The sequence below is a fragment of the Hordeum vulgare genome, chromosome 5H (genome assembly GCF_904849725.1).
Source record: "Hordeum vulgare subsp. vulgare chromosome 5H, MorexV3_pseudomolecules_assembly, whole genome shotgun sequence".
In the NCBI taxonomy this organism is placed as follows: domain Eukaryota; kingdom Viridiplantae; phylum Streptophyta; class Magnoliopsida; order Poales; family Poaceae; genus Hordeum; species Hordeum vulgare.
The window spans coordinates 9,758,100-9,830,188 of NC_058522.1; the positions used below are offsets into that span (position 1 = coordinate 9,758,100).

Consider the following 72,089-nt stretch of genomic DNA (forward strand, 5'->3'; position numbering starts at 1 on the left):
ACGTCCGAGACAAGTAGACCGATACTTTCTACATCTACTACTATTACTCCACACATCGACCGCTATCTAGCATGCATCTAGTGTATTGAGTTCATGACAAACAGAGTAACGCTTTAAGCAAGATGACATGATGTAGAGGGATAATCTCAAACCAATGATGAAAACCCCATATTTTTACCCTTGATGGCAACAACACGATGCGTGCCTCGCTACCCCTTCTATCACTGGGTGAGGTCACCGCACGGTATACCCCTTCTTTTCGGGGATTTTCTTCCGTTTGGACTCCGTTTCAAAATCTCCTCTGAAATGGGTCAAAAACATGGAAAAAACAGGAACTGGCACTTGGCACTGAGTTAATAAGTTAGTCCCAGAAAATAAATAAAAAGCATGCAAAACATCCAAAGTTTGACAAGATAATAGCATGAAACCATCAAAAATTATAGATACGTTGGAGACGTACCACTGGCTCGCCGTCTACCTCCATAAAGTCCACCCACTGGGTGTCGAGACGACAGGATTCGAGGCAGGGCGGAGCCGGAGTTGTTGTTGTAGCCGGTGCCGCTATTGGAGTCGGCATGGCCAGCGTAGCCGGCACAGGAGCTGTAGCCGGCGTAGCTGGTGAAGCCGACGGCGCTTGCACCGTGGACTCAGCCGGTGCCGCTATTGGAGTCGGCATGGCCAGCGTAGCCGGCATAGGAGCTATAGCCGGCGTAGCTGGTGGAGCCAACGGCGCTTGCAGCGTAGAGTCGGCCGGCACAAAGATCGATGCCGACTCGGGAGACGGCCTGATAGATGGCTTATGGAGTTGCTCGAGGGAGACGCCGGCTGGGATAGCCTGTCTCATGGATGTTGGGGAATGTCGCATGGGAAACAAAAATTTCCTACGCGCACGAAGACCTATCATGGTGATGTCCATCTACGAGAGGGGATTTCCGATCTACGTACCCTTGTAGATCGCACAGGAGAAGCATTAGTGAACGCGGTTGATGTAGTGGAGCGTCCTCACGTCCCTCGATCCGCCCCGTGAACCGTCCCACGAACCGTCCCGCGATCCGTCCCACGATCTAGTGTCGAACGGACGGCACCTCCGCGTTCAGCACACGTACAGCTCGACGATGATCTCGGCCTTCTTGATCCAGCAAGAGAGACGGAGAGGTAGATGAGTTCTCCGGCAGCGTGATGGTGCTCCAGAGGTTGGTGGTGATCTGATCTCGGCAGGGCTCCGCCCGAGCTCCGCAGAAACACGATCTGGAGGTAAAACCGTGGAGGTATGTGGTCGGGCTGCCGTGGCAAAGTTTTTTCAAATCAGCCCTAATACCTTTGTATATATAGGTGGGAGGGGAGGGGCCTTGGCTTGAGGCTCAAGGAGCCCCAAGGGGGTCGGCCGAGCCAAGGGGGGAAGTCCTCCCCTTCCAAACCGAATCCAACTTGGATTGGAAGGTGGAGTCCTTCTCTCCTTTCCCACCTCCCTCTTTTTTTTCTCTTTGATTTCTTATCCTTTGGCGCATAGGGCCTTCTTGGGCTGTCCCGCCAGCCCACCAAGGGCTGATGCGCCACCCCCAAGGCCTATGGGCTTCCCCGGAGTGGGTTACCCCCCCCCCCCCCCCGGTGAACACCCGGAACCCATTCGTCATTCCTGGTACATTCCCGGTAACTCCGAAAACCTTCCGGTAATCAAATGAGGTCATCCTATATATCAATCTTCGTTTCCGGACCATTCCGGAAACCCTCGTGACATCCGTGATCTCATCCAGGACTCCGAACAACATTCGGTAACCAACCATATAACTCAAATACACATAAAACAACGTCGAACCTTAAGTGTGCAGACCCTGCGGGTTCGAGAACTATGCAGACATGACCCGAGTGACTCCTCGGTCAATATCCAATAGCGGGACCTGGATGCCCATATTGGATCCCACTTATCGTTTGAACCTCAGTGCCAAGGATTCATATAATCCCGTATGTCATTCCCTTTGTCCTTCGGTATGTTACTTGCCCGAGATTCGATCGTCAGTATCCGCATACCTATTTCAATCTCGTTTACCGGTAAGTCTCTTTACTCATTCCGTAATACAAGATCCCGCAACTTACACTAAGTCACATTGCTTGCAAGGCTTGTGTGTGATGTTGTATTACCGAGTGGGCCCCGAGATACCTCTCCGTCACACGGAGTGACAAATCCCAGTCTAGATCCATACTAACTCAACGAACACCTTCGGATATACCTGTAGAGCATCTTTATAGTCACCCAATTACGTTGCGACGTTTGATACACACAAACCATTCCTCCAGTGTCAGTGAGTTATATGATCTCATTGTCATAGGAACAAATACTTGACACGCAGAAAACAGTAGCAACAAAATGACACGATCAACATGCTACTTCTATTAGTTTCGGTCTAGTCCATCACGTGATTCTCCTAATGACGTGATCCAGTTATCAAGCAACAACACCTTGTACATAATCAGAAGACCCTGACTATATTTGATCAACTGGCTAGCCAACTAGAGGCTTGCTAGGGACAGTGTTTTGTCTATGTATCCACACATGTACATTAGTCTTCATTCAATACAATTATAGCATGGATAATAAACGATTATCTTGATACAGGAATTATAATAATAACTATATTTATTTTTGCCTCTAGGGCATAATTCCAAGAGTCTCCCACTTGCACTAGAGTCAATAATCTAGCCCTCACATCATCATGCGAATTACATTGTAATAAATCTAACACCCATATAGTTCTGGTGTTGATCATGCTTTGCCCGTGGAAGAGGTTTAGTCAGCGGGTCCGCTACATTCAGATCCGTGTGCACTTTGCATATATTTACGTCCTCCCCTTCGACGTAGTCGCGGATGAGGTTGAAGCATCGTTTGATGTGTCTGATCTTCTTGTGAAACCGTGGTTCCTTTGCTAAGGCAATGGCACCCGTGTTGTCACAGAACAAGGTTATTGGATTCAGTGTGCTTGGCACCACTCCAAGATCCGTCATGAACTGCTTCATCCAGACACCCTCCTTAGCCGCCTCCGAGGCAGCCATGTACTCCGCTTCACATGTAGAATCTGCTACGACACTTTGCTTGGAACTGCACCAGCTTACCGCACCCCCATTAAGAATAAATACGTATTCGTTCTGCGACTTAGAGTCGTCTGGATCTGTGTCAAAGCTTGCATCGACGTAACCCTTTACGGCAAGCTCTTCATCACCTCCATACACGAGAAACATCTCCTTAGTCCTTTTCAGGTACTTCAGGATATTCTTGACCGCCGTCCAGTGATCCACTCCTGGATTACTCTCGAACCTGCCTGCCATACTTATGGCCAGGCTAACGTCTGGTCTAGTGCACAGCATTGCATACATGATAGAACCTATGGCTGAAGCATAGGGGACGGTGCTCATATGCTCTCTATCCTTATCAGTTGCTGGGCACTGAGTCTTACTCAATCTCGTACCTTGTAAAACTGGCAAGAACCCTTTCTTGGACTGTTCCATTTTGAACCTCTTCAAAACTTTATCAAGGTATGTGCTTTGTGAAAGTCCTATCAGGCGTTTTGATCTATCCCTGTAGGTCTTAATGCCTAGAATGTAAGCAGCTTCTCCTAGGTCCTTCATAGAGAAACTTTTATTCAAGTAATCCTTTATGCTCTCTAAAAACTCTACGTTGTTTCCAATCAGCAATATGTCATCCACATATAATATTAGAAACGCCACAGAGCTCCCACTCACTTTCTTGTAAATACAAGATTCTCCAACCACTTGTATAAACCCAAATGCTTTGATCACCTCATCAAAGCGTTTGTTCCAACTCCGAGATGCTTGCACCAGTCCATAAATGGATCGCTGGAGCTTGCACACCTTGCTAGCATTCTTAGGATCGACAAAACCTTCGGGTTGCATCATATACAACTCTTCCTTAAGGAAACCGTTAAGGAACACCGTTTTGACATCCATCTGCCAGATTTCATAATTGAAAAATGCAGCTATTGCTAACATGGTTCTGATGGACTTAAGCATCGCTACGGGTGAGAATGTCTCATCGTAGTCAACTCCTTGAACTTGTGAAAAACCCTTTGCCACAAGTCGAGCTTTATAAACGGTCACATTGTCGTCAGCGTCCGTCTTCTTCTTAAAGATCCATTTGTTCTGAATAACCTTGCGACCCTCAGGTAGTACTTCCAAAGTCCACACTTTGTTTTCATACACGGATCCTATCCCGGACTTCGTGGCCTCCAGCCATTTGTTGGAATTTGGGCCCACCATTGCTTCTTCATAATTTGCAGGTTCATTGTTGTCTAACAACATGATTGACAAAACGGGATTACCGTACCACTCTGGAGCAGCACGTGGTCTCGTCGACCTGCGTGGTTTGATAGGAACTTGAACCGGAGTTTCATGATCATCATCATTAACTTCCTCCTCAACCGGCGTCGCAACGACAGAGGTTTCCCCTTGCCATGCGCCACCATCTAGAGGGATGAGAGGTTCGACAACCTCATCAAGTTCTATCTTCCTCCCACTCAATTCTCTCGAGAGAAACTCCTTCTCGAGAAAAGCTCTGTTTTTAGCAACAAACACTTTGCCCTCGGATTTGAGATAGAAGGTGTACCCAACTGTCTCTTTTGGGTAACCTATGAAGATACACTTTTCCGCTTTGGGTTCCAGCTTTTCAGGCTAAAGCTTTTTGACATAAGCATCACATCCCCAAACTTTAAGAAACGACAGCTTTGGCCTTTTGCCATACCACAGTTCGTATGGTGTCGTCTCAACGGATTTTGATGGTGCCCTACTTAAAGTGAATGCAGCTGTGTCTAATGCATAACCCCAAAATGATAACGGCAAATCGGTAAGAGACATCATAGATCGCACCATCTCTAATAAAGTACGATTATGACGTTCGGACACACCATTACGCTGTGGTGTTCCAGGCGGTGTCAACTATGAAACAATTCCACATTGTCTTAAGTGAGCACCAAACTCGAAACTCAGATATTCACCCCCACGATCAGACCGTAGGAACTTGATCTTCTTGTTACGATGATTTTCAACTTCACTCTGAAATTGCTTGAACTTTTCAAATGTTTCAGACTTGTGCTTCATTAAGTAGACATAACCATATCTACTTAAATCGTCAGTGAAGGTGAGAAAATAACGATATCCGCCGCGTGCCTCTACGCTCATCGAACCGCACACATCGGTATGTATGATTTCCAACAAGTCACTGGCACGCTCCATTGTTCCGGAGAACGGAGGTAGTCATCTTGCCCATGAGGCATGGTTCGCACGTGTCAAGTGAATCAAAGTCAAGTGACTCCAAAAGTCCATCGGCATGGAGTTTCTTCATGCGCTTTACACCAATCTGACCTAAGCGGCAGTGCCACAAAAATATGGCGCTATCATTGTTAACTCTAACTCTTTTGGTCTCAATGTTATGTATATGTGTATTATCACTATCAAGATTCAATATGAACAATCCTCTCACATTGGGTGCATGACCATAAAAGATGTTACTCATAGAAATAGAACAACCATTATTCTCTGACTTAAAAGAGTAACCGTCTCGCAATAAACAAGATCCAGATATAATGTTCATGCTCAACGCAGGCACTAAATAACAATTATTCAAGTTCATAACTAATCCTGATGGTAACTGAAGTGAAACTATGCCGACGGCGATTGCATCAACCTTGGAACCATTTCCTACGCGCATCGTCACTTCATCTTTCGCCAGCCTTCGCCTATTCCGCAGTTCCTGTTTCGAGTTGCAAATATGAGCAACAGAACCGGTATCGAATACCCAGGCACTACTACGAGAGCCGGTTAAGTACACATCAATAACATGTATATCAAATATACCTGATTTTTCTTTGGCCGCCTTCTTATCAGCCAGATACTTGGGGCAGTTGCGCTTCCAGTGACCCATACCCTTGCAATAGTAGCACTCTGTTTCAGGCTTAGGTCCAGCTTTGGGTTTCTTCGTCGGATTGGCAACAAGCTTGCCGCTCTTCTTTGAATTACGCTTCTTGCCTTTGCCGTTTCTCTTGAAACTAGTGGTCTTATTCACCATCAACACTTGATGCTCTTTACGGAGTTCAGACTCTGCGACTTTCAGCATCGCAAACAACTCGCCGGGCGACTTGTTCATCCCTTGCATGTTGTAGTTCAACACAAAGCCCTTATAGCTTGGCGGCAATGATTGAAGGATTATGTCAGTGATAGCCTCTTGCGGGAGTTCAATCCCTAGCTCAGCTAGACGGTTTGAGTACCCAGACATTTTGAGCACATGTTCACTGACAGACGAATTCTCCTCCATCTTGCAAGCATAGAATTTATTGGAGGTCTCATACCTCTCGATCCGGGCGTTCTTCTGAAAGATGAACTTCAACTCCTGGAACATCTCATATGCTCCATGACGCTCAAAGCGACGTTGAAGTCCCGGTTCTAAGCCATACAAGACTGCACATTGAACTACTGAGTAGTCCTCCTTACGTGTCAACCAAGCATTCTTAACATCCTGGTCAGCCGTAGCTGGTGGTTCATCTCCTAGCGCAGCATTAAGGACATAATCCTTCTTCCCAGCTTGTAGGATCAACTTAAGATTACGAGCCCAGTCTACAAAGTTGCTTCCATCATCTTTCAACTTAGCTTTCTCTAGGAACGTATTAAAATTCAGGGTGACTGTCGCGTGAGCCATGATCTACAACACAAATATATTCAAAGTGGACTTAGACTATGTTCAAGATAATTAGAGTTTAACTTAATCAAATTACTTGCTAAACTCCCACTCAAAAAGTACATCTCTCTAGTCATTTGAGTGGTTCATGACCCACTTACACTAGCTCAAGTCCGATCATCACGTGAGTTGAGTATAGTTTCAGTGGTAAGCATCCCTATGCTAATCATATCATCTCTATGATTCATGATCGACCTTTCGGTCTCATGTGTTCCGAGGCCATGTCTGCACATGCTAGGCTCGTCAAGCTTAACCCGAGTGTTCCGTGTGTGAAACTGTTTTGCACCCATTGTATGTGAACGTTGAGTCTATCACACCCGATCATCACGTGGTGTCTCGAAATGACGAACTGTAGCAACGGTGCACAGTCGGGGAGAACACAATTTCGTCTTGAAATTTTAGTGAGAGATCACCTCATAATGCTACCGTCGTTCTAAGCAAAATAAGGTGCATAAAAGGATTAACATCACATGCAATTCATAAGTGACATGATATGGCCATCATCACGTGCTCCTTGATCTCCATCACCAAAGCACCGGCACGATCTTCTTGTCACCGGCGCCACACCATGATCTCCATCAACGTGTCGCCATCGGGGTTGTCGTGCTACTCATGCTATTACTACTAAAGCTACATCCTAGCAAAATAGTAAACGCATCTGCAGGCACAAACATTAGTTTAAAGACAACCCTATGGCTCCTGCCGGTTGCCGTACCATCGACGTGCAAGTCGATATTATCTATTACAACATGATCATCTCATACATCCAATATATCACATCACATCGTTGGCCATATCACATCACAAGCATACCCTGCAAAAACAAGTTAGACGTCCTCTAATTTTGTTGTTGCATGTTTTACGTGGTGACCATGGGTATCTAGTAGGATCGCATCTTACTTACGCAAACACCACAACGGAGATATATGAATTGCTATTTAACCTTATACAAGGACCTCCTTGGTCAAATCCGATTCAACTAAAGTTGGAGAAACCGACACTTGCCAGTCATCTTTGAGCAACGGGGTTACTCGTAGCGATGAAACCAGTCTCTCGTAAGCGTACGAGTAATGTCGGTCCAAGCCGCTTCAATCCAACAATACCGCGGAATCAAGAAAAGACTAAGGAGGGCAGCAAAACGCACATCACCGCCCACAAAAACTTTTTTGTTCTACTCGAGAAGACATCTACGCATGAACCTAGCTCATGATGCCACTATTGGGGAACGTCGCATGGGAAACAAAAAATTTCCTACGCGCACGAAGACCTATCATGGTGATGTCCATCCACGAGAGGGGATTTCCGATCTACGTACCCTTGTAGATCGCACAGTAGAAGCGTTAGTGAACGCGGTTGATGTAGTGGAACGTCCTCGCGTCCCTCGATCCGCCCCACGAACCGTCCCACGAATCGTCCCGCGATCCGTCCCACGATCTAGTGCCGAACGGAAGGCACCTCCGCGTTCAGCACACGTACAGCTTGACGATGATCTCGGCCTTCTTGATCCAGCAAGAGAGACGGAGAGGTAGATGAGTTCTCCGGCAGCGTGACGGCGCTCCGGAGGTTGGTGGTGATCTGATCTCGGCAGGGCTCCGCCCGAGCTCCGCAGAAACACGATCTGGAGGTAAAACCGTGGAGGTATGTGGTCGGGCTGCCGTGGCAAAGTTTTTTCAAATCAGCCCTAATACCTTTTGTATATATAGGTGGGAGGGGAGGGGCCTTGCCTTGAGGCTCAAGGAGCCCCAAGGGGGTCGTCCGAGCCAAGGGGGGAAGTCCTCCCCTTCCAAACCGAATCCAACTTGGATTGGAAGGTGGAGTCCTTCTCTCCTTTCCCACCTCCCTCTTTTTTTCTCTTTGATTTCTTATCCTTTGGCGCATAGGGCCTTCTTGGGCTGTTCCACCAGCCCACCAAGGGCTGGTGTGCCACCCCCAAGGCCTATGGGCTTCCCCGGGGTGGGTTGCCCCCCCCCCCCGGTGAACACCCGGAACCCATTCGTCATTCCCGGTAACTCCGAAAACCTTCCGGTAATCAAATGAGGTCATCCTATATATCAATCTTCGTTTCCAGACCATTCCGGAAACCCTCGTGACGTCCGTGATCTCATCCGGGACTCCGAACAACATTCGGTAACCAACCATATAACTCAAATACTCATAAAACAACGTCGAACCTTAAGTGTGCAGACCCTGCGGGTTCGAGAACTATGCAGACATGACCCGAGTGACTCCTCGGTCAATATCCAATAGCGGGACCTCGATGCCCATATTGGATCCCACATATTCTACGAAGATCTTATCGTTTGAACCTCAGTGCCAAGGATTCATATAATCCCGTATGTCATTCCCTTTGTCCTTCGGTATGTTACTTGCCCGAGATTCGATCGTCAGTATCCGCATACCTATTTCAATCTCGGTTACCGGTAAGTCTCTTTACTCGTTCCGTAATACAAGATCCCACAACTTACACTAAGTCACATTGCTTGCAAGGCTTGTGTGTGATGTTGTATTACCGAGTGGGCCCCGAGATACCTCTCCGTCACACGGAGTGACAAATCCCAGTCTCGATCCATACTAACTCAATGAACACCTTCGGATATACCTGTAGAGCATCTTTATAGTCACCCAATTATGTTGCGACGTTTGATACACACAAAGCATTCCTCCGGTGTCAGTGAGTTATATGATCTCATGGTCATAGGAACAAATACTTGACACGCAGAAAACAGTAGCAACAAAATGACACGATCAACATGCTACGTCTATTAGTTTGGGTCTAGTCCATCACGTGATTCTCCTAATGACGTGACCCAGTTATCAAGCAACAACACCTTGTACATAATCAGAAGACCCTGACTATCTTTGATCAACTGGCTAGCCAACTAGAGGCTTGCTAGGGACAGTGTTTTGTCTATGTATCCACACATGTACATTAGTCTTCATTCAATACAATTATAGCATGGATAATAAACGATTAGCTTGATACAGGAATTATAATAATAACTATATTTATTATTGCCTCTAGGGCATAATTCCAACAATGGAGCCAATCTTTGCCAGTGTATCAGCCGCCTCATTGTCTGCTATGGGAACGTGGTGGAACTCACAGCCCTCGAAGGAGCCGCTGAGCTGCTGGATGAGGAAGCGGTAGCTTGCCATATTGGCGTCCCTGGCGTCCCATTCGCCAAAAACTTGTTGTACCACCAAGTGTGAGTCGCCGAAGCATATGAGCCGCCGGATGCCAATCTCCTTGGCGAGCCGGAGGCCGTGAGCTAGTGCTTTGTACTCGACGACGTTGTTGGAGGCGGTGAAGTGGATCTGGAGAGCATACTTGAGCTGGTCTCCTTTCGGAGACGTCAAGACGATGCCGGCTCCCAGACCCGTCCGCATCTTCGAGCCATCGAAGTGCATCCGCCAATGCGTTGAGTCTGGAGGCGGCATCGAACTGGGTCTCGGCCCAGTCGACTAAGAAGTCGGCCACCACCTGAGATTTGATGGCGGTGCGAGGCTCGTACCGAATATCATGGTCCGCCATGGCGATGGACCATTTGGCAATCCTGCCAGTTGCATCACGGTTGCCCTTGATCTCTAAAAGTGGAGTAGTGCTCACCACAGTGATGGCATGCTCTTGGAAGTATTTCTTCAACTTCTTTGCAGCAAGGTAAACACCATAACACATTTTCTGGTAATGTGGGTAGTTCTGCTTGGAGGCGGACAAGACCTCGCTAAGGTAGTAGACAGGGCGCTGCACTGGCAGTGCCTTGCCCTCCTCCTTGCGCTGAACTACCAACACTACACTAACCACGCGAGTGGTCGCTGCAATGTATATGAGTATGGGTTCCCTTTCAGCCGGTGCTGCCAAGATTGGCAGGCTCGAGATGACCCACTTGAGGTCGCGGAAGGCTTCATCCGCCTGGTCCTTCCATTCGAACTTCGTCGTCTTCTTCATGAGCTGGTAGAGTGGAAGGGCCTTCTCGCCAAGCCGGCTGACGAACCGGCTAAGGGACGCCAGGCAGCCGGCGAACTTCTGGACGTCTAGGATTCGAGCCGGCCGCACCATCCGCTCGATGGTGCCGATCTTCTCGGGGTTCGCCTCGATGCCGTGAGCGGACACGAAGAACCCCAAGAATTTGCCGCCTGGAACCCCAAAGACGCACTTCTCCGGGTTGAGCCGGATCTTGTACTCGCGCAGGTTGGCGAACGCCTCCCGCAGGTCGTCGAGGAGGCTGAAGTGCTGCTTCGTCTTGACGACGATGTCATCCACATAGACGTGGATGTTTCTGCCGATCTGTGGCAGTAGGCACTGCTGCATGCAGCGTTGGAACGTCGCACCAGCGTTCTTCAGACCAAACGTCATGGTGGTGTAGCAGTAGGCCCCGAAGGGCGTGATGAAGGAGGTCTTCAGGCGATCAGCTGGATCCAGCTTGATTTGATGGTAGCCTGAATAAGCATCCAGAAACGACAGCAATTCGCAGCCTGCAGTGGAGTCGATCACTTGATCTATCCTAGGCAACGCGAAAGGGTCTTTCGGACAGGCCTTATTCAGGCTAGTGTAGTCGATACACATTCGCCTGGTGTTGTTCTTCTTCAGCACCAGGACTAGATTAGCCAGCCAGTCCGGGTGGAAAACCTCCATGATGAAGCCGGCTACAAGGAGCCGGGTGATCTCTTCTCCGATTGTGCGTCGCTTTCCCTCGGCGAAGCGGCGCAAAGGTTGTTTCACCGGCTTTTCATCCGGTCACACGTGAAGTTTGTGTTCAACGTACTTCCTCGGAACACCCGGCATGTCCTTGGGGGACCATGCAAAGATGTCCCGATTCTCACGAAGGAAGTCGACGAGCTCGCCTTCCTATTTGGGGCTGAGGCCAGCCCCGATGGTGACGCACTGCTTGGGGTTGGCAGGGTCGAGTGGGACCTGCTTGGTCTCTTTGGTCGGCTTGAAAGAGCCCTCGCCGGCCGACTGGCACGGAGGAGAAGGAATCGCCGGCTGCTCAGTAGCCTGGGCCACGAGCCGGTCGATCTGCCGCATCTCCTCAGCGATCACCAGGGCGTCGGCGAGGCGGCTGCTATCTTGGGCACACTCGAGCGACTTTTTGTAGTCGCCAGCAACAGTGATGATGCCCTTGGGACCCGACATCTTCATCTTCAGGTAGGCGTAGTGCGGAATAGCCATGAATTTGGCCAGAGCCGGTCTGCCCAACAACGCGTGATACGAGCTGCTGAGGTCCACTACCTCGAACCATATGGACTCTCGGCGGAAGTGAGCCTTGTCGCCAAAGAGGACGTCCAGCTGGATTTTACCAATGGGCGAGCAGGACTGCCCAGGCACGATGCCGTGGAAGACAGTACTGGTTGGCAGGATGTCTGTTTCCTTGAGCCCGAGCTTGAGGAGAGTGTCGAGGTAGAGGATGTTGATGCTGCTGCCGCCATCGACCAGCACCCGGGAGAACCGGCAGGTGAGCCTCTTGGAGGCGAAGGTGGGGTCGAGGACGAGCGCGTATGACCCTGGGTTGGGCATCACCGCAGGATGGTCCACCCGGCTCCATGTGATTGGTTTGTCCGACAATGCATGTACTAGGGAACCGGGGGAACCGTGGTGTTCACCTCGCGCCGTCTCTAGCGCAGGTTGTGCTTGTCGTCGCCTTCACTAGTGAAGACGACGAATGCTCCATCTTGATGAGGGTACTCGTCATGGAGGTGGCCGTCGTCGCGAGGCGGAGGTGGTGGAGCCGGAGCAGGACCAGGAGCTGGTGCACGAGGCGCCGCCTGTGCACCTGGGGGAGCCGGCAGGCCATCCCCTTGTGACAGCCGGCGCGCGAAGTTGCACTGTCGAAGGGTGTGGTTGGACGGCTGCGCCCCAGAATGTATCTTGCAGGGGGCGTCGAGCAGTTGCTCGAAGGACTGCTTGGGCAGCCAGTTGGTGTTGTTCCTGTTGGAACGCTTCCACGGAGGGCCGGCTTAAGGAGCCGACGTCTCGCCCTCCATGCTGGCTACCAACTTGCTGTTGGAGCGCGAATCCATCTGATCCGCCTTGCGCTTGTTGTTGTTCTGGCCGCCTCGATTGTCTCCAGCCGGCTTGGGAGTAGCCGGCGTGGGGACAACCTTGTCCGAGGCGGTCACCTTGACATGCATCGCTGAGTCAGCCGTGGCGTACTTGTCTGCCTTGGCCATGAGCACCGCCAGAGAGGTGGGCTCGGAGCACATAAGCTTGTGCTTAAGGAGGGTGTCGTCTCAGCAACCGTCGATGAAGTACTGGATGGCTTGTACCTCATGCACCCCCTCGCAGGAGTTGTGGAGCTCTGTCCACCGGGTGACGTAGTTGCGAAGGGGTTCGTCGGGCTTCTGGACGCACATGGCCAGCTCGTGAGGTCGGCCAGGGCGCTTGTAGGTGCCAGTGAAGTTGCGGACAAACGCCTCCTGGAAGTCCACCCAGGAGTTGATGCTGTCGGCCGGAAGGCTGTTAAGCCAAGTCCGAGCCGAGCCGGCCAACATGAGTGGCACGTAGCGGACCGCTACGCGCTTGTTGCCCCTGGCGATTCCAACGGCCGTGGTGTAGTCGATCAGCCAGTCCTCTGGCTTGGCCATGCCGTTGTATTTGGGCCTGTCCCGAGGCAGGGTGAAACCTTGGGGGAACGGCTCCCCTCGGATCCGGGGGCCGAAGCAAGCCGGACCGATGGGGCCGTCTTCCTCCAGGAGGGCTGACCGGGCCAGGACGAGGAGGCGCCTGCGGGCGTCCCGATCATCCTGGGGAGTGAGAGTGCCGATCCGAGTAGCGAGAGGGGAGGCGCCTCGCGAACCAGAGACATGAGTTCTTCCCGGATGAAGAATCTCACACTCTAAATCGCCCTTGTCGCCTCCGTGATGCTTGCTCGAAGTGTGCTCGCTCTGGCGCTATGAGCGCCGGTCTTGGCTTCCTTCGCCCCTCTGGCCGGAGGTGCGATGCGAGGAAGATCCTTCTACGTGATGATGACCGCTAGGATTGCGGCATGCTCCGGAGTTGGGTCCCGGGGACTCTGACTGGGCCTGACCGGGGTCAAGCCGAGTCTGTTGCTTGTTAGCGGCGTCAAGGAGATCCTTGACCCGCTTCTCCTGGAAAGAGCGCTCCTCGCCATCCAGGCTCGCCATCTCCTCCATGGCCGCCTGCGCCGCCGGCAGGTTGGCTGCAGGGGTCTCGTAGGTGGGCTGATCGCCGCCTAGGACCTCGGAAATGAACCGGCCGCGGCTGCGGACCGATCCAAGCCGACTAGGGGCCTCGAAAATCGGAGTGAGGCCGTATGCGGAGTTATACTCGCGCTGCGTGGCCTTCATCCGACGTTTTGCCGAGGCGACGGCGATGCCCTCCTCCAAGATACGCTTCCGAGCCTCCTCTAGTGAGGCCCGGGCGTCGCTAGGGTTCGCGGAAGCGGCGACGGGTGTCTTCAGGCAGGCGATGGCGTCCTGAAGAGTATCAGCGGTGGCAACAGCGGGCTCACCAGCGTCTGCTGACGCCTTGCCATGAGTCGCGCTGGTGCCAGCGCCGATAACCATCACCTCCACGACGTTGGAGACGGCAGCGACATGGTACGGGGTGAAGAACCCCACCGACGGCGGAGGGCCGTCGAAGACGAGAACGTTGCTGGGATACACATCATGGGCACGCGTCTCAGCGATAGAGAGCCTGCTGAAGCTGGCGCAGAGCGCCTCAACATCGAAGTCCTCGCCAAAGTAGCGCAGGCCGTCGTTGAGACGTAAGTCGCTAAAGAGAACGCTGAGGTTCTCCATAGCAGCGACGACGACGCTAGGAAGCACCTCGTCATCAGAATATTCGTCCGAATCCGCATGGCGGACGGGGACATCGATCATCATCGGTGTTGCCTCGTCGAAAGAGGGATCCACGGGCATGCAGACCGATCCGGACGCGATGCATCCGGTGGCGTAGGTGCGGGGCCCCGCCCAGCGCGTAAAGCCAACCGATGCCGCGATCGGCCCCACGGTGGGCGCCAAATGTCGGTGAATACTCACAACATGTGCCATAGGTAGGCTAAAGTCGGTGAGAACCGAAGGGACAACGGAGGGCGCTGGGAACGAGGTTGGTACAAGCATGGAACGCACGATGTACCCAGGTTCAGGGCTCTCCATAAAGATAAGACCCCTAGTCCTGTCGGATTGTTTGATGTGTATGAATGGATTACAATATCGCTCCTGGAGCTGTGTTGGGAGGAGGAAGAGGGGAGATCCGGCTCGTCTCTGCCTCTCTCTATGCGGTTGGTGGGTGTGAAGTGTTGTTCGACCGTGGAGTGATCCGATCCCCCTGCATGGAGGGTGACCGGGGGGTTTTATAGGCGAACCCACCAGCCTACAATATGGATAAAGGGTACAAGAGTGGGACCCGGCTGGCAGCCTCGTCGGCTGACCAGGGGCCCACGAGAGTCTTGTCTTGTCGCTTGAGGGGCCCGCCGGCGGCATGGTCTCGATTGGTTGTGGGACCCGTCGGTTGGTCAATGAAGCTCTCGCGTAAGGTTGACGCCGAGCACGTGTTGTACGTCGAGCGTCGTCCAGCGAGATTCGTCATGGGCAGGTAGTACGACCGCCTCCACTGTTCCCCACGCCGAGTGCAGTAATGGTGTGGGAGTGTGACAGTCAGACACTATGCTAGGTGATGGATCAGAGCCGGGGTAGGTCAGCGGCGTGGCCGCCGACGCTCGTACCTGCCGGACACTCCGATCCAGTACCTTTGCTGACGTGTAGTTGCCTTTAATCGTAAGGTCTCATCCTGACCTACGATCTAATGTGACTTGTGATCCCCGGCCGGCTAACCTGCTTGGCTAGCCGGCTGGACTGACCAAGCCGGTCGGGAAGAGGTAACTGTCTCGACTATAGCCGGCAGGGGTTGTCTGGTTAGCCAGAGAGATGGCCGCCTCGTCCTCCAGCCGGTAGGCGCGGCCTCGCCGGCCAGAAGACTTTGGCCTTGGGAAACTCTGTTTATTCATATCCTTTGGGCAGGAAATGAAGGAGTAGGCTCTATGAGCCTACCCGGGGTTATCCCCCCGACAAGATAATTGTAAGATGCAAAATAAAATCAAATCAAATAAATGGCAGAAAGGTGTTGGAGGTTTTGGCAATGTGTTGTGAATAGACCCGGGGGGCGTAGCTTTCCCTGGTGACATCTCTCATGAAAATAAGCATACGATGGGTAAACAAATTACTTAGACATCTCTCATGAAAATAAGCATATGGTGGGTAAACAAATTATTATTGGGCAATTGATAGAAGAGCGGATAGTTATGCAATTTGCATGGAAATGATCATGTAAATATAGGCATCACGTCCATAAACAAATAGGTCGACTCCTATCTGCACCTATTACTATTACTTCACTTCAAGAACGCTTCTATGCTTGCCTCTCTACATATAAAGTTCATGACAAACGAAGTAATGCTTGGAGTAAGATAACATGATGTTGACAAAGTAAGCTCAACCAATATGAATAAACCCCATCTTTTACCCTTAGTAACAGCGACACAAAGACGCAACTTGTCCCCTTCTGTCACTGGGATATTAAAACTCGTCAGGTTGAACCTACTACAACACATCTTTCTCACCGAAGAAATATAAATATAAATCTAGTTGGCCAAACTATTTCAATAGATCTGATAGAATTACGAAACTGTCATAATCAGCCACATAAGAATCATATTATATACAATTCTTGGCCAGACTATGGAGTCACCAGGCACTAGATTGCCTGCCTGCACTGTCAAGGTCACTATTCAATTACGGAGCAGGCTGGTTACTCCGGAATAAGTAGCGCAAAAATAAGATCGACCTGGCAGATGGTGGATTATGACCCTCCAAAACCGAACAAATCTTTTCCACAGCCCTCTATATATATGTTGTACATTCTGTTTTTGCCAAACTCACTTGCTTCTGTCGATTATACACCAAAGTAACCAACAATCTGAAGCACAGCCTCACCAAAAGCTAAACTGACAAATCATATAAATCGAGACATGAAAACCCTATAAATAAAATCTTAAAGATCGAGACATGAACACTTATGTCCACGGCTCAGCAATGGAAAGTAATCTTGTGTACATTATTCATATGCTAAAACACTTGACCAGTTACGAGCTCTAGAAGCCTTTTGGACCGCAGAGACAAAAGGAGGACCGCAGAGACAAAAGGAGGGAAAAAAAGAGGGCAAACATTAATATGTACAGCATGATGAGCTTTAAGCTGCTAGGCCTTTTCTCTTGAACCATTTCCTTTTGCGTTTAGACTATCTGGCTCTTCCTCGACCTCTACCGAAGCTACAGATGCCACTGCACGCGCTGACCAACATAATATTCGAAACAAGCATCTCCCCGAGAACAATCATGCTGTCCCTGAAATACCATTATAAGAAACTCAGCAGCACAATCAACCAAAAGCCTGATAACAGGCCTATTAAAAAGTAGAATAACATAATGTGCATGCTGTATGGAAGATAAAGCTCATATTGTTCCTGGTCATATTCCATAGAAACTTCCTAATCATGTGTTAAAAGGGTGTTTGTGTTGAAGTGTATATGTGGATTGCCTAGCCTTTTCCATCAGTTCGGACTTTTGGTTGCGTTGACTAGTGCATGAAGCTCAACAGTTTGGAGCTCAATAATTCAAACGGCATGGATAAAAGAAATTCAGGACTTACACAGGATAACGTTGCTTTCCATCCTTTTTCGGCAGCCTCTAGTCTAGGAATAAAGAACAAACGCACAATACTGCAAAAGGAGACCACATGCACTTGAGCAGGAAAGTCCCACTAGCTTCTATACTGGGGAGACGGAGAGCAGGAACTCTGGCATCAACCTCTGCAGCAGTATGCCGCAGAAGGGGCAACGAGGAACAGCAGGTGCTGAACAGAGTGACGATTCATCATCAGGATCAACAGCACCCAACAGAGGAGATGTCTTCATGGCGAAATAGGTCTCGGGCACAAGCTTATCAACCATTCCTCCACAACATACACAGTACCAGGTCGGTTCCAGAACAGAGCATAAGCGCATCGATGCCAAGCATCTCGAGAGCTTGTGCCTTTCGGTGGGAACAATAGCAGGATCGACGCTTCCACACAAGGCTATGTCAGGTGACTCGAAGTGAACCGGTGCGGAGCAATAGGCACATGTTTCTTCAGCCGAGTATTCACAAACAGAGTTGATCCTGCAACAGAAAAACAATTTAAAGAAGATATACTGAATGCCCAGTTCTACAATTTAACATATTACTTTAGGTCCTTGATGAAGTAATGGAATCAGCTTAGATTTAGATGAACAATAAGTCTAGCAAAACCTGAATACCTGCTTCCAAGGCGTTTAATTGTCGAACAGAGAGACCTGAGCTGATTATGCACTCCTCCACTGTTCATAGACACCCAAGAAAGCATCTGGGCAACACCAACAGGAAACCACATGTTTTCAGCACATGCGCCCTTGCGAAAATATGACATTCGATTCAAGACAGCCGCAAAAGTGAAAGCCACAAGTCTCTCTCGTAGCTCTCTTTCGCTGCTCAACAGAAGACTGCTCCACAAATCAGTTGACGTGCTATTACCATTTTCTCCAGCAGGATCACGAAGCATTACTTTCCTACAAATGATATTCAGCAGGTGTAGCTTCCGCGAGCTGAGATTTGACATCATGTCCTTTCTACACTGACACAGGGTATCGATAGAAACACGTTGTTGATCATCTGAAAACAAATCTGAGACCCATTTATGCATTAGTGTCTCCAGAAATGCTGGTGCAGATTTCATGAGCACTTGTAAAGCAACTATGACATCCCATAACACAAGTCCGGTTTCACATTTTTCATAATTCTTCAATGACCAAAGAATGTTGGAACCCCACCATAAGAAGTTTGTCTCGGATGACTTTGCAGGTTGTTTGCTGGAGATATAAATGTCCTTGTTTAGTGAAATGCCAAGGAACTGACCACCAATCCAAATGAACTCAACCACTGCCTTTTGTGTCCTGTTGTTTTTGTCACCAAAATGTTACCATGATGAACTGATAATGGACTTTTATCTCAAAGCAGTCAATACATGAAGATTTCTATTACAAGACTCTAGTACTTCCTATACTAAGCTCATAAATAATACCTGGCTTGATACATCTGATCTAGCATATTTGGGTCCAAGCTGCGGACCTGAAAGAGACGATATACATCAATTAGTGTAGCTTATGTACACAAGCTCAAGTGCAAAAGTCGCAGTTGAGCAACATATGTCAGATTTAAGGAACAACCTACAGCATACCACAGCAATCATTACTTCTCCAGGTGCAAGTGTAAGACCAAAGCATTGATGAGATACTACTGAGAGCTGCATGAAAATTTGAGATACCAGTTAGTATGATACAAGCTCACACATTCAGGAAAAAGGAGAAGGTCGACAAGGAGTCTCAGTTTTACATCTATCGACTCTTTTAGCTCTGGGAAATTTGTGTGCACGGGAACTTCTTCAAGTTGATTCTTTTCAAAGATCCAACAGCGTGCAGAATTATCCTGATAAAGATGGAAAATTTGCAGAATCCGCATGAAAAACAATGTTTAGGACGACACAAAATAATACTGTGCAGTATAATACCATTCAGGTGCAAGAAAAGAACATGGACATGGGAGTTATTATTAGAAGCATATTTGTGAAAAACTAAAGTAACTCCATCAAATACAGAAGGCATCAAAAGGGACTCGTAAAATTTAGCAGTTACAAGTTTGCGACAAAGCTTGGACAACAGTAACAAAAAGGTATCGGGATCAGCACAGTAGTACTACATAGCCAGCAATACTAATACAACATATGTCAGGGGACCAAGACAGCAGTCATTGACTAATTATCCATAACTAGGTCAAGTGGTTAACTAGCCTATTAGCTTGGGATAACTATCAACATAGATCCAGCACTCCGTTTACCTTCTCACTCATGTCCGCAAAGTTTCAGTTACTTGAACTAAACCCCCCACCACTCCAATGAGTTTCATTGGACCGTAATACACCCAGAGAAATACCGACATTACGACATAACATGCCATAGCAACATGTCATATGATGCCATTGACATGGGATGTTCACATGGTATTGGTTGTCAGTTGACATCGGTATCCATCTCACAATATTAGTAATGATTATGTTGTTAATTCTAGCATATTTGGAGGGTTTGAGTAACTTTAACAACCAAATTAGCACATACTACCCATACTACCATAGTAACAAAATTTGTTAGGACGCCAGATAGTAGTATTGCCACTCTCTGGGGGGGAGCTAAGGGACCGGCTAAGGTAACCTACTAGGAGCCAAGGGTAGAAGAGGACACAATTTCATGAATTTTTGTTTACCCTACCACAATCAAGAGGAATAATCACAGAGTTGCGACAAGTAAATGCACCTGACTGCAGCTGTATAAACAGTGGCCATCTAAACCCCATGATAAACCTGTCACCTATAGTAGTGTTGACAATTATTAGTTGAATTTTATTGGAGAGAAAAGACATTCGATTACAATGAAATTTTACCACTCGATCATGTGCATGACATTTACTGCTATTCTCAACTTTGTTGCTGCGCAGGTCCAATATCCATGTTTCCAGTGATCCAGATGCTCTTCCAACTGCCAAATTAACCTCATGTTGAGGCTGAGCTGGTGTGGACAATGAAATTGATGAGACAGGAGCTGATGAATTAGTGGTCACCTGGAAAGAGGAACATTTCAGAATTGAGTATATAATTAGAGCAGCCACAGCAATTAAGCTAAAGACAAGCATCCCTATATTCATTGGATGTTACATCAATTAGTCTCCAATATCCACCTATATGCATCAAATAAACACAGGTACAAAGATGTTGCTTAATATGTACCTCTGCAACTGACGAAAATGACAGTTCTTTTCCATCTGAACATTGATTCAATCCTTCCATATCACCTGACCATATCTTCACACTGAAAAAAGTTCATGGAAAATCATTGATCGCACAGGTTCTATGCTGCTGATCTAGCATCCAGGACTTCTTGTGAAATAACACAAAACATCTTATTTCTAATTATTTAAACATAGCTACCCTTTTCCACATGTCATGAATCAAGGTCAATGAAACCATTTAAAGACAAACGATAAGGTTGCAACATTTATAAAGGATAAGTATAAATGTGTTTACCTTCCATCTGAGCATCCAGTTGCTAAAAGCAATGAAGACATTGAAGACCTTGAACATGAAACTTCCCAGCTCATGGCACAAACCGATGAATTATGAGCTTGAAGAACGCCAACGAATATTGGATCTTTGGTAACAGTGCAAACATTTAATGTGTAGTGCTTGGGCTTATATAGTTTCCAAAATGAAACATCCCCAGACTTCGAGCCAACAGCAAGAATGCACCAATGAGAAATAGAAGTGTGTGATAGCAAAACTGGTGACCATGCAACTACGAGAGAAGACAAAAGTGCATTGCGATGTGAATATTGTTTTGCTGTGATCAGAGGAGGAAGTTTGTTTTCTCCATTGCAAGATAATGCTTCTTTGGTATTTTGTGAGCCAGCTTGCGCAATTACGACAGCCATTTCATGCACAGGCATGTCAATCTGGAATCACAATTGGGCCCAAGTTAAACCCAGAATCAGAAGAATTGACAAAATGAAATTTTTTCTATGCCTTTGCTCTAGAAGCACACTTCTCATTGTCCTTGCCAGAATGGCACATATTTGGATGACAGTTGGACAAAATGACACTGTTTTTTTTCTCATTTTTTCATTGAGTCAATGTCAGAGTTTTTAGGACGAAAATGTTCCTGGTATTTTTGTTGTAGCCTGCCCCCATTTCGATCTAAGAAAGACCGATCGATCAATTAGGGCCAGTACGTGCAACCTGGAGAGAAGAAAAAGCAGAGAGGCGTCGCGCTGCTGGGCTTTACCCCGACCTCACTCATCTCATGAACGTTACATTGCCAAAATGTTGATGACATCAAAAAGACAACAGGCAGCAAGCAACTGCGACACTCGGTGCTACAGACAGAGGAGCAACAGCCAAACATCAACAGCCTACAAGTACCTTCAGTGAGCAGAGAAAGTAGCGCCTGGCTGGGGCCAGTTGCACCACCAATACACAAGTTGGCAGAACCTAGAAGTCGCCGCTGTCCTCAGCACGCACAGAAACGGACGGCTGAGAAGGGCACCTCAGCACGCCCCTCGCCTGTCGGCTGCTCCCTGTCCACCACAGCACCCAAGCCTCACGTGCTCCGGGGCAGCCACCGCATGGCCTAGTTCCAGGTACCATCGGCTGAGACAGACAGAGGAGGGACGGCGGCAAGCTAGAGGGAGGGACGCGGCGAGGCAGCAGCGAGGGGCGGAACAAGGTGACGGGCGGCCGGGGAAAGGCGAGGAGAGGAGTCGATCGATTTTGATCAATCCGATCGCTTCTAAAACCGGTTCTGACCGATTTGATCAGGAGATGCACAGGGAGTTAGACCAGAGGGCATATCCATCCAACAAATTCTGATATGTGGTCGTAAAACACAAAAATGAGAAGAAAAAATAACACAAACTGTGTCATTTTGTCTACTTGTCATCCAAATATGTGTCATTTTGGCAAAGACAATGGAATGTGTGCCTTTGAAGCGAAATCAAAGAAAAACTGTGTCATTTTGTCAAATTTCTCAAATAAATCGAGTTAAACTGAACATAAGCCTACATATCAACATGTAAAAACTACCTTTTTCGCAGGCATCTTCGCTAATGTAGGGCATGGATTCAGAGAGAAGTCTGCATCCTTTGAAGTATCATCTCCATCATCATCATCATAAACATAGCCTTCAACTCTACAGTCGGTCAAAATCCACTTCGAATAATTCAGGCACAAAATTATTTTGGATGATTGTTCAGGCACAATATAAGAATGCTAGAAGGCCACCAACAAATGGTGGCATTTCAAATGAAAATAAAATAAATCAGTTAAAAACCAAAACGTATGCTAGTAAAAATGTGGCATGATGGGTTTGAAAGTTGAAACCGAACACCCCTTATTTATGTGTGGCAGATGAGGCTGATATATCAACAGTTGGCACTGGATAATAGCTAACATGAATAGATTTTTAGCAATTGCGTGCACCCTTAGCTTGACTTACCTTATTTCTCACATTAACTATCAATACTACAACAGAAAAGCGTGCATAGCTTTCCCATTGCAGTGTAAATTTATAACCACACAAGGTGACATGCACTCCTTTATATAATGAGCAAGCTTTAGGTGCTTTGTAAACATGGCCAAAACTTTGAATGCTCCTTTTTAATTCTACCAAAAGAGATGTCAATGCTTATTGCTGAAGCTCGACATAGCTAAAGCCTTAGATACTGTGGCGTGGTCTTTCCTTTTCGAGCTCCTTAGATATAAGGGCTGTGGTGCTCTGTTACTGCAATCTACTAACTTCTTATGATTGGAGGCCATCATTGCTCACTAAGCATTGGACTTCACTCACAGAGAAAATGCCTAATGCAATAAAGGTACAATCTGTCTCCCAGAAAGCAAGTGTTGAAAGTGTGAGGCCCAGAGCAAACTTCTAAACCCATCGTTCTCTAGAGTTGCTGTTAGTATGATCTAGAACTGTACTGGTATGCAAATCTTTTCACACAAACTACTATCCCGTCTATCGAGCCACTAAGGCATGTGAATCAATCTTATTATTTTGCTTGAACTAACCCCTTTGGATTATCTTGTTATTTCAAAACTTGGTTATGTTTTCAGTGAAAATTGTAAAGCTTTGATGATTTAACAGACAGTACCATTCACCTTACTGGCTTCCTTTTTCTCCGTCCAGGACCCCTTTGAGAAAGAGGTTCTTGCAATTCACCGGCATATCCTGTGTCCAGTGTGTGCTTGTTATTTAACTTTTCCTATTATATGAAGGGGAAAAATCATGGCGATATTCTATGATAATCAAGAAAACCACTCAGTGCTCAAGTGGAAGGGAGCATACCTGAGGAGCGTGGTCAGTATTTGCCTTTTCCTAATGTATGAGAGAAAACTGTCAACAACAAAATTCTTAAATAATCAGGGAAACCTCGGTGCTCAGGTGGAAGGGAGCGTACCTGAGGAAATGAATCTGGACCATCATCCTCTCCAAAGTTAATATTTTTGTAATAGTTAAACAACAATTGAGATATATCCGCAACCTAACCAGCAGATTAGGAGTTGATGAGCATACTTGTAGTTGCGGCCTAGACCACGTGATAACTCCACAATGACAGAAGAAAATAAAATTTAATGAAAACAGGAAATATTAATTTTGGCAAGAACAAACTTGTGGGAGATTTAATAAAAATGAAAAAAAAAAACTATGACCCAAAATTGTAATGTACAAGTTTCTTTTGTTTGTAACAGGTGAAAAAAAGGTACTACCTCCGTCCAAGTGTATAGGGCATGCGCGTAGTTCTAGGTTGTCAATTTAACTAGCTAAATATATATTATATGTGATAAAAATTACATATTCAGAAACTACATTCCCACATGAATCTAATGGTATATTTTTTATTACATATAATATATATTTAGCTAGTTAAATTGATAACCTAGAACTACGTGCATGCCCTATACACTTGAATGGAGGTAGTATTAACATATAAAACTTGACTGCAAACTAGGTGAAGCTGTTAATGGTGAGCTATTGATATAAAAAAAATTATAGGGTCCATATGCATATGGATCATGCAAACTTTAATCCCAAGTACACAAAAAAAAAAGAGAAATGTGACGGGTACCGATTCTAACTCCAGATGTCTTAATATGAACTAATTTAGCCAAACAGGTTTACCTTAATCCAGTCATCACAAAATTCAGAAACTGGTGAGCGGTAAAGATTCACGTGACCATCAACAGTACAGACAGCCAACAAACAACTGAAATAATGATCCATATAAACAAAAATATTAGGCAAAAAGATGAATACATGAATTTAATATATCAGTCAACAGAAATTACCCAGAATTTGGAGCAAATCCTTGTTGGGACCATGAAACTGACCGTGCACACGGTTCAGTATCACGGGCTAAGGATGTAGGCACTAAACTTGGTTCAAAGAGATCTGCAAACGTTGAGAACATTTCAAATGAAACAAGAATTGCTATTTTCCAGTTATCATAAAGCAGGCAACTTCTTAAATGTCATCCAGATACTTTCACTGTAGTCCGTCGAAAACAAGTACTGTAGTATTTCCACTTCATTTGAACAGCATACTAGCATATCCTATTCTCACTGCAATATAGATGTTAACAAACTTCTTACTACAGAACAACTGAACAATCTTCAATATTTCTGACAGAACGAACAGCTAAACAAGTCACTAAATTCCTCGTTTCAAAAGACTCTCAGGATGGAATGATTATTTCACCTCATTGTGCCTGTCAAACTGCATGAGTGCTCTACTAACATGTGCAATACACATTCAACTTAGGACCTACCTTCCCTGTTGACCACTCCAATGGGAAAAGGATCCCTAGGGCGAAGCACAACGAGTCCGCGAGGCCCGTCGAGTGCCGCCGGGTTCTACAAGAAAACCATGACGAATAAAAGGTCAACCCAACAGATTGATTAATTATCATAATGACTGAAGAGTGGAAGTGAATGCAGCACACAATAGGGCGCTGAAATTGCCCGTACCAGGATCGTGACGATGTGGCCAGAGGCAACGGCCACCAAGTTGTCGCTTGACCAAGTGATGGCGTCTGGATAGGACGGGGAGGCAATCAGGGTGGCGGCCTGGTAATGCGGAGCCATGGCCAGAGAAACCTTAGAGCATCAAACCCTGCAAAACGTATGCCATGTGATGACTTGTGCTGGTTGACATTGCATTCATGCGATTATAGTCCAGAACCAGAATCACCTGGAGCTAATTTCAAGTTCATAAGCTAAAAAAGGTTTGAGCTTTGCTAGGGATACGGTGTCCGTTACAGAGTCGCATCAGTCGGAGGCCAGGAAAATGTTGCGCGAACAGGGAAAGGGGCGGGGAGCGAACGATGTTACGACGACGGCTATGGCGATCTCCTAGGCTGGGCGCGCGAGCGGCGGGCGGTCTCCGTTCTCGGCCCCCGCCGCCCCCCGTTCTCCGGTGCCACCTCCGCCACCGCTCGCGCAGAGAGAGAGAGGGAGAGAGAGGGGGGGGGCAGGGCATCCCTGAGAGATAGATGAGAGGAGGCACTGACCTAAGGCTCGCCGTCAACTACGCGTGGCCGTCGCCGCCGCCGACGCCGACGCCGAGAGAGAGGGGATTCGTGAGCAAGGTTTTGTTTTTACGAGAAGGCCATCAATCGGTTGGAAATTAGAAACAGGGCCCTCACGTCCTCTCAAGTGAATGAACAGTAAAACCAGAAGAAGAAGGAAAAAAAAGTCGAAACATCTGTTTTTCTTAAAAAAATAAGGGCATTGATCTGCGCCGACGCGTCGTCCGAAACTTTCGGCCGGTCATGCGCGAGCCGTCAGATCAAACCTTGTTTGACCGTCAGATCAAGTCATACAGCAAAAACCGTCCATAGTAACAAAAACAAGCAACGATGTAGCAATTGCGGTCACGGATGCAGCAAAATCATCGTCGCGAGGTCGCAACACCGCCTTGATGGATGTAGCAAAAAAGTTCGTTGGTAATAGCAAAATACAACTACGGCACGAGGACAAAGGCGGAGGCTAAAACCGACGAAGCGAGCAGCCAACGCGAGCGAGCATCGGCCATGCGGGCGGTCGACGGGGCAGGCACCGGTGATGCGGGGCGGCAGCAGCGCAGGGGTGGCAAACAGCGCAGGGGCAGAGTGGCGGTTAGATCAAAGGGATCGCGCGGATCGCACGCCGACCGACCTGACCGTTCGGCCGGCGGACTAGACGTAAATGTTTCCTAGAACATGAACATACATACCCTTAACGAGCATGAAAAAAATCTCTTTTTTGCGAAAGAACATGAAAAAAAATTAAGGAAACAACGCACATTATGATCTTGACAAGAAAAAAAATGCTACAGGAAAAGCTACTTTTCATAGAATAGATTATGGGGCTGCTACGCGTCCATCGACGGATGATGTTTAGTAAACATCCGTCACCTGGACGACCGTCCAATCCGCGCACGGGGCTCCGTCCGGGCATCTAGTGATTCATGAAACAACGGTCGAGTTGCAGAAACAATTGCTTTGTTGCAAGAAAAAATAAACTTTGGACCCATTAATTCTTGAAACAACGGTCGAGTTCTAGAAAAATCGCTTTGTTGCAGAAAAAAATTCCTTTGTCTTTCTGCAACATTGGTACTATTGCGTGAGAAAATTTTGCAACAAAGGTCATGTTGCAGAAACTTTTGCAACTGAACTCAAGTTGCAAAAAAAAATTGCAACCCTCCGTGGTGCGGCTTGCCGCCTGCGGAGGGCCAGCCGACGTCGGGGTCGAGCAGCTGGTGGCGCGGGCGATGGGGGAGGGTGGGGGAGGGGAGGACCGGCCGGCATGGGGGCGGAGGGGTTGCCGGCAGGAGCAACTGACAGCGGCATGCGTTGGTTCGCCGGAGTCAGAGGCGAGCGGCTGGCGGCACAGGGAGTGGGGGTAGAGGAGGGCCGGCCGACGTCGTGGCGGAGGGACTGCGACAGGAGCGGCCAGCATCGGGGGCGATGGGCCGGCCGGCGTCGGGGGCGAGCGGGCACGCCGTCGCCCTCCCAGATCCGGTAACCACCTCCTCCTTCTAGCGAGTGCGAGCATGCCTAGCTTGAGGACCGTTCCTGAAACAACGCTCCAGTTTTAGGAAACGGTCTCGTTAAGTCTCTGCTCCGTTGACGCGCGGACACGATCTAGTCGTCGGATGTAGCAAGATCAACGGACGAGGAGACGACGGATAGATCATCCGGATCAACCGGTGTAAGAGTTTTTCATAGATTATGTTCTATTCTCCCGAAAGATCACAATATGTGTTGCCTTCTTATGAAAATTTACACACGTGTTGGAGACACAAACATATTTAGTAATGTATAATTTTATTTTAGTTATTTTGGAGAAGCCAAAACGATGCCGTGTCATTAACTTCATTCTCAAAAAGAATAAACTTACGTCGTAGTTGTATCATAAACTAATGATTGCGAAATAAAAAATTGTTTTTTTTTTGCAGGAAATCGATAATCTGATTAGGTGGCATCCAGCCAACTCTAGTGGATTATTCTTGCTCATGCGCAAACCCGTTTGATTCATGATTACCTTTATTCAAATATAAATCGTGTCAAAATCCCTGATTCACCTTTCTACATTCTTCAAACATTAGAGCATCCACGTGAAATGGCATGACACTATCACTAGTGGAGAACGGGCCTTTGGCCGGGACCCTGGGCCGGGACTAAAGGCCACGCCGGGACTAAAGGCCCGGCCACGTCGCTTCAATTCTCAATGCCTCCCGCGAGGCTTTAGTCCCGGCCCGTAAGGAGCCTTTAGTCCCGGTTCGTGTTCCAAACCGGGACTAAAGGGCTACGCGGTGGGCAGCCCGTATGTGCGCCACCTTTAGTCCCGGTTTGTGTATCAAACCGGGACTAAAGTCATCTGTCTATATATAGCACAGCCCCCCTCTCCCCTCTTCCTTGCATTTTTCTTGGATGGAGGATTGTGGGTGTGTGCTAGCTCTCCACTTTTTTTGATGCACTAGAGGTGTTTGTTGAAATGTGTGTTAGAGCGATGCCGCTTCAGTTCACCGAACACAACTACGATATGATATGCTTGAGCCACGCTTAAACCTCTTCCTCTTTATTTCTACTTATTCTAAAAGGTTAGCAACTATATTTCCTCGTTTAGACCGTGTGGTACTAATTTTTAGGATCGTGATTGTATTTGATATACTGTCGTATAACACAGATGAGCCATTCATGGATGTACGGTGATCGATGCACAACCGCTTATAGAGAAGGCGTGCATTCTTTTCGAGATGCAGCCGATGCGAACAAGCATGGTCGTGGCTATATGTTTTGTCCATGTGTTGAATGTCGAAATGAGAAGGATTACACTTCCTCAAGAGTCATTCAGAGCCACCTGCTTCGGTCCGGTTTTATGTCGAGCTATAATGTTTGGACCAAGCACGGAGAAAGAGGGGTTATGATGAAAAACGACGATGAAGAAGAAGAGAACGATGATGACAACTACCGATCTATGTTCCCTGAGTATGCTGATACCGCAATGGAAGACAATGAAGAAGAAGATCAGGATGAAGAACGGGAACCAGATGAGCCCGCTGATGATCTTGGCCGGGTCATTTCTGATGCACGGAGAGGTTGCGACACAGAAAAGGAGAGGTTGCAGTTCGAGCAGATGTTACAGGACCACAACAAATTGTTGTACCCAACTTGTGAAGATGGCCAGAAGAAGCTGGGTAGCACACTGGAATTGCTGAAGTGGAAGGTAGAGACCGGTGTGACTGACTTGTCATTCGAAAAGTTGCTGGTACTGATGAAGAAGATGCTTCCAAGAAAGAACGAATTGCCCGCCAGCACGTACGAAGCAAAGAAGCTTGTCTGCCCTCTAGGATTAGACGTGCACAAGATACATGCATGCCCTAATGACTGCATCCTCTACCGCGGTGAGAAGTACGAGAATATGGATAAATGCCCAGTATGCACTGCATTGCGGTATAAGATCAGAAAAGATGACCGTGGTGATATTGAGGGCGAGCCACCCAGGAATAGGGTTCCTGCCAAGGTGATGTGGTATGCTCCTATAATACCACGGTTGAAACGTCTGTTCAGAAATAAAGATCATGCGAAGTTGTTGCGATGGCACATGGAAGATCGTGTGAAAGACGATAAGTTGAGCACACCGCTGATGGTTGGCAGTGGAGAAAAATCGAGAGGGAGTTCCCGAGATTTGCAGCTAACGCAAGAAACTTATGGTTAGGTCTGAGTACAGATGACATGAATCCTTTTGGGGAGCAGAGTTGCAGTCACAGCACCTGGCCCGTTACTCTATGTATCTACAACCTTCCTCCTTGGTTGTGCATGAAGCGGAAGTTCATTATGATGCCAGTGCTTATCCAAGGTCCAAAGCAACCCGGCAACGATATTGATGTGTACCTAAGGCCATTAGTTGATGAACTTTTACAGCTGTGGGCCGAACCAGGTGTACGTGTGTGGGACGAGCACAAACAAGAGGAATTTGACCTTCGAGCGTTTCTTTTCGTAACCATCAATGATTGGCCTGCTCTTAGTAACATTTCAGGACAGTCAAACAAGGGATACAATGCATGCACGCACTGTTTGGATCAGACAGAAAGTATATACCTGGACAAATGTAGGAAGAATGTGTACCCGTACAATCATCGTTTTCTTCCGCCCAAGCATCCCTTAAAGAAAAAAGGCAAGCATTTCAATGGCAAGGCAGAACCCCGGGGGAAGCCTGTCATCCGTACTGGTGTTGAAGTATTTGATATGGTCAAAGATTTAAAAGTAATCTTTGGAAAGGGTCCTGGCAGCCAACCTGTTCCTAACGGCCCTGATAAGCGCGTACCCATGTGGAAGAAGAAATCTATATTTTGGGAGCTACCCTACTGGAAAGTCCATGAGGTCCGCTCGGCAATCGACGTGATGCACCTGATGAAGAATCTCTGCGTGAATATTCTAGGCTTCCTGGGCTTGTATGGGAAGTCAAAAGATACACCGAAAGCACGGGAGGACCAGGAACGTCATAAAGGAAGAGATGGCATGCATCCAGGGCAGTTTCAAGGGCGTGCCAGCTACGCTCTTACTAAGGAAGAGAAGGAAATCTTCTTTGAAGTCCTTTTCAGTATCAAGGTCCCGACTGGCTTCTCGTCGAATATAAAGGGAATCGTAAATATGAAAGACAAAAAATTTCAAAACCTAAAGTCTCATGACTGCCACGTGCTTATGACGCAATTGCTTCCGGTTGCATTGAGGGGAATTCTACCGGAAAATGTTCGCCTGGCAATTGTGAAGGTATGTGCATTCCTCAATGCAATTTCTCAGAAGGTAATCGATCGAGAAAGTCTATCAGGGTTACAGATTGATGTGGTCCAATGTCTGGTCAGCTTTGAGTTGTTGTTCCCGCCATCCTTCTTCAATATAATGACAAACCTCCTAGTTCACCTAGTCGAAGAGATTAGAATTCTCGGTCCTGTGTTTCTACACAATATGTTCCCCTTCGAGAGGTTCATGGGAGTCTTAAAGAAATATGTTCGTACCGTGCTAGGCCAGAAGGAAGCATCTCCAGGGGCTATGGAACAGAGGAGGTCCTTGAGTTTTGTGTGGACTTCTCTTCCGGACCTTAAGCCAATTGGTGTTCCTGAATCTCGGTATGAGGGTAGGCTGACAGAAAAAGGCACACTAGGAAGGAAAGCAAAAGTATGTATGGACGGGCATTTTTTCTCTCAAGCACACTACACAGTTCTACACAATTCCATCGTGGTGGCTCCGTATATCGTGAGACACAAGAATATTCTATGCTCCGAAAACCCGGGGAAGGCTGACTCTTGGATTAAAGGGGAACACGAGAAGACTTTCGGCAGTTGGTTGCAGACACATCTCATGAATGACGACACCGTTGGAGATGAGCTGTACTATTTGGCCAGGCCACCATCTTCGACTATATGTACTTTCCAAGGGTATGAGATAAATGGGAATACATTTTACACGGTTGCCCAAGATAAAAAGAGCACCAACCAAAATAGTGGTGTCCGCTTTGATGCAACAGACGAGAATGGACACTGTTTGGAAACATATTACGGGTACATAGAGGAGATATGGGAACTTGACTATGGACCTACTTTTAAGATCCCTTTGTTTTGGTGCAAATGGGTGAAGCTGACAGGAGGCGGGGTAGTTGTAGACCAAAAGTACGGCATGACAACAGTGGATCTCAACAATCTTGCGTACATGGACGAACCATTTGTCCTAGCCAATGATGTCGCTCAGGTTTTTTATGTGAAGGACATGTCTACAAAAACGAGAAAAAGAAATTAGCAAAAGAAGATATCGTGCGATGAGCCAAAACGCCACATAGTTCTTTCAGGAAAAAAAACATCGTGGGAGTAGATGACAAGACAGACATGTCAGAAGATTATAATAAGTTTCATGAAATTCCGCCCTTCAAAGTGAAAACTGACCCAAGCATCCTAGTGAATGATGAAGATTCTCCATGGCTACGACCCAGAAGAAAACAGAAATAATAGATAGGAATATTGGTGCAATAATGTAATAATGTATTAAACCTTTTATGTAATGCATGTATGGAATGTACTAAATTTCAAACACTTTTTATTTTCATAGTTTTGTCAAATTCTCAAATACGCAAAAAGAATTTTAATAAACCTTTGTAAGAGATGAGTTCTCGTTCGAAATTGTTGAAATATTGTGATGTGCCTTTGAATGGTGTATTTTAAACACACAAAAAGTATGGAGTTCAAATAAGTTCAAAAAACCATATTATGAAATTAAATATTATCATTGGCGATTCATCTCTATTATGAAATTAAATATATCAAAAAACCATTGCAGAACATATGACCAAATTAATACAAGTTCATCATCACATTAAAGTCAAAGAACAGTAGTGATCAAATGTTATTATTGCAAAAAATAAATACATAAAGTTCTCTCATAAAACAACATACAACTATGTAAAACGTTTAAATAAAACAAAAAATGTGATCAAAATCGCAACTAAGGTAACAATTGACCCAACAACATAATGATACCAAGCCTCTTTATCAATGGCGTATTTTCTAATATTCCTAATCTTCAAGCGATCGACAATGGTGAGGACGGGCACGGGACGACACCCTACGCATGTGCAGACTCTAAGAAGTTAATTTGAGCATTTGAAATGAGCTACACTAGCAGTGACAAATGAAAGGATGAAGTAGCTAACCTTTTAAAACACTTGTGCAGTTGGTGCACGGCCAAACCTAGACAAATATTAAGGAAAATGGAGCTTGGAGGTCGAGCTTGGAGAGGAGAAAGGTTAAGTAGAGTGGCTCAGGCATTTCATCAAACACGTCATGTGCATGAACTAGAGTGGCAAGAGCATGGCATGGTCACACTTCAACAACCAAAAAACAGGGGATATGGTGGGCAGGGGCGAGGGTTTATATAGGCAACACTTTAGTCCCGGCTTTTGTCTAAAACCGGGACTAATAGCCCCTCGCCTGCCGCCTGCCGAGGAGGGGCTTTTGTCCCGGGCGTGGCTCTAACCGGGGCTAAAGACCCCCTTTAGTCCCGGTTGGAGCTCCGCACCGGGACTAAAGACCCCTGCTTTCCGCCTTTTGGTCTGCCGAAAAAGGGCCTTTAGTCCCGGGTCATGGCTCCACCCGGGACTAAATGTTGGAATTATGCCCTAGAGGCAATAATAAATATGGTTATTATTGTAATTCCTGTATCAAGATAATAGTTTATTATCCATGCTATAATTGTATTGAATGAAGACTCATTTACATGTGTGGATACATAGACAAAACACCATCCCTAGCATGCCTCTAGTTGGCTAGCCAGTTGATCGATGATAGTCAGTGTCTTCTGATTATGAACAAGGTGTTGTTGCTTGATAACTGGATCACGTCATTGGGAGAATCACGTGATGGACTAGACCCAAACTAATAGACGTAGCATGTTGATCGTGTCATTTTGTTGCTACTGTTTTCTGCGTGTCAAGTATTTATTCCTATGACCATGAGATCATATAACTCAGTGACACCGGAGGAATGCTTTGTGTGTATCAAATGTCGCAACGTAACTGGGTGACTATAAAGATGCTCTACAGGTATCTCCGAAGGTGTTAGTTGAGTTAGTATGGATCAAGACTGGGATTTGTCACTCCGTGTGACGGAGAGGTATCTCGGGGCCCACTCGGTAATACAACATCACACACAAGCCTTGCAAGCAATGTAACTTAGTGTAAGTTGCGGGATCTTGTATTACGGAACGAGTAAAGAGACTTGCCGGTAAACGAGATTGAAATAGGTATGCGGATACTGACGATCGAATCTCGGGCAAGTAACATACCGAAGGACAAAGGGAATGACATACGGGATTATACGAATCCTTGGCACTGAGGTTCAAACGATAAGATCTTCGTAGAATATGTAGGATCCAATATGGGCATCCAGGTCCCGCTATTGGATATTGACCGAGGAGTCTCTCGGGTCATGTCTACATAGTTCTCGAACCCGCAGGGTCTGCACACTTAAGGTTCGACGTTGTTTTATGCGTATTTGAGTTATATGGTTGGTTACCGAATGTTGTTCGGAGTCCCGGATGAGATCACGGACGTCACGAGGGTTTCCGGAATGGTCCGGAAACGAAGATTGATATATAGGATGACCTCATTTGATTACCGGAAGGTTTTCGGAGTTACCGGGAATGTACCGGGAATGACGAATGGGTTCCGGGAGTTCACCAGGGGGGCAACCCACCCCGGGGAAGCTCATAGGCCTTGGGGGAGACACACCAGCCCTTAGTGGGCTGGTGGGACAGCCCACAAGTGCCCTATGCGCCAAGGAGAAGAAAATCAAGAGAGAAAGAAAAAAAAAGGAGGAGGTGGGAAGGAAAGGGGACTCCCTCCCACCAAACCTAGTCCAACTCGGTTTGGGGGGGGGAGAGTCCTCCCCCTTGGACTCGGCCGACCCCCTTGGGGCTCCTTGAGCCCCAAGGCAAGGCCCCCTCCCTCCCACCTATATATACGGAGGTTTTAGGGCTGATTTGAGACGACTTTTCCACGGCAGCCCGACCACATACCTCCACGGTTTTTCCTCTAGATTGCGTTTCTGCGGACCTCGGGCGGAGCCCTGCTGAGACAAGGTCATCACCAACCTCCGGAGCGCCGTCACGCTGCCGGAGAACTCTTCTACCTCTCCGTCTCTCTTGCTGGATCAAGAAGGCCGAGATCATCGTCGAGCTGTACGTGTGCTGAACGCGGAGGTGCCGTCCGTTCGGTACTAGATCGTGGGACTGATCGCGGGATTGTTCGCGGGGCGGATCGAGGGACGTGAGGACGTTCCACTACATCAACCGCGTTCTCTAACGCTTCTGCTGTACGGTCTACAAGGGTACGTAGATCACTCATCCCCTCTCGTAGATGGACATCACCATGATAGGTCTTCGTGCTCGTAGGAAAATTTTTGTTTCCCATGCGACGTTCCCCAACAGTGGCATCATGAGCTAGGTTCATGCGTAGATGTCTTCTCGAGTAGAACACAAAAGTTTTTGTGGGCGGTGATGTGCATTTTGCTGCCCTCCTTAGTCTTTTCTTGATTCCGCGGTATTGTTGGATTGAAGCAGCTTGGACCGACATTACTCGTACGCTTACGAGAGACTGGTTTCATAGTTACGAGTAACCCCCTTTGCTCAAAGATGACTGGCAAGTGTCGGTTTCTCCAACTTTAGTTGAATCGGATTTGACCGAGGAGGTCCTTGGATGAGGTTAAATAGCAACTCATATATCTCCGTTGTGGTGTTTGCGTAAGTAAGATGCGATCCTACTAGATACCCTTGGTCACCACGTAAAACATGCAACAACAAAATTAGAGGACGTCTAACTTGTTTTTGCAGGGTATGATTGTGATGTGATATGGCCAACGATGTGATGTGATATATTGGATGTATGAGATGATCATGTTGTAATAGAAATATCGACTTGCACGTCGATGGTACGGCAACCGGCAGGAGCCATAGGGTTGTCTTTATACTAACGTTTGTGCTTGCAGATGCGTTTACTATTTTGCTAGGATGTAGCTTTAGTAGTAATAGCATAAGTAGCACGACGACCCCGATGGCAACACGTTGATGGATGATCATGGTGTGGCGCCGGTGACAAGAAGATCGTGCCGGTGCTTTGGTGATGGAGATCGAGAAGCACGTGATGATGGCCATATCATGTCACTTATGAATTGCATGTGATGTTAATCCTTTTATGCACCTTATTTTGCTTAGAACGACGGTAGCATTATGAGGTGATCTCTCACTAAAATTTCAAGACGAAATTGTGTTCTCCCCGACTGTGCACCGTTGCTACAGTTCGTCGTTTCGAGACACCACATGATGATCGGGTGTGATAGGCTCAACGTTCACATACAACGGGTGCAAAACAGTTGCGCACGCAGAACACTCGGGTTAAGCTTGACGAGCCTAGCATGTGCAGACATGGCCTCAGAACACATGAGACCGAAAGGTCGGTCGTGAATCATATAGTTGATATGATTAGCATAGGGATGCTTACCACTGAAACTACTCTCGACTCACGTGATGATCGGACTTGGGATAGTGTAAGTGGATCATGAACCACTCAAATGACTAGAGAGATGTACTTTTTGAGTGGGAGTTTAGCATATAATTTGATTAAGTTGAACTCTAATTATCTTGAACATAGTCTAAGTCCACTTTGAATATATTTGTGTTGTAGATCATGGCTCACGCGACAGTCATCCTGAATTTTAATACGTTCCTAGAGAAAGCTAAGTTGAAAGATGATGGAAGCAACTTTGTAGACTGGGCTCGTAATCTTAAGCTAATCTTACAAGCTGGGAAGAAGGATTATGTCCTTAATGCTGCGCTAGGAGATGAACCACCCGCTACGGCTGATCAGGATGTTAAGAGCGCTTGGTTAGCACGTAAGGAGGACTACTCAATAGTTCAATGTGCAGTCTTGTATGGCTTAGAACCGGGACTTTAACGTCGCTTTGAGCGTCATGGAGCATTTGAGGTGTTCCAGGAGTTGGAGTTTATCTTTCAGAAGAACGCCCGGATCGAGAGTTATGAGACCTCCGATAAATTCTATGCTTGCAAGATGGAGGAAAACTCGTCTGTCAGTGATCATGTGCTCAAAATGTCTGGGTACTCAAACCGTCTAGCTGAACTGGGAATTGAACTCCCGCAAGAAGCTATCACTGACAGAATCCTTCAATCACTGCCGCCAAGCTACAAAGGCTTTGTGTTGAACTACAACATGCAAGGGATGAACAAGTCTCCCGGCGAGTTGTTTGCGATGTTGAAAGTCGCAGAGTCTGAACTCCGCAAAGAGCATCAAGTGTTGATGGTGAATAAGACCACTAGTTTCAAGAGAAACGACAAAGGCAAGAAAGGCAATTCAAAGAAAAGTGGCAAGCCTGTTGCCAATCCGTCGAAGAAACCCAAAGCTGGACCTAAGCCTGAAACAGAGTGTTTCTATTGCAAGGGTATGGGTCACTGGAAGCGCAATTGCCCCAAGTATCTGGGAGATAAGAAGACGGGCAAAGAAAAATCAGGTATATTTGATATACATGTTATTGATGTGTACTTAACCGGCTCTCGTAGTAGTGCCTGGGTATTTGATACCGGTTCTGTTGCTCACATTTGCAACTCGAAGCAGGAACTGCGGAATAGACGAAGGCTGGCGAAAGACGAAGTGACGATGCGCGTAGGAAATGGTTCCAAGGTTGATGCAATCGCCGTCGGCACAGTGTCACTTCAGCTACCATCGGGATTAGTGATGAACTTAAATCATTGTTATTTAGTGCCTGCGTTGAGCATGAACATTATATCTGGATCTTGTTTATTGCGAGATGGTTACTCTTTTAAGTCTGAGAATAATGGTTGTTCTATTTCTATGAGTAACATCTTTTATGGTCATGCACCGAATGTGAGAGGATTGTTCATATTGAATCTTGATAGCGATACGCATATACATAACATTGAGACCAAAAGAGTTAGAGTAAACAATGATAGCGCCATATTTTTGTGGCACTGCCGCTTGGGTCATATTGGTGTAAAGCGCATGAAGAAACTCCATGCTGATGGACTTTTGGAGTCACTTGACTTTGATTCACTTGACACGTGCGAACCATGCCTCATGGGCAAGATGACCAAGACTCCGTTCTCCGGAACAATGGAGCGTGCAAGTGACTTATTGGAAATCATACATACCGATGTGTGTGGTCCAATGAACGTGGAGGCACGCGGCGGATATCGTTATTTTCTCACCTTCACTGACGATTTAAGTAGATATGGTTATGTCTACTTGATGAAGCACAAGTCCGAAACATTTGAAAAGTTCAAGCAATTTCAGAGTGAAGTGGAAAATCATCGTAACAAGAAGATCAAGTTCCTACGTTCTGATCGTGGGGGTGAATATCTGAGTTTCGAGTTTGGTGCTCACTTAAGACAATGTGGAATTGTTTCACAGTTAACACCGCCTGGAACACCACAGCGTAATGGTGTGTCCGAACGTCGTAATCGTACTTTGTTAGAGATGGTGCGATCTATGATGTCTCTTACTGATTTGCCGTTATCATTTTGGGGTTATGCATTAGAGACAGCTGCATTCACTTTAAATAGGGCACCATCAAAATCCGTTGAGACGACACCATACGAACTGTGGTATGGCAAAAGGCCAAAGTTGTCGTTTCTTAAAGTTTGGGGATGTGATTCTTATGTCAAAAAGCATCAGCCTGAAAAGCTGGAACCCAAAGCGGAAAAGTGCGTCTTCATAGGTTACCCAAAAGAGACAGTTGGGTACACCTTCTATCTCAAATCCGAGGGCAAAGTGTTTGTTGCTAAGAACGGAGCTTTTCTCGAGAAGGAGTTTCTCTCGAGAGAATTGAGTGGGAGGAAGATAGAACTTGACGAGGTTGTCGAACCTCTCATCCCTCTGGATGGTGGCGCAGGGCAAGGGGAAACCTCTGTCATTGCGACGCCGGTTGAGGAGTAAGTTAATGATGATGATCATGAAACTCCAGTTCAAGTTTCTGTTGAACCACGCAGGTCGACGAGATCACGTGCTGCTCCAGAGTGGTACAGTAATCCCGTCTTATCAATCATGTTGTTAGACAACAATGAACCTGCAATTTATGAAGAAGCAATGGTGGGCCCAGATTCCAACAAATGGCTAGAAGCCATGAAATCCGAGATAGGATCCATGTATGAGAACAAAGTGTGGACTTTGGAGATACTACCTGAGGGCCGCAAGGCTATTCAGAATAAATGGATCTTTAAGAAGAAGACGGACGATGACGGTAATGTGACCGTTTATAAAGCTCGACTTGTGGCAAAGGGTTTTTCACAAGTTCCAGGAGTTGACTACGATGAGACTTTCTCACCCGTAGCGATGCTTAAGTCCGTCAGAATAATGTTAGCAATAGCTGCATTTTTCGATTATGAAATCTGGCAGATGGATGTCAAAACGGCGTTCCTTAACGGTTTCCTTAAGGAAGAGTTGTATATGATGCAACCCGAAGGTTTTGTCGATCCTAAGAATGCTAATAAAGTGTGCAAGCTCCAGCGATCCATTTATGGACTGGTGCAAGCATCTCGGAGTTGGAACAAACGCTTTGATGAGGTGATCAAAGCATTTGGGTTTATACAAGTGGTTGGAGAATCTTGTATTTACAAGAAAGTGAGTGGGAGCTCTGTGGCGTTTCTAATATTATATGTGGATGACATATTACTGATTGGAAACAACGTAGAGCTTTTGGAGAGCATAAAAGGTTACTTGAATAAAAGTTTCTCTATGAAGGACCTAGGAGAAGCTGCTTACATTCTAGGCATTAAGATCTATAGGGATAGATCAAAACGCCTGATAGGACTTTCACAAAGCACATACCTTGATAAAGTTTTGAAGAGGTTCAAAATGGAACAGTCCAAGAAAGGGTTCTTGCCAGTTTTACAAGGTACAAGATTGAGTAAGACTCAGTGCCCAGCAACTTATGAAGATAGAGAGCATATGCGCTCCGTCCCCTATGCTTCAGCCATAGGTTCTATCATGTATGCAATGTTGTGCACTAGACCGGATGTTAGCCTGGCCATAAGTATGGCAGGTAGGTCCCAAAGTAATCCAGGAGTGGATCACTGGACAGCGGTCAAGAATATCCTGAAGTACCTGAAAAGGACTAAGGAGATGTTTCTCGTGTATGGAGGTGACGAAGAGCTCGTCGTAAAAGGTTACGTCGATGCAAGCTTTGACACAGATCCGGACGACTCTAAGTCGCAAACCGGATACGTATTTATTCTTAATGGGGGTGCAGTAAGCTGGTGCAGTTCCAAGCAAAGCGTCGTAGCAGATTCTACATGTGAAGCGGAGTACATGGCTGCCTCGGAGGCGGCTAAGGAGGGTGTCTGGATGAAGCAGTTCATGACAGATCTTGGAGTAGTGCCAAGTGCACTGGATCCAATAACCTTGTTCTGTGACAACACGGGTGCCATTGCCTTAGCAAAGGAACCACGGTTTCACAAGAAGACCAGACACATCAAATGACGCTTCAACCTCATCCACGACTACGTCGAGGAAGAGGACGTAAATATATGCAAAGTGCACACGGATTTGAATGTAGCAAACCCGCTGACTAAACCTCTTCCACGGCCAAAACATGATCGACACCAGAACTATATGGGTGTTAGATTTATTACAATGTAATTCACATGGTGATGTGAGGGCTGGATTATTGACTCTAGTGCAAGTGGGAGACTGTTGGAATTATGCCCTAGAGGCAATAATAAATATGGTTATTATTATAATTCCTGTATCAAGATAATAGTTTATTATCCATGCTATAATTGTATTGAATGAAGACTCATTTACATGTGTGGATACATAGACAAAACACCATCCCTAGCATGCCTCTAGTTGGCTAGCTAGTTGATCGATGATAGTCAGTGTCTTCTGATTATGAACAAGGTGTTGTTGCTTGATAACTGGATCACGTCATTGGGAGAATCACGTGATGGACTAGACCCAAACTAATAGACATAGCATGTTGATCGTGTCATTTTGTTGCTACTGTTTTCTGCGTGTCAAGTATTTATTCCTATGACCATGAGATCATATAACTCACTGACACCGGAGGAATGCTTTGTGTGTATCAAACGTCGCAACGTAACTGGGTGACTATAAAGATATTGAAATAGGTATGCGGATACTGACGATCGAATCTCGGGCAAGTAACATACCGAAGGACAAAGGGAATGACATACGGGATTATACGAATCCTTGGCACTGAGGTTCAAACGATAAGATCTTCGTAGAATATGTAGGATCCAATATGGGCATCCAGGTCCCGCTATTGGATATTGACCGAGGAGTCTCTCGGGTCATGTCTACATAGTTCTCGAACCCGCAGGATCTGCACACTTAAGGTTCGACGTTGTTTTATGCGTATTTGAGTTATATGGTTGGTTACCGAATGTTGTTCGGAGTCCCGGATGAGATCACGGACGTCACGAGAGTTTCCGGAATGGTCCGGAAACGAAGATTGATATATAGGATGACCTCATTTGATTACCGGAAGGTTTTCGGAGTTACCGGGAATGTACCGGGAATGACGAATGGGTTCCGGGAGTTCACCGGTGGGGCAACCCACCCCGGGGAAGCCCATAGGCCTTGGGGGAGACACACCAGCCCTTAGTGGGCTGGTGGGACAGCCCACAAGTGCCCTATGCGCCAAGGAGAAGAAAATCAAGAGAGAAAGAAAAAAAAGGAGGAGGTGGGAAGGAAAGGGCACTCCCTCCCACCAAACCTAGTCCAACTCGGTTTGGGGGGGGAGAGTTCTCCCCCTTGGACTCGGCCGACCCCCTTGGGGCTCCTTGAGCCCCAAGGCAAGGCCCCCTCCCTCCCACCTATATATACGGAGGTTTTAGGGCTGATTTGAGACGACTTTTCCACGGCAGCCTGACCACATACCTCCACGGTTTTTCCTCTAGATCGCGTTTCTGCGGAGCTCGGGCGGAGCCCTGCTGAGACAAGGTCATCACCAACCTCCGGAGCGCCGTCACGCTGCCGGAGAACTCTTCTACCTCTCCGTCTCTCTTGCTGGATCAAGAAGGCCGAGATCATCGTCGAGCTGTACGTGTGCTGAACGCGGAGGTGCCGTTCGTTCGGTACTAGATCGTGGGACTGATCGCGGGATTGTTCGCGGGGCGGATCGAGGGACGTGAGGACGTTCCACTACATCAACCGCGTTCTCTAATGCTTCTGCTGTACGGTCTACAAGGGTACGTAGATCACTCATCCCCTCTCGTAGATGGACATCACCATGATAGGTCTTCGTGCGCGTAGGAAAATTTTTGTTTCCCATGCGACGTTCCCCAACACTAAAGGGGGTCTTTAGTCCCGGATCGAGCCCCGAACCGGGACTAAAGATCCACCTAAATAAGCAGGAGTTAGAAAATTTCCAACCCAAATCGCATTCCCTTCTCTCCTTCTTCCTCGTTCTCCTGCCCGGCGCGGCACACCGACGAACTCGACGACGCCGTCAGGCTGCCCGCCATCCTGCTCGCCGCCGCCTGTCGTCCTGCTCGCCGCCGCCTGTCGTCCTGCTCGCCGCCGCCGTCCTTCTCGCCGTGCGCCGCCCTCCTCGCCGCGCGCCGCCGTCCTCCTCGCCGTGCGCCATCGACACCTCCGGCTGGTAAGCCCCCTCCTCCCCAACACTCCGGCCAGTAGAAGAAAAGAATAAAAAGGAGAAGAAAAGAAGAAAAAGGAGAAGAAAGGAAGAAAAAAGGAGAAGAAAAGAAGAAAAAGGGGAAGAAAGGAAGAAAAAGGAGAAGAAAGGAAGAAAACGGAGAAGAAAGGAAGAAAAAAGAGAAGAAAGGAAGAAAAAGGGAAGAAAAGAAGAAAAAGGAGAAGAAAGGAAGAAAAATGAGAAGAAAGGAAGAAAAGAAGAAAAATATTTTTTTTTGTCATTTAATTCCTATTGTTATTAGGTTTGTGCTAGATTATTAGGGTTAGTAATATGTAGAATTAGGAAAAAGGAAAATAAGAAGAGGAGGAGAAGAAAAGAAGAAAAAGGAGAATAAGAAGAGGAGGAGAGGAGAAGAAGAGGAAAAATAGAAGAAGAGGAGAAGTGGAAGAAGAGAAAAAAATTTAATTTTGCTATTGTATAGTGTATATGCTTAAGTGTTAATAGTGTTTCTTAGATTATTGCTTAATTTTGCTATTGTATATTCTTAAGTGTTAATAGTTTAATTTTGCTATTGTATATGCTTAAGTGTTAATAGTTTATTTTTAGCAAGAAAATTAATAGAACTAGTTTAATTTTGCTATTGTATATGCTTAAGTGTCCGGGACTGGGCTCCGCCCGACTGGTATTTTAGAGTTTAGGTTCTAGCCAAGACCCGGGACTAAAGGTCCTCCTATATAAAACGACACTTCGAAGTTTCCAACCCCTCTTATATAGTTTGTTAGTTTATTAGTTAATCAAATGTCCGTTTTTTTGCAGAACTATGGATCCACATGTCAGGAACCTCAAAGAGGAAGAACTTCTCGAAGATATAATCAAAGACGGCCCCGACGTTGGACCAGCTGAATCTCCGTCGTCATATCTAAACCCCTCCGGATATGGAATGGAGGTCGAGCGACACGAAGATGAAGCCGATGGGGCAGGAGATAGGTCCAATGACGGAGAAGGTGATAAGTCCGGCGAGGTATACATATGAAGTTCGACAATCACTTGTAATATGTGAAAAATATTGGAGATAGCTCTATATTGTATACATATATATTCATTTGACGAATGTTTCTCCCTCTTAGGCCTCCACATCGAGCAAAGCTACGAAACGAGGCCCGACTAGAAAGTTGGATGCACGGACGCATTACACCTTTGAGGTGATATTGCCTACGGGCGAACCCAAGCTTCCTAAGAATGCTGCTGACACATTCAAGAAGCAACGCGGAGTTCTCGTTAGGGATGACATCCCGATCAGCGTTCGGGAGTGGAACAAGCGCAAAGGGGCAGCCGATAGTGACTATGTCGCCGAAAGGTACAAAGATAATCTTTGGAATGATCTCATGTCACATTTCAACCTGCGAGAATGTGAGAATGAAGACGCCGCAGACAAACTGAGGGCCAAAGTCAAGAAGTGGACTATAAAGAAGATGGCCGAACTGTTCCGTAGCTGGAAGAAGAAGCTATGGAAAAACTATCTGAAGACAAAGAAAGTGCCACTATTCGAGGGGTATCTAGCCAAGCACGCGAATCACTGGAAGGCATTTCAAGAGTACAAGGAGTCAGAAGATGCCCAGGCATTATCAGAAAACAACAAGATAAATGCCGACAAGAAGAAATATCACCACAAGCTGGGGCCAGGGGGCTATGAGACTGCCATCCCAAAGTGGGATAAGAAAGAGCAAGATCTGTTAGATAAAGGCATCGTACCTGAACCACTCCGTGATGTGTGGGAATTGAGAGCAAGAAATTGGTTCCTTGCGCATGGTGGGTCGTACGACGAAACAACAGGGGACCTCATCTGCAATGATGATCTTAGGATACCCAGGGAGAATTGGAAAAGGATAGTGAAAGAAATTAAGGAGGGACAAAGAAAGTTCACTGCAGATAGAGATAAAGATTTGCTCACACTGGTCCTCGGCAATGACGAACATGGAGGACGAACGCGAGGCTTCGGTCCTTCTTACCCGTGGTGGCTTGGGTTTGCCAGAGACCAAGACACTTACAGAAGCCGAGATAGAGCAAAGAAGCGGCAGCAGGATGAGAAGAATGACAAGTTCAACCAGTTGCTTGCCAGGATTAACGAGCAACAGAAGCATATTGATGAGCTTAGAGGAGTAGTGCGCGAGGAAGATCTTGCACTTGATATTACCGGCGCCCCATCTAAGCGAAAAAGCAGCATGGCTGAATCTGAGGCCCCACCCGACGATGCACGAAGAATGATAGAGGGCGGTCCTAGCTACCCCGTGGATGGAATCAAGGAGTCAACATCATGTGAACTCCATCAGAAATTCAAGAACATATCCATGAAGGTGGCCGTCGGACAAGCTTTACCTTCTGGCCCTGATGCACGCTGGCATGGCCGTGAGATTCCAGCTGGCTTTGCTAAAGTTGGGGTGGATGAAATCCTGACGGGGTTTCATGATATGGAGCTCGACATAGCTGGACCCGAAGATGAGAGGACACTCGGAGTAGTACTGGGTGGAGTCATCCTATGGGACAAGAACTACATCAAGCTTCCAGGCTCGGCCCCAAGGACAACATCGCCTCCGAGTCGTCGCACGTCACCTACACCTCCATTACCTCCAAGCCCTCCACATGACGTCGGCCAGCACAACATGAGTCCATCTCGATCACCGCCTCGGGACTTGGGTCGTCCGTCTCCGCCGCCACCCGCTCCGGATACTAAGCGGTAGCGTGCCACCAAGAACGCTCCGCCGACGATTCCTAAGCGACGGAGCCCCCCAAAGCGCAAACGGTCGCCCCTCCCAAAGGTACGTCATGCTAATCTTCCTATGAGACCTTATGATCGTACCCCCGAGGAAAACGCCAGGATAGCAAAGGAACATCATGATGCGCAGATGAAAAAGAAGGAACCAGAGCCCCGTCCGGAATACACCGAGAAGCAAATAACATTTGCAAAATACTTCACGACCCTTCCATCACAGTATGACTTACACCATAAGCCTGATGACTATACACGCACATTGCAGAAGAAAGTGAAAAAGAGCAGATCACGTGCAAGTGCAAGTGGGAGCAAATCAAGTTCAACTACACGCAAGAAAAAATCAGACGTTCCTCAGCTTGGACAACAGGCCAAACAGTCGATCCCACCCCTCAAGGTGTTAACCAAGAATGTTCCCCCTCCGGTGCAGGGGCAAGCTTTTGAAATAGCAAAGAATTGGGCGGCTGAATGGGGTGTCTCGGTTGAAGATGTTCTGGCTTCCCAAGACGACAGGTTACCCAAGGCTGTGGTAGCCCCTAAGCCACAGTTTGTCATGGGAGAGCCTTTGGTCAGCAAAGATGATCTCCCAACAAATATGCGTTACTTGCATCAATGGTACTTAAGTGAATCAAAGAATGGGAGAACGATGATCGTGGTGAGTGTCCCACGGGAGTACTACGGCCGCCCCGAAGAAATCCATATCGACTTTGATGAACTCTTCCAGATGTACAATGGCGACGCCCTCGACAAATCGCTTATGAGTTGCTATTGTCTGTAAGTTTTTCAATTCGTTGTCTACATATAACTTGTTTAGTTATTTCAATTCATTGTCTATATATAACTTGTACTCTATTATGCAGAAAGAAGATTATGGATTGTAAAAGTAAGAACATCCTAAATATTGGGTTTATTGACCCAGATAAAATACATATAGTGACGCTAACTGATAAACCAAAGGAGACGGAGGAAAACCTTCTAAGGTTTCTAACAAATCAAAATTTCTGTGACCACATACTGTTTCCATACAACTTCAGGTGACGGTCTTTACTCTGTTGCGTCCATTCACTTATAAGTGTAATTGATAAGTTACTGACACACACACACACACACACACATATATATATATATATACATGTGCAGCTTCCATTGGATTCTGTTGGACATTCAAATTGATAAGGGAAGAGTTGATGCCTTCGACCCATTATCGAGACCCTTGGAACAGTTCCAAAGCCTGCAGGACATGCTCCAAGGGTAATTTCAATCATTCTTACGCTCTATCGGTCTCTTTCGATGATTTTCTGATATATCAATTAATGAAAAACTTAGCAAATCATTATCCTTGTCGGGCAGGGTTTGGAAGCGGTTCAAGTGCGTGACTCCCGGTAACTTTCCTGAGAAGCTGACCTTTAGAGCGGCTCAGTTAAGTAGTAGTATGATATACTTCTATTTTCAATACATTTATGATGCTAGATTATTATTTTAATTATATATATTTTATTCTCGTAAAGTGCGACCAGCAGCCACGGGGAACACATCTATGCGGATACTATGTTTGTGAGACCATTCACACGTTTACCTCTGAGCACAAGGATCACAGATTCGACGTAAGCAATGAACATTCACACCTCTATTTTTACCCGTCATTCTTTGTTATCATGATTGATATTCATATTCATCTCTTCTTATATAGTACACGGCCATGAGCACGAATGTCCTACCAGAGCAAAGCGCGATTGCTGTTGCAGAGGAGCTTGCGACCTTTCTGAGGACGGAAGCTATAGATGACAAATGACGATTTAGTGTAGCTAGGGGCCATTACTGATGTTCGTCCATGTAATCGAATAGACGGGCTCTAGTCCCGATAATTCAGATCTCCATATAATTGTATATATATGCTCGCTTGTAAGATAAGTTAATCTTATATATATATGCATAATTATTTATATTTAAATTATATGAAAATTAATTCCCGAACACCAAATGAGGCATCACGTTAATCTCCCGAACACCTAAACCCTAAAACCCAAAAATAATTTCATTCAAAAAAAAACCAAAAATAAGCAAAATCTGAAACTCTTTAGTCCCGGCCCGTGTAACGAATCGGGACTAAAGGTCCTGCCCCTGGGACGCTACGAGGCGCCCACATGGAGCACCTTTAGTCCCGTCTTGTAACAGGGCCGGGACTAAAGGTTAGGCCTTTAGTCCCGCCCCTTTAGTCCCGGTTGGTGAACCGGGACTAAAGCCCCTTACGGGCCGGGGCTAAAGGCCCCGTCCCCACTAGTGTATTCATCACATGCGGTCCTCTATCACATTGATCATTTGGTGGTGAAGAGCAAGTATCCTAACTACTAGTATGTGTCTTCCCATTTTCTTCGTTTAGAAAAATCGCTTCTTGGCTAGGTAAAATACAGGCAAGAAGTAATAAGTTTTTCTTTAGGGGGTTGGGAGGGGGGGGAGGGTCATCTTCCAAATGGGAGACATTGGCTTCTAAAAGCATCCTCCTCCAATACCAAAACAGAGGAGGGCCATATTATTACTATTATGGCAAGAATGTCTACGTTTTTTTTTTCAAAAACATGCAACACATGTCAGTTATATTAATATGGAGAAGAGTTACAAATTACAACTGAAATAGACAAGGACAAAATCTTAGTCGATGCAAACTCCGCAACGGCACTAGTACATGCCCCTAGCTCACATAGCCCTACTCATTGTTGCCTGCCCCCACGCATCCTTGTTTGTCGCCATTGCTTGTATTTGTCGTGTCAGTTGTACCAGATGGTGCATCGGTGACGATTTAGCCACAAAGACATGCACATTCCTTTCTAACCAAAGCTTCCTAAAACCAACAATGATGATCGTTGATGCTTCTCGGATTTTAGACCGGCAATTGTCTCGCAGTGGAGCACCAGTGCACCCTAGCCAAGTTATCTTGAGATTGAGAAGGAGCAAGAAGCCCAAGTCTGACTGTAGCTAGAAGCATAAACCAGAACTGTCGCTTGTATGAACATTGGGCCATCATATGCTTTATATTCTCATGGGCTTGGTCACAAAAGCAAACAACCTGGTGGTCGATGCATGTTCCTCTATTGCATTGCAGGTGATCTTTCGTCCAACAAGGGTCATGCATAGCAATCCAAGTGAAATACCTCTCCTTGGGCGGCGCATCATTCTTTCATAAGTGTGTTGCATAGTGAGACATCTCAACTCCAAAGAAGTAGGCCTTGTAGGCCAATTTGGTAGAGTACTGCCCATTTGCCTCGAGCCGCCAAATGAAATTATCTGCTTCTCGATATAAAGGGGTGAGTTTATGATTTCTAGCCACACATCCATGAATTCGACAATGACCTAGATGGATGATACGTCTCCAACGTATCTATAATTTTTGATTGTTACATGTTATTATATTATCATTTTTGGATGTTTTATGATCATTTTATAGCAACATTATATCGTTTTTTGGAACTAACCTATTGACATAGTGCATACTACTAGTTGCCATTTTTTTTTCCTTCATGGAAAATTAATATCAGATGAACTTCAAATACCATGAAACTTTACACAGATTTTTTTGGACCAGAAGAAAACTTGGGAGCCAAGAAGGAGCACCAAAGGAGGCCCAGGCGACCCACTAGACACCAGGGTGCACCTAGGGCCCCTAGCATGACATCATGCCTAATGGGGCCCTCGAGCGTCTCCTCCACCGCCTCCGAGCTCTATAAATACCACAATATTCAGAAAACCCTAGGGAAGTCGACGAAAAATCGTTTCAGCCACCGCAAGTTCCAGAAGCCACGAAATTCAATCTACATGCCGTTTCGGAGAGGAACACGGTCATATAGGGATTCAGTATCCTCATTGGTGCCCCTCCAATGATGCGTGAGTAGTTCATATCAAACCTACGGATCCGTATGCAGTAGCTAGATGGCTTTTCTCTCTCGTTTTGTTTCTCAATACAATGGTCTCCTAGAGATTCATATAATGTAACTCTTTCTTTTGCGGTGTGACTGTTGTGATCCAATGAATTGCGAGTTAATGACTAGATCTATGAAATCATATTCATGCTTGATTATTATAGCCTCGTATTTCTTCTTCGATATTTGGTTTTGTCTGGACAACTTGATCTTTTATCTTGCATTGGGAAGAGGTTCTTTGTGACGTGTTTGATCTTGCGGTGCTCAATCTCAGTGACAGAAAGAGGCATGACACGCATGTATCGTTGATATCAAGGATAAAATGATGGGGTTTATTCCTACATAAATAGATCTTGTCTACATCATGGCATTGTTCTTAAGGCATTACACTGTTTCTTCATGAACTCGGTACACTACATGCATGCTGGATAGCGGTCGATGTGTCAAGTAATAAAAGTAGATGCACGCAGAAGTCGGTCTACTTGTCTTGGACGTGATGCCTATATACATGATCATTGTCTTGAATATCATCATAATTATTTTCTCATCTATCAATTGCCCAATAGTAATTTGTCTACCCACCATTTGCTATTTTCTCAAGAGAAACCACTAGTGAAACCTACGGCCCCGTCTAGTTCACATCATCTATTTGCAATCTCTACTTTGCTATTCGCGTTTCTATTTTATTTGCTCTTTTATTTTCAGATCTATATCATCAAAAAACCTAAAAATACCTTGATGCATTTTATTTGCTATCACTTTTATTTGCGTCTATCAATCTATCCTTACCTTAGGGATTGGTAACCCCTCCACGCGTTGGGTTGTGAGGATTTGTTATTTGTGTGCAGGTGCCGTTTACATAATCTTATGAATGTTCCTACTGGATTGATACATTGGTTTAATAACTAAGGAAAATAATTATCATCATTGTGCTACCTCATCCTTTAAGCTTGAAGGGAAACCAACGCAATCAACGAGGAGTCAATGGACAGAATCCCGCTAATATCCTTGATCCACAAATCACATGACCGAGCATCATCCACCTTTATTCTCTTCCCCCCAAGAGCCCTGATGAATGTCACTAAAGTTGGTGCCAACTCCACGGGATTCCGCCCACCAATCCGCCTGTCATGCTAAAAGCTAACTCTACCCCCTCTACCCATTGAGCATTTCGTAGTCGCAAGAAAAAGTTGTCCTTCCTCCTCTGGAATCAAGATCGGTAGCCCGTACCATGTCGTAATTGGCCCAACTTTTGTAGGGGAATGCATGCAATTAGGTGAAGCCGATAAAGTGGGTGAATCTTCCTATTTTTGCATAGTTGATAATTCATGGCTACTTCATCACCCTTTGCGCAAATGTAGGCTAGTGAGCAGGGACGGTCCTGAACTTTCGGAGGCCCCGGGGCGAAGTCAAATAAATGGGCCCAAGGCGACATAGGAGGAAAAAAAGATTCCATATATTGATAGTTTTTTTTTTGCAAAGCTACAATAAACAGTGGTAATTTTCCTTGTTAACTAATATATGATAACAACGTCATACTTCACCATATACCATAGTCAAACTCATATATTTGATCAGCCGGCATGAGTGTATTTGGCAATGTCATCTGCAACACTTTCAGTTCAAAAACAAAATCATCTAAGTCAACATCTCCCGAATTTTCATGAGAAAAGGTCTTTGCAAAATTAGTGCAACATCTTCTCAAATCAGTCTCATCCAAGGATTTCAACCTTTTAGAGTTGAATAAGAAGCCAAATATACTCCCAAATGACTTAAGCTCATCAAATCTGGTGGTAAGGGAATTAATTGCAACATCTATCATCACAACTTTTTAGAATTGGTTATAGTACCCAAGCCTGCAGGTTGTAAAAAGCAACAGAATTGGCTCCAATCATCAAAGAAACAAGAAGCACAAGTCTGCAGGTTGTTGTAAGCAATTATGTAAGTTTCTCCATGTAGATTTATCCCTGCAATTACGTACTCAAGCCTGTACGTACTTACGTATTTTGTAGAAGCCTGTACGTACTTACGTATTCAGTAGAAGTAGTCAACAGGCAGCAGCAGCATCTGCTGATCTGCACGACTTGGTGGATGTTAATGACCAGCAAGCAGCAGCAACAGCATCCGTAGATTATTCCGAATCACAGCCCCCGAAGTTCATACCATTACATAGGTTTTCAGAGGTTTTTCCAAATGAGGTTTCTTTAGATAAGATAAATTTATCTAGAGATTTACCTCGTTGGCTTTCTCTCATGAAGGAATTCCTTGCATCCCTGCATCGGCCGCTGTTGCAGGAATCGCCCCTTGCCCCGATCGGCCGATTTGTGGAGGGCTGGAGGCGAACAGGCGAGAAAAGGAACCGGCGTCGGCGTGACGAATCAGGTCGATCGCCTTGTGTAGGAATAAGAAATCGTTCTGGACGAGTTGGGCCATTAATACGTATAAGCTCGGGCCTGTATCTGACTAGAGGTTGCAGCACTAGCTCGGGCCCCCTAGTTTAGCTGGGCCCCGGGCCGTCGCCCCTGCTGCCCTGGCCCAGGGCCGGCCCTGCTAGTGAGTTTTCTCGTAATTAAGTACCCATTTACAATGAGTTTGGCGAACATTTATTTTTTCCTTTCCTTATATGCCAAGTGGACGTGATTCCAATGTTAATTTTTGTTCGAGAAGAGAACCACATAGAATATCTTAGTTGATTTTGCAACAACATTGGCGCGAAAACCATGGTAATACTGACAAAAATAGTGGACATAGACCTTCAACTTGCAAATTTGGGAATCAGTTTCTAATGGGTATTAGAGAACAATTCACCGAACAGGTTATTTCATATCAACACCCACATTTTGCTTACTTTATTTCTCAAAAATGGGTTGGATTGGGATTATTAGAGCATCGCAAACACACAAAAACATGCCTTATCATGGTATCCTCCCGCTTCCGAATCCAAAATCCGGAGGCATGCCAGCCATCACCTTTTTTACAGACGACCTTGCCAGCAGCGCCTCCCACCATGCCTTGACATGCGGGTACGCGTCGAGCACGATCGCATGCTCCGTCGCCATGAAGTAGCGCATGAAGGAGAAATGTGTGAGGTCGGCGAAGCTCACGAAATCCCCGGCCAAGTACTTGCTGCTTGAGAGCCTCGCCTCGTACACCTCCAACACCTTCTTCAGCTTCTTGACGCTCTCGTTGACGAGGCCCTGGTCGACATCCCTCCCGACAAACGGGTTGATGATGCAGTTCCACACAATAGGCTGGAGTACGGGCTCGAGCTGGTGGGCATCCACGTCGACCCATACGTCCACCATCGCCGACTCCTCGAGGCTGCCCGCCGCTCCTAGAAGCTCGGGCTTGTGTTTGCGGAGAACATGCCTTGCGATGGCGCGGGATTCTAAAGAAAAAATTACGGCGAGAAATCAGCAACCCTTTTTATATAATGTCCACTAAATTGCTAAATAATTCATAGAAAAACATACTCCCTCCGTCCCATAATATAAAAGCGTTTTTTACGCAAAGCTCTTATATTATACCCCTTTCGTTCTTAAATACACTCTTTGTCCCAAAATAACTGTCTCAACTTCAACTTTGTACTAGATCTAGTACAAAATTATACTAAACTTAAGACATTTATTTTGGGACGGAGGGAGTATAAGTTTTTTTAGAAATTTTACTAAACACTACAGCAAAAAAAAAATTATATCCATTAGTGCAACCTGTAAAATGATTTATATTTAGCAGCGGAGGGAGTAAGGCCCTGTTTGGAACCACCCAGATTATATAATCCAGTTTTTATAATCTATTATGTCTTCAAACATGACATATTATGGTGTAGATTATAAAAACTAGATGAACAGATTATTAAAAACTCATAATCTACTATACACCAACTAAAATCAGATTATGGATTGCTAATGATTCATTACTCTTGTAAAGTTAAAGATAATTACATTCCTACCACCGTCACCCTCCTCCTTTTTTAAAAAACAGAGGACAGACAGGTCATTATGGAATGTAAAACCTGAATTACAGTTTATATAATCTAGCCTTCAAATATATACACCTAGATTATTTTTTTAAACCAGATTATATAATCTATCTTTATAATCCAGATTATCATAATCTATTGTGGTTCTAAACAGAGCCTAAGACGGAGGAGTAGCTGCTGATAAAAATAAAAACCATGGAGGCTTACGGTAGAGCGTCAGATCGCCGTCCTCCAGCACCGGGATCTCACCGAAGGGCTGCAGAATCGTTGGACGGGAACGGTAGTGTTAGCAGGTGACCTTGGCGACGCAAACGCAGTTGATCATCGCTCTGTTTCTTGCTTCCAACAGAAGTCAAGTACCCAAGCTAGGCATGCATGCACGCACGCACGCACGCAGGGGCAGCAGAATCAGATATGGAGAAGCTTGGCACTGGCAGAGCACACGTACGTTTCTGGCGAGGTGCTCCGGCCGCCGGTGGTCGCCGCCGTTGCGGCTCATGGGCACGAGCTCGTACTCGGCGCCGGACTCCTCCAGGCAGACAAGGACCCGCGCCATCCATGGCGACACCGCCCAGCCGTACAACTTCATAGGCGCCATCCCTCCTCCTCCTTCTTCTTCTTCTCCCTTTGCGTTTGCAATGTAGTACTCCTATGCGTCCATTTATGTAGTTGATCAATCATCATCATCGAGCACTAGTACTGTTGTTCATTTAGTACCCCGTCAGTCCAACCCAATCACAAGCAATATTCTATAGGTAGCGGTCGCTGGTTGGTAGTAGGGGTTCCCTGTATCCAGTCAAACTTCAGTATTTTTAGGCGACGCCGATCGTCACTGCTTGCGTGCGCATTCAGATGCAATCCTTTTGATTCTCTGAACCTGTTGTGTTGTGTTGGAATTTTTCACGGAACCAAATAAAAAAGGTTCCCATAATCATCACACGTGTTGTGGAAGATCACACGTTCCATCATTACAGATTGGACCGTGTCGCCGTATGCATGCACAATGGCCAACCTGATGATGTCTAACATAAATCTTTTGTTTTTTTAGTTTTAGTATTTTTATCTCTCAAATAAAAAATTTGATTGAAAAACCGTTTTCATCATTATTTTAGTCGCGATCTCATCTCGATATGTTTCATGACTTTTTTTTGGTTAAAAATTGTCATCATGATTACATCATAGTTGCCATGATATATTTCAACTACTATTTCCTCTACGTTTAAAGTAAATTTTGACGTGTTATAAAAAGGGAGTTAAGAAACAAAAGTTGCCATGACGAACTACTAAAATTTGCTATGATCGATGAGTAAAAAAAAAGAAATATGCTGTAAATTACTTTAAAAGTGCATGATCAATGGCTCAAGTTTGCCATGAACCATAAATTAAATTGCCATGATGAATTACTTAAATTTGCCATGATACACGCATTAAAATTTGCCATGGTTCATTCAATTTTTTTCCATGTTAATAGTACTAGAATTGTCATGGTCAAAATACTAAAATTGTCATGATCTATGAAATGAATTTGCCATGATAAATTACTAAAATTTTCCATGGTTCATACAAAAAATATTTTCCATGTTCAAAATACTAGAATTTCCATGGTCAAAATAGTAAAATTGCCATGATCTATGAACTCAATTTTCCATTATAAATTACTAAAACTTGTCATGATCCATGAATTAAATTTACCGTGGTTAATTACTAAAATTTGCCACGGGAATTAATAAAAATTGCGGTGAAAAGTAGTTGAAATAAAATGGTAGATTTAAATAAAAAATAAAGATGAAACATGTCATGACAACTTTCTTTTAAACACTGTGACAACTTCAGTATAAACTCATGGTAACTTTTGGCTCAAAAAAGGTCACTGAAATATATCAATATGTGATCTAGTTTTAAAGATCTTGTCGAGACAGATTTAATGATAAAAACAGATATTTAGTTAATTTCTTATTTAAAAGATAAACAATTTTTAAGTCTAAAAAACAAATAAAATCCATTCATGCTATAAGTTTAATGTGGCAAGATGGATGATTATGCAGACGTATGGACCATGTTACCTCATGCCACACTATGGACGTTATTATTTAAAATAAAAAATTACCCAACTAAATTCGCCGTCATGACCAATATCGCACGAGCACAAGTACAAACATGCCAAGTAAATCTATTCGAAGAAGCCATCCATGTGAACATGCCACTAACCAATGGTCACTGCAGCCGAAGTAAAAAATTCTTTTGAAGTTAATACTAGGAAACTTTCATTTTTATTTGGGCCTGGCTCAGGCGTCGGAATTTTGAGTCGGGCTTAGGAAAAACTATTCTTACTCATAGCCCTTTTTACAAGATGTAACTGACACTGCTAAAAAAACATGATTCTAGAAAGAAAGAAAAAACATCTAACTAACGTTTCTAGAAAGAAAAAAATGTAACTGACAGTTAATATTGTAATAACTACCCTAAATAAATGAAACAATTAATAGTATTTGAAAAAATATCCTAGATATAGCTGTAGCCTGTAAATAGCTGTGCTGACCCTCAGGGTACCCCTCGTCTATAGCCTGCCATCCTACGAGCTTTCTCCAAATAGATAGTATTGTGCGGCACAAACAAAATTACCCTAGCCTAGGATCTGTCTCCATTCAAATACAAACAACAAAGATCCATGATGCCACCAACATCTCTTGTGGTCGTAGCCGCCGTCGTTCTCGTGTTGTCCGGTGCCGATGCGACCGTGGAAACAACCTGCAAGGCGGCGGCTGACAAGGACACTCATGTAAACTACGACTTTTGTGTGTCGGAGTTGAGAAAGCACCATCGGAGCTCCGACGCGGACACATGGGGGCTGGCCAAGGTAGCGGCCAACATGGGTGTCAACAACGCTTATGGCGCCCTCCATGACATCGAGGGCCTACTAGCGAAGCCAAGCACGGATGCCAATACAAAGGTGGTGCTTGGACAATGTCAGGGATTGTACGACAAGATGAAGTTCGCGTTCGCCGGAGCCTATGATGAAATAAATGGTCGAAATTACGCCGCCGGGAAGGAGGAGGCAGCAAAAGCCGTCTCTCTGGCGCACCAGTGCAATGATGCCTTTGTGAAGGCCGCCATCCCGTCGCCTCTCAGGCAACGTAGCATCTACTCCATGCAGATAGCAATAGTCTGCACGGCCATCACCAACCTTATCAAGTGATGAATAGCATCATGGATCCAAATCCTGGGAGAGTTTAGAGGTTCGATCAAACTTGTAGCATGCATGTACTCCGAACCTTTGTAAGATACATGCAAGGAATAAAACATGTTTTTTTTAGTTGTGGGTTTAATTACATGCCTAACAGAGTCCTCAACGCATCTCGATTTAGTTTTGCTCTTTCCATAAAAAGTGCATTAAATTTTGCTATGCCGTTTCAATGTGCTATATTTATTTTTCTTGTAACGTAGCCAAAGAATTGTCTTATATGTCACCAAAACAAAGAAGGGTTGAGCAAAGAAGAGGAAACCCCAATAAAGACCGATACAAAAATAATCACTCTCTCGACATAATGGCATTCAAGTGTTTCGCGCTGGCGTGGACCCAATTTCTAGCATTGTTCTTAATCTTAAATGTACTATATAATCGCACATATAAACGTTACCAAAATGTTTATTTTTGCTCCTTCTTGATCTTAAATGTACCACATAATTGTGCATATGGACGTAATCAAAATATATATTTCATGATAAAATCAAAACAATTGTCTTCCTTGCCGAAGGTTTAATTTCAGACTATTCTTGAGTTTTTCTTTTTTAGATTTGGTTATTCTTCACAACAATTGTCATCTTTTTTAGATTTGTGAAAAAATAAAAATGAAAATGTGAAAATGAAAATGAAACCTCTGAGTGACCTATGTTTTGCTGGAATGGTAATTCATTTTCGTTCAAGAAAATTACACGCGCTCGAAATGTTCTGTTTTTAGAAAAGGTTATGCCGAAATTTTGTGAGAATAGGATTTAGATGTCATTCCGGACAAACATAGGCCACTCAGAGGTTTCATTTTCATTTTCATTTTCATATTTTCCTTTTCATTTTCACATTTTTGTTATCATTTTCTACTCGGATGAGTAATGCTTATAGGGTTGACTTTCAGTATGTCGAAGCTCCTTGTATGACTTTGTGTATGTTCTTGATGGAGGAATATCAGCTGTTGCCGTGGGGGTCGCGTCCTCTTCTTTTCTTCTTAAAATATATACCTTGGTACAATGCACAAGGAGAAAAGAAGAGGTGCAACCATCACTAATGGTCGAAATATTAGTGTGAGGGAGAGAAGAAGAGGAGGAAGGGATCAACATCGACGGTTGAAATATCAGAGGAAGAATCCCGACTGTTGTCGGGGTGACCGCTTACTCCTTCGTTCCCGTGTGCTAGAGATTTTGGTAACGCACACGGGAACGAAGGGAGGAGACTTCATCACCGAAGGTCGAAATAATAGTGTGAGGGAGTGTCCACCAACATACACCACCATATCAGTGTGAGAGAGTGTGCACCATATACATCATGAGACATGAGAGTTTTTCAAGGAAGCCTTGAGAGACCGAAACTCAATCCATGCTGATTTTTCATATACATCAATAGTTGTCATTGATTTTTTATGTTTGAATCATGGACACAAGAAATATCGTCTGACGATGAGGGGATCCTTGAGTGTGATTATTGCAGCGAAGATCGGGGTTTGTGCGACCGCGAGCCTCACCCGCCAAATGGCAGGTTCTTCACCATCAAACTTGGCTAGACTTTTGATGTTTTTATGATACGCAATGATGATCACTATTTTTGCTTCTTTGTTTTGTGTTTCTTTGCTTCCACGTGTAATTTCTGTTTTTTTTACAATTCAACTAGTATATCTCGTGCCATGTAAGACTGTATGTCTTGGAGAAGCTCGGTTTTGAAGAAATGGAGAATATGGAGACGAGTAGAGCTCACCTAAAGACTAAACATGGTTCCACATTTCTGGTTACACTATACAATGCAATTAATCACTCGCATTTTGGTTGCTCAAATTGGGAAACTCTAGGCAAGGCATATGGATTTCAGGAGGATATGGAAATAATCTTCGATATTCGTCTTGAAGATGATATTGAAGGTAATATCGACATTTGGGTGGATGTCGATATGCTTCCAGTTCTACCTCAATGTGATTTTGACAATCATATTTGTTAAGTGATTTGCATTGTTTATTTAAAAATAGTTGGTGTTCATCCCTACTTAACTTGTTTATTTTTAATTGACAGCTTATTTCTCTTCTTAAAAAAAACTCAAAAAACAGTAGACAAGACCTACTAGAGTCTTGGCTCCGATCTAACTTGGTTGGAGAAAAACCATCTAATCTCATTTATTGATGATGTTCATGATTATAAGAACAATTATGAAGATATTGGCAAAAGTTATTCTGAATACGTGCCACCAGTGCACGAGTAGAACCATAATAATTTCCATGTAGATAGTTGGTAAGACTATTTTTTACTATTGTGTCGTTAATATTTTTTGCATACATAATTTATTTAAGCAAAACTAGATTGTTAACAATGTTATTATTATGTTCATCAACAGAAATTTTCGCCAAAGGTTGTGCCTGAAGTGATGACTCTAGAAGGTCGTCATTTGAATGTTATCAGCGTACCACCACGGTGGCCTATATGTTTCCGTAACGTATATTCGCTTTCTGGAAGGGATGGAAGACGGAAACTTACAGGATTTGACAATTTAATGAAAAGTCGCCGACAACTACTTGGCGGAGACGCGAAGGATTTATGCCTGCCACATATGGGAGATAGGTGGATCTCTATTCTTCACAATGGAGAGAGTGGAGCTTACCTTTTTACGCTATTTTACCCAATAGATAGAAGTAGGTTCTATCTAGGAGAGAATAATATGTGCTAGCTAAGAGAGATGACCTTTTTTAGTTTAATACATTATGCACTAATGATTAGATGATCAAGATGATGATGAACTGTTAGATGATTAAGATGATGATCAAAATGATGATAAGTTGTTAGATGATTGAAATGATGATGAGTTATTAGATGATTAAGAGGGTGATGAGTTGTTAGATGATTAAGAGGATGATAAGTTATATGACACGTATTAGATTAAAGTGGATGTATACAAGTGATCAAATTGGGTTAGAGGGAAAATATGATGTTGCAGAATGTTGCAATTTGCAACATCATATTTTCCCTCTAACCCAACTTGATCACTTGCACCCATTCACTATAATCCAAATGTTGTTCTGCATAATTATTATTGATCTTGTATATTAGTTAGTATAACCGTGTGTAAATATAATATAAATATAGAAAAGAAATATGCCCGTTTAGTAGTGACACGACTTCTAAGAGCTTGTTGGGGAACGTCGCATGGGAAACAAAAAATTTCCTACGCGCACGAAGACCTATCATGGTGATGTCCATCTACGAGAGGGGATGAGTGATCTACGTACCCTTGTAGATCGTACAGCAGAAGCGTCAGTGAACGCGGTTGATGTAGTGGAACGTCCTCACGTCCCTCGATCCGCCCCGCGAACAATCCCGCGATCAGTCCCACGATCTAGTACCGAACGGACGGCACCTCCGCGTTCAGCACACGTACAGCTCGACGATGATCTCGGCCTTCTTGATCCAGCAAGAGAGACGGAGAGGTAGAAGAGTTCTCCGGCAGAGTGACGGCGCTCCGGAGGTTGGTGATGACCTTGTCTCAGCAGGGCTCCGCCCGAGCTCCGCAGAAACGCGATCTAGAGGAAAAACCGTGGAGGTATGTGGTCGGGCTGCCGTGGAAAAGTCGTCTCAAATCAGCCCTAAAACCTCCGTATATATAGGTGGGAGGGAGGGGAGGAGGCAGCCTCAAAACCTAAAGGTTTGGCCGAAATTGGAGGTGGAGGAGTCCTACTCCAATCCTACTTGGAGTAGGATTCCACCTTCCCACTTGGAAACTCTTTCCACCTTGTGTTTTTTCCTTCTCAAACCTTATGGGCCTTAGTGGGAACTTATTCCAGCCCACTAGGGGCTGGTTTATCTCTTCCCATAGCCCATGAGACCCCTTGGGGCGTGACACCCCTCCCGATGGTCCCCGGCACCCCTCCCGGCACTCCCGGTACACTACCGATGAGCCCGAAACTTTTCCGGTAATGCACGAAAACCTTCCGGTAACCAAATGAGGTCATCCTATATATCAATCTTCATTTCCGGACCATTTCGGAAACCCTCGTGATGTCCGTGATCTCATCCGGGACTCCGAACAACATTCGGTAACCAACCATATAACTCAAATACGCATAAAACAACGTCGACCTTAAGTGTGCAGACCCTGCGGGTTCGAGAACTATGTAGACATGACCCGAGAGACTCCTCGGTCAATATCCAATAGCGGGACCTGGATACCCATATTGGATCCTACATATTCTACGAAGATCTTATCGTTTGAACCTCAGTGCCAAGGATTCATATAATCCCGTATGTCATTCCCTTTGTCCTTCGGTATGTTACTTGCCCGAGATTCGATCGTTAGTATCCGCATACCTATTTCAATCTCGTTTACCGGCAAGTCTCTTTACTCGTTCCGTAATACAAGATCCCGCAACTTACATTAAGTTACATTTCTTGCAAGGCTTGTGTGTGATGTTGTATTACCGAGTGGGCCCCGAGATACCTCTCCGTCACACGGAGTGACAAATCCCAGTCTCGATCTATACTAACTCAACGAACACCTTCGGAGATACCTGTAGAGCATCTTTATAGTCACACAGTTACGTTGCGACGTTTGAAACACACAAAGCATTCCTCCGGTGTCCGTGAGTTATATGATCTCATGGTCATAGGAACAAATACTTGACACGCAGAAAACAGTAGCAACAAAATGACACGATCAACATGCTACGTCTATTAGTTTGGGTCTAGTCCATCACATGATTCTCCTAATGATGTGATCCCGTTATCAAGTGACAACACTTGCCTATGGCCAGGAAACCTTGACCATCTTCGATCAACGAGCTAGTCAACTAGAGGCTTACTAGGGACAGTGTTTTGTCTATATATCCACACAAGTATTGTGTTTCCAATCAATACAATTATAGCATAGATAATAAACGATTATCATGAACTAAGAAATATAATAATAACTAATTTATTATTGCCTCTAGGGCATATTTCCAACAGTCTCCCACTTGCACTAGAGTCAATAATCTAGTTCACATCACCATGTGATTCCAACGAATCCAACACCCATATAGTTATGGGGTCTGATCACGTCTTGCTCGTGAGAGAGGTTTTAGTCAACGGTTCTGAAACTTTCAGATCCGTGCGTTCTTTACAAATCTTTATGTCATCTTATAGATGCTGCTACTACGTGCTATTCGGAAATGCTCCCAATATCTACTCTACTATACGAATCCGTTTCACTACTCATAGTTATCCGGATTAGTGTCAAAGCTTGCATTGACGTAACCCTTTACGACAAACTCTTCAACCACCTCCATAATCGAGAAAAATTCCTTAGTCCATTAGTTACTAAGGATAAATTTCGACCGCTGCTAGTGATTCAATCATGGATCACTCTGTGTACCTCTCAACATACTTTGAGTCAAGGCACACTTCAGGTGCGGTACACAGCATGGCATACTTTAGATTCTACGGCTAAGGCATAGAAGACGACCTTCGTCTATTCTCTTTATTCTGCCGTGGTCGGGTTTTGAGTCTTACTCAAATTCACACCTCACAACGCAACCAAGAACTCCTTCTTTGCTGGTCTATTTTGAACTCTTTCAAAAACTTGTCAAGGCATGCATCTTGTTGAAACTTCTATTAAGCGCTTTCGATTTATCTCCATAGATCTTTGATGCTCAACGTTCAAGTAGCGTAATCCAGGTACTCCTTTGAAAACTTCTTTCAAACAACCTTGTATGCTTTACAGAAATTCTACATTACTTCTGATCCACAATATGTCAACCACATATACCTATCAGAAACTCTACAGTGCTCCCACTCACTTCTTTGGAAATACAAGTTTCTCATAAACCTTGTACAAACCCAAAATCTTTGATCATCTCATCAAAGTGTATATTCCAACTCCGAGATGCTTGCACCAGTCCATTGAAGGATCACTGGAGCTTGCATACTTGCTAGTATCTTTAGGATCGACAAAACCTTCTGGTTGTATCACATACAATGTTTGCTCAAGGAAACCATCGAGGAAACAATGTTTTGACATCCTATGTGCAATATTTCATAAATAATGCAGCAACTACTAACATAATTCTAACAGACTTTTAGCATCGCTACGAGTGAGAAAGTCTCATCATAGTCAACTGTTTGATCTTGTCGGTAACATCTTTGCGACAAGTCGAGCTTTTCTTAATAGTGACTTATCACCATCATCGTCTGTCTTCCTTTTAAAGATCCATCGTTACTCAATAGTCCTATGACCATCAAGTAGTTCTTCCAAAGTCTACACTTTGTTTCCATACATGGATCCTCTCTCGGATTTCATGGCCTCCAGCCATTTGTCGGAATCCGGGCCCACCATTGCTTTCTTCATAACTCGTAGGTTCACTGTTGCTCAACAACATGACCTCCAAGACAGGGTTACCGTACCACTCTGCAGTCGTACACGACCTTGTCAACCTACGAGGTTTGTAGTAACTTGATCCGATGCTCGATGATCACCATCATCAGCTTTCACTTCAATTGGTGTAGGCGCCACAGGAACAACTTCCTGCGCCCTGCTACACACTGGTTGAAGTGATGGTTCAATAACCTCATCAAGTTCTACCACCCTCCCACTCAATTCTTTCGAGAGAAACCTTTCCTCGAGAAAGGATCCGTTTCTAGAAACAAACACTTTGCTTTCGGATCTGAGATAGGAGATGTACCCAACTGTTTTGGATATCCTATGAAGATGCATTTATCCGCTTTGGGTTCGAGCTTATCAGACTGAAACTTTTTCACATAAGTGTCGAAACCCCAAACTTTCAAGAAACGACAGTTTAGATTTCTCTAAACCTCAGTCTATACTGTGTCATCTCAACGGAAATACGCGGTGCCCTATTTAAAGTGAGTGTGGTTGTCTCTAATGCATAACCCATAAATGATAGTGGTAATTCGATAAGAGACATCATAGTATGCACCATACCAAATAGTGCGTGGCTATGACGTTCAGACACATCATCACACTATGATGTTCCAGGTGGCATGAACTCCGAAACAATTTCCACATTGTCTTAACTGTGTACCAAAACTCGTAACTCAGATATTCATTTCCATGATCATATCGTAGACAGTTTATCCTCTTGTTACGACGAACTTCACTCTGAAACGGAATTGAACTTTTCAACATTTTAGACTTGTGATTCATTAAGTAAATACTCCTGTATCTACTCAAATCATGAGTGAAGTAAGAACATAATGATATCCACTGCGTGCCTCGGCACCCATTGGACTGCATACATCAAAATGTATCACTTCCAACAAGTTACTATCTTATTTCATCTCAATGAAAACAAGGCCTTGCTCATGTGGTATGATTCGCATGTCACTAGTGATTCGAAATCAGGTGAGTACAAAGATCCATCAGCATGGAGCCTCTTCATGCAATTTATACTAACATGACTCCAGCGGCAGTGCCACAAGTAAGTGCTACTATCATCATCAACTCGTATCTTTCGGCACCAATATCATGAACATGTGTAACACTACGATCGAGATTCAATAAACCATTGAAGGTGATTATTCAAGAAAATAGAGTAACCATTATTCTCTTTAAATGAATAATCGTATTGCAATAAACATGATCCAATCATGTTCATGCTTAACGCAAGCACGAAATAACAATTATTTAGGTTTAACACCAATCCCGATGGTAGAGGGAGCGTGCAATGTTTGATCATATCAATCTTGGAAACACTTCCAACACGTATCGTCACCTCGCCTTTAGCTAGTCTCCGTTTATGTCGTAGCTTTCATTTCGCGTCACTAATCACTTAGCAACCGAACCGGTATCCAATACCCTCGTGCTACTAGGAGTACTAGTAAAGTACACATCAACATCATGTATATCAAATACACTTCTTTCGACTTTTGCCAGCCTTCTTATCTACCAAGTATCTTGAGTTTCTCCGCCTCAGTGATTGTTCCCCTCATTACAGAAGCACTTAGTCTCGGGTTTGGGTTTAATCTTGGGTCTCTTCATTAGTGCAGCAACTGTTTTGCCGTTTCACGAAGTATCCCTTCTAGCCCTTGCCTTTCTTGAAACTTAGTGGTTTTACAAACCATCAAGTATTGATGCTCCTTCTTGATTTCTACTTTCGCAGTGTCAAACATCGCGAATCGCTCAAGGATCATTGTATGTATCCTTGATATGTTATAGTTCATCACGAAGCTCTCACAGCTTGGTGGCAGTGACTTTGGAGAACTATCACTATCTCATCTGGAAGATTAACTCCCACTTGATTCAAGCGATTGTCGTACTCAGACAATCTGAGCACATGCTCAACGATTGAGCCTTTTCTCCTGTGCTTTGTGGACAAAGAATCTTGTTGGAGGTCTCGTACCTCTTAACAAGGGCACAAGAATGAAATCACAATTTCATCTCTTTAGAACATCACTTATGTTCCGTGACGTTTTACAACGTTTTAGGCGCCTTGCTTCTAAGCCATTAAGTATTTTTGTACTGAACTATCGTGTAGTCATCAGAAACGTGTATGTCGGATGTTCACAGCATCCACAGACGACGCTCGAGGTGCAGCACACCGAGTGGTGCATTAAGGACATAAGCCTTCTGCGCAGCAACGAGGACAATCCTCGGTTTTACAGACTCAGTCTGCGAAGTTTGCTACTATCAACTTTCAACTAAATTTTCTCTAGGAACATATAAAACAGTAGAGCTATAGCGCAAGCTACATCGTAATTCGCAAAGACCATTAGACTATGTTCATGACAATTAGTTCAATTAATCATATTACTTAAGAACTCCCACTCAAAAAGTACATCTCTCTAGTCATTTGAGTGGTACATGATCCACTTACACTATCTCAAGTCCGATCATCACGTGAGTCGAGAATAGTTTCAGTGGTAAGCATCTCTATGCTAATCATATCAACTATACGATTCATGCTCGACCTTTCGGTCTCATGTGTTCCGAGGCCATGTCTGCACATGCTAGGCTCGTCAAGCTTAACCCGAGTGTTCCGCGTGCGCAACTGTTTTGCACCCGTTGTATGTGAACGTTGAGTCTATGACACCCGATCATCACGTGGTGTCTCGAAACGACGAACTGTAGCAACGGTGCACAGTCGGGGAGAACACAATTTCGTCTTGAAATTTTAGTGAGAGATCACCTCATAATGCTACCGTCGTTCTAAGCAAAATAAGGTGCATAAAAGGATTAACATCACATGCAATTTATAAGTGACATGATATGGCCATCATCACGTGCTTCTTGATCTCCATCACCAAAGCACCGGCACGATCTTCTTGTCATCGGCGTCACACCATGATCTCCATCATCATGATCTCCATCAACGTGTCGCCATCGGGGTTGTCGTGCTACTCATGCTATTACTACTAAAGCTACGTCCTAGCAAAATAGTAAACGCATCTGCAAGCACAAACGTTAGTTATAAAGACAACCCTATGGCTCCTACCGGTTGCCGTACCATCGACGTGCAAGTCGATATTATCTATTACAACATGATCATCTCATACATCCAATATATCACATCACATCGTTGGCCATATCACATCACAAGCATACCCTGCAAAAACAAGTTAGACGTCCTCTAATTTTGTTGTTGCATGTTTTACGTGGTGACCATGGGTATCTAGTAGGATCGCATCTTACTTACGCAAACACCACAACGGAGATATATGAATTGCTATTTAACCTCATCCAAGGACCTCCTCGGTCAAATCCGATTCAACTAAAGTTGGAGAAACCTACACTTGCCAGTCATCTTTGAGCAACGGGGTTACTCGTAGCGATGAAACCAGTCTCTCGTAAGCGTACGAGTAATGTCGGTCCAAGCCGCTTCAATCCAACAATACCGCGGAATCAAGAAAAGACTAAGGAGGGCAGCAAAACGCACATCACCGCCCACAAAAACTTTTGTGTTCTACTCGAGAAGACATCTACGCATGAACCTAGCTCATGATGCCACTGTTGGGGAACGTCGCATGGGAAACAAAAAATTTCCTACGCGCACGAAGACCTATCATGGTGATGTCCATCTACGAGAGGGGATGAGTGATCTACGTACCCTTGTAGATCGTACAGCAGAAGCGTTAGTGAACGCGGTTGATGTAGTGGAACGTCCTCACGTCCCTCGATCCGCCCCGCGAACAATCCCGCGATTAGTCCCACGATCTAGTACCGAACGGACGGCACCTCCGCGTTCAGCACACGTACAGCTCGACGATGATCTCGGCCTTCTTGATCCAGCAAGAGAGACGGAGAGGTAGAAGAGTTCTCCGGCAGCGTGACGGCGTTCCGGAGGTTGGTGATGACCTTGTCTCAGCAGGGCTCCGCCCGAGCTCCGCAGAAACGCGATCTAGAGGAAAAACTGTGGAGGTATGTGGTCGGGCTGCTGTGGAAAAGTCGTCTCAAATCAGCCCTAAAATCTCCGTATATATAGGTGGAAGGGAGGGGAGGAGGCAGCCTCAAAACCTAAAGGTTTGGCCGAAATTGGAGGTGGAGGAGTCCTACTCCAATCCTACTTGGAGTAGGATTCCACCTTCCCACTTGGAAACTCTTTCCACCTTGTGTTTTTTCCTTCTCAAACCTTATGGGCCTTAGTGGGAACTTATTCCAGCCCACTAGGGGCTGGTTTATCTCTTCCCATAGCCCATGAGACCCCTTGGGGCGTGACACCCCTCCCGATGGTCCCCGGCACCCCTCCCGGCACTCCCGGTACACTACCGATGAGCCCGAAACTTTTCCGGTAATGCACGAAAACCTTCCGGTAACCAAATGAGGTCATCCTATATATCAATCTTCGTTTTCGGACCATTCCGGAAACCCTCGTGATGTCCGTGATCTCATCTGGGACTCCGAACAACATTCGGTAACCAACCATATAACTCAAATACGCATAAAACAACGTCGAACCTTAAGTGTGCAGACCCTGCGGGTTCGAGAACTATGTAGACATGACCTGAGAGACTCCTCGGTCAATATCCAATAGCGGGACTTGGATACCCATATTGGATCCTACATATTCTACGAAGATCTTATCGTTTGAACCTCAGTGCCAAGGATTCATATAATCCCGTATGTCATTCCCTTTGTCCTTCGGTATGTTACTTGCCCGAGATTCGATCGTTAGTATCCGCATACCTATTTCAATCTCGTTTACCGGCAAGTCTCTTTACTCGTTCCGTAATACAAGATCCCGCAACTTACATTAAGTTACATTGCTTGCAAGGCTTGTCTGTGATGTTGTATTACCGAGTGGGCCCCGAGATACCTCTCCGTCACACGGAGTGACAAATCCCAGTCTCGATCTATACTAACTCAACGAACACCTTCGGAGATACCTGTAGAGCATCTTTATAGTCACCCAGTTACGTTGCGACGTTTGATACACACAAAGCATTCCTCCGGTGTCCGTGAGTTATATGATCTCATGGTCATAGGAACAAATACTTGACACGCAGAAAACAGTAGCAACAAAATGACACGATCAACATGCTACGTCTATTAGTTTGGGTCTAGTCCATCACATGATTCTCCTAATGATGTGATCCCGTTATCAAGTGACAACACTTGCCTATGGCCAGGAAACCTTGACCATCTTCGATCAACGAGCTAGTCAACTAGAGGCTTACTAGGGACAGTGTTTTGTCTATATATCCACACAATTATTGTGTTTCCAATCAATACAATTATAGCATGGATAATACACGATTATCATGAACTAAGAAATATAATAATAACTGATTTATTATTGCCTCTAGGGCATATTTCCAACAGAGCTCGCTACTGCTATTGCAGGATAGTAGTAGCACTTGTCACGAAAGCACGCTATTGCTAACCTAGTTTTCAGTAGCGTCGTCTATCCGCGCTACTGCTAAATGTTAGTTGTAGCGCTATAGTAGTAGCGCGGCTGTTCCCGTTACAGATAGGCTTCTGACCCACACTACTGCTAGGGTTTCTTCTAGTAGTGTGACCGACACCCCTTATATCCATCTCAAATATAAGATGGATGTGGGGACGTCTGGACGTGCCCGGGCACGCCCGTCACGTCGGATCCGATAGCCCGACCCTAACTCAAATTGCATCAAATCCTCCAAACCCTTCCTCCTCCTTCCGCCGCCCTCCAACATCTCTTGTGCCCGAATCCTCGTTGTCCACCACTCTTGCTCCCCTCCCCATCCTCACCACTGGTCCCGATCCACCGTCATGATGTCTTCCAGACCGTCCCCGACCTTAGGGCATAGGAGGCGGTGAGGGCAGCTGCGGCAGCGGATCATGCAGCCAGGATGTAGGTGGAGCACACAACCCGGATGCAGACAGAGCATGCGGCCCGGATGCAGGTGGAGCAGGACAAGCAGGACAAGCAGGAGGCATAGATTGCCGCGTCCGGTCCGTGATCCGACAAATACCCTTCTCGCTCGGACATTGATTTCATTCTGGCATGTCCAATTTGTTGAACTGTGATTTGATTTGTTTTGTTTCGAACCGTTGAATTCAAACAATTTGTATCGAATGATCGACGTGCATGGATTTGAGGATTACATTTAAGGCATGTAAATCTACGACGTAATATGTAAGGGGTCGACGAACGATGCCCGTAGACGTACCCGAACGCGTTCATAAACATATAGAAGACCGGATTTACCAAGTCCATACTTACATGCTTAGACTTGCACCAAGCACCCATTAATGAGAGGCGTGATCGGACAACGTTGTCTGCTCCTCCCACCTATGAATGAGTATCAATAGTGTTGTTTGTGTTAATTTTCACCCATCAAGGATCAGGTGGGCACCAGCACTAGCAAACTGGAATGCCACCATTATCTTTTGGAATTTCACTAACAAAAAAGAAAGAGAACGGGAGAGTAATTCCCTATATAGTTTTCTAGTAAAAAATTTAAGAACAACTATAACGCGCTAACCCATTTCATTTGCGTGTTTGCTTTTCATCCCAACGCGCCGACCTAAATAGGCACGCATCCGCTTGTTGTCCGTCTGGCGACCTACTCTTAACCCATTTTTAAGCCTGATTAGCGTCGGTGCAGACACGAAAGACGTGCGTGCCGCGCGCCAACTACTCCCTGTGGCCCATCAGTCGGTGACAAAGCATCATCATTTCCTTTCACTTTCCAAAATCCCTCTTGCCCGCTCGTCATGGACGACGACCTCAATGTCGCCGCCGGCCTCGCCTCCCTCGGCTCGTCCGGCATCACGGCCGCCACCTCTCGCAAAGGCAATCATCGCGCCCCCTGCAAGACCGCCACCACGTCCAAGAAGAAGAAGGAGCTTACGTCCCCGAGGAGCAGGCCAGGGAGTCGGAGGCAAGCGGCGGACGCAAGGGACGAAGCAGCGGCCGCCATGGCCAAACCAAAAGCGCACTTCACACAAGCATCCATCGCTTCGGCACCAAAACTCTTTTAGTTGGTCGGTCGGTAGTGTTGTCGTCCTACTGGTTTCAATTCGTTCTTGTCTTCTTCATCCTTGTTCGATCTTGCGGCTGCACCATCAAGTCAAATCTGGCAGTCCTCAATCACGGTCTTGGCAGGGCAGAATTTAGGTTGAGCACGCCGACGGCGTTGGCGACCCGAACGGCGAGGAAGCAGAGGTACATGGCGAGCAGCCCGGCACCGAGCGTGGCGTCCAGCCTCACCCCCTCGCCGGCAGCACCGCCAGCGCCCATGCAAGCCCGGCCACCAGGAACGTCACCGTCACGTACGTCGACACCTCCACGGGGATCTCGTACGGCTCCGGGTACCGCGCCCCCGCCCCGAGTGCCATTGAGAGCCCCAGCCTCACCATCGTGTTGAACGCCAATCCCAAGTTTGCAACGCATGCATGTGTGTGTCGTCCACGCGATATTTTTTTACCTAAGAATCATCGTCATCATTCCATATTTGGTTGAGGAGGTGTTTGGTTTCAAGAGACTGAATTTTTTTAGTTCCAAAAACTTGAGTATAAGATTATAAGATTATAAAGTGAAGATTATAAGATTATAAGAATCATCGTCATCATTCCATATTGAGTATAAGATTATAAAGTGAAGCCTGGATGAATTTCAACAAAAGTTGTGCTCTTCAAAAAGTTTGTGGTATTATAGACTGAAGTTTTGCAGGGATCTCCTTCGTGCCACAAAGAAAAACGGAATCTTCGCCGGGCGTTCCCGCGAGTCGTCCATTGAATCGTCCTCCTCTGTCGTTAGAACCTGCCGGTACACAAAACGACTCGCCACCGATATTTTTTAGAGCTGAAAACATAATAATGACAATAAAAAAGAGTCCTTTTAGATATTGCGGTCCTGTCCAAAACGTGTAACGCACTGCTAACCAAGCGAACATCTTGAAGTTAAGTGGCGGCCAACACTCCCAAATGCAGGGGGACAGCAGCAGCACGAAAACCAACACGACGTTACAAAAAGACTTTTCTCCCGTTTTATAAATAAAACAAATCACCAAAACTCAATATCCAACAACATTCACAACACAAACGCAGGCACACACGCCGCACGCAAAGTAGTATAAACACAAGGTACGTACAGAGGTCTGCTGAGGGCACAACTCAACAAGCCCGAAGAAACCAAAAACACAGATGGCGACGAACATGCAGCGTGTACCCTAATCCAGCTCAGGTGCTGGACGAGGAAGCAGCGCGTCAAGCGAAGAGCCATCGCACGATGATGGGCAATGATGTTGTTGATGGTGCCGCGGTCTCGCGAGCGGCTAAGCGGCCGCCAAAGCTGCATAGAACAACCCATTTTAAACACTGTGTTAGTAGTACGTCGCAGAGGTAAACATTGAATCACAAGCTTATTCTGAAGTGTCCACGGCGTCCAGACAAGCACCCGACAGTCAGTCACCTAGTGTGGCGGATAGTCAAAGGCAAAGCCTAGAGTTTGGCGAAGAGGTCGGGCAAGTTGTTGTGGCACTAAGATCCGACGACCACTTTGCGGAAACAACTCCAATGAAATTGTGTGGATACACAGGAGAAGAAGATGTGGTTCGAGTCTTGCTCCGTCCCACAGAGCGGACACAGGCCATTCCCAGCTCCATTTCGTTTGAGCACCTCAACACCTGAGGGGACGCGACCACGGATTCATTGTCACGAATGGCTGCCGAAAGGCGAGGCGTCCTAAGTCAATAAGGGCTACCTCAACGGAGAAAGCCAACACGACCTTCCAAATATCAGACCTTCTCAACACTCTGCTTTTGCAAGGTGTTTAGGCATGGGTGCTAATGGGGGCTTTCAATCGCTCAATGTGGGATGTGGGGTCGAACTCTGAGAGGCCAGGAACTGAAACATGAACTGTTCCATCGGAATCTCCATCACCACGTACATATGGCCCGCCCTGATGCTCACAAACTCGTTCCCTGAAGGAAAAAATATATTGCAGTTTATATACAACATCATGGAGCCACCATGGGTTCGTGCAGAGACGAATGAGAAATTACAGTGAAAAGTATTACACTTTATTGGAAAAAAGGCAAAGAATATTAGAAAGGTAATTTTTTTTTTGTACCAAGCAGTACTACTTTATCAGAGAAATTCAATGCAGCAAAAATTCAAAAAAACTGTACAAGCACTTGATTAGCAGAGAAACTGAATCGACTGAAACTGATTAACACATAGATTTGTTTCTACAGAGAAATATTCCATCGAAGTGCCATGAACAAGCAGAAAACTTCAGACATAGTACAAGTCCGAATGCTCCAGGCAACCGATTAGGCTGGTTGTAATGGGTAGTATCATATACTAGTATCATGCATATGATACTAGTGTATGATACCACATTTGTAATGCATAGTATCATATGTTAGTATCATAGTGTAGTTTATTTATTGTCATACAAGACATACAGTAGCACATCATTTAATATGATACGGTATCATGATATGATACTCAACCCTTTCTTTCGTCATTTAATTCTATGCCACCTCATCAAAAATGCCTAGTTGACATGTATGATACTACCTATGATACTATCATTACGGGCAGCCTTAGAAAGCAGTACATGAGGCAACCAATTAGAGATAAACTTCTAAAAATTATCATGTGCATTGCGCTCTATAGAACATAAGGGAGTGGTACATCTTAGAGTACAAGATTATTTACAA

The 72,089-nt window shown here is 45.4% G+C and overlaps 3 protein-coding genes and 1 pseudogene across 4 annotated transcripts; 1 reads left to right on the top strand and 3 right to left on the bottom strand.

Moving 5' to 3' along the window:
* Positions 1-16,569: 16,569 nt before the first annotated feature.
* Positions 16,570-26,044, bottom strand: LOC123453172. Of its 2 annotated transcripts, none has more exons than XM_045129942.1 (19): positions 25,935-26,044; positions 25,393-25,537; positions 25,194-25,278; positions 24,715-24,817; positions 24,548-24,632; positions 23,826-23,909; positions 23,714-23,743; positions 23,527-23,630; positions 22,453-22,558; positions 20,902-21,326; positions 20,605-20,686; positions 20,262-20,438; positions 20,135-20,188; positions 19,162-19,254; positions 19,007-19,072; positions 18,851-18,897; positions 18,051-18,722; positions 17,405-17,913; positions 16,570-17,094 (listed from the first exon to the last, which is right to left on the bottom strand). In XM_045129942.1, exons 2-18 carry the CDS (start codon positions 25,507-25,509, stop codon positions 17,523-17,525), a joined length of 2,721 nt encoding a protein of 906 aa, XP_044985877.1. In that variant the 5' UTR covers positions 25,510-25,537; positions 25,935-26,044; the 3' UTR covers positions 16,570-17,094; positions 17,405-17,522. The 2 variants fall into 2 exon arrangements, with proteins under 2 accessions (XP_044985877.1, XP_044985876.1); XM_045129941.1 differs by having other exon boundaries at positions 16,570-17,100.
* A 25,443-nt stretch (positions 26,045-51,487) lies between these two features.
* Positions 51,488-53,444, bottom strand: LOC123398883 (glutathione S-transferase 4-like). The gene is made up of 3 exons (XM_045093328.1): positions 53,212-53,444; positions 52,971-53,019; positions 51,488-52,169 (listed from the first exon to the last, which is right to left on the bottom strand). The coding sequence occupies exons 1-3, from the start codon at positions 53,359-53,361 to the stop codon at positions 51,697-51,699; spliced, it is 672 nt and encodes a 223-aa protein (XP_044949263.1). The 5' UTR covers positions 53,362-53,444; the 3' UTR covers positions 51,488-51,696.
* Positions 53,445-55,333: 1,889 nt separating this feature from the next.
* Positions 55,334-56,026, top strand: LOC123398730 (pectinesterase inhibitor 8-like). Its single transcript, XM_045093181.1, has one exon. It carries the CDS (start codon positions 55,432-55,434, stop codon positions 55,957-55,959), a length of 528 nt encoding a protein of 175 aa, XP_044949116.1. The 5' UTR covers positions 55,334-55,431; the 3' UTR covers positions 55,960-56,026.
* A 13,485-nt stretch (positions 56,027-69,511) lies between these two features.
* Positions 69,512-70,645, bottom strand: LOC123396169 (annotated as a pseudogene).
* Between the last annotated feature and the right edge of the window lie 1,444 nt (positions 70,646-72,089).

Excerpts from the sequence above, each read along its gene's own strand:
- LOC123453172 (XM_045129942.1), bottom strand. The coding sequence starts at position 25,509 with ATGGCTCCGCATTACCAGGCCGCCACCCTGATTGCCTCCCCGTCCTAT. Across the intron at positions 25,279-25,392 it reads GCCACATCGTCACGATCCTG|AACCCGGCGGCACTCGACGG; the intron begins GTACGGGCAATT and ends GTTTTCTTGTAG. Across the intron at positions 19,255-20,134 it reads GTTTATACAGCTGCAGTCAG|GATAATTCTGCACGCTGTTG; the intron begins GTGCATTTACTT and ends CATCTTTATCAG.
- LOC123398730 (XM_045093181.1), top strand. The coding sequence starts at position 55,432 with ATGATGCCACCAACATCTCTTGTGGTCGTAGCCGCCGTCGTTCTCGTG.
- LOC123398883 (XM_045093328.1), bottom strand. The coding sequence starts at position 53,361 with ATGGCGCCTATGAAGTTGTACGGCTGGGCGGTGTCGCCATGGATGGCG. Across the intron at positions 53,020-53,211 it reads CGGAGCACCTCGCCAGAAAC|CCCTTCGGTGAGATCCCGGT; the intron begins GTACGTGTGCTC and ends ACGATTCTGCAG. Across the intron at positions 52,170-52,970 it reads CGGCGATCTGACGCTCTACC|AATCCCGCGCCATCGCAAGG; the intron begins GTAAGCCTCCAT and ends TTTTTTCTTTAG.